At 34.7% G+C, this 72,089-nt stretch overlaps 3 protein-coding genes and 2 long non-coding RNA genes across 5 annotated transcripts; 3 read left to right on the top strand and 2 right to left on the bottom strand.

Annotated features, from left to right (window-relative positions):
• The first annotated feature begins 17,269 nt into the window (after nucleotides 1–17,269).
• LOC146937838 (uncharacterized) lies at nucleotides 17,270–22,586 on the top strand. The gene has a single exon (XM_085751939.1). The coding sequence runs from the start codon at nucleotides 17,703–17,705 to the stop codon at nucleotides 19,590–19,592; it is 1,890 nt and encodes a 629-aa protein (XP_085608065.1). The 5' UTR covers nucleotides 17,270–17,702; the 3' UTR covers nucleotides 19,593–22,586.
• Nucleotides 22,587–29,974: 7,388 nt separating this feature from the next.
• On the bottom strand, nucleotides 29,975–30,558 carry LOC146937837 (cysteine proteinase inhibitor-like). Its single transcript, XM_085749535.1, has 2 exons — nucleotides 30,400–30,558; nucleotides 29,975–30,178 (listed from the first exon to the last, which is right to left on the bottom strand). Exons 1-2 carry the CDS (start codon nucleotides 30,556–30,558, stop codon nucleotides 29,975–29,977), a joined length of 363 nt encoding a protein of 120 aa, XP_085605661.1.
• A 1,245-nt stretch (nucleotides 30,559–31,803) lies between these two features.
• On the top strand, nucleotides 31,804–61,344 carry LOC146937835 (conserved oligomeric Golgi complex subunit 6-like; the record flags this gene model as incomplete). Its single annotated transcript, XM_085751938.1, has 5 exons — nucleotides 31,804–31,878; nucleotides 31,969–32,021; nucleotides 59,433–59,580; nucleotides 59,685–59,792; nucleotides 61,120–61,344. Coding segments are annotated over 5 exons (456 nt in total), but the record flags the coding sequence as incomplete, so codon positions are not given.
• On the bottom strand, nucleotides 34,772–39,409 carry LOC146937836 (uncharacterized). Its single transcript, XR_015031051.1, has 2 exons — nucleotides 38,363–39,409; nucleotides 34,772–35,140 (listed from the first exon to the last, which is right to left on the bottom strand). It is a non-coding gene; the product is annotated as an uncharacterized LOC146937836 (long non-coding RNA).
• A 7,098-nt stretch (nucleotides 61,345–68,442) lies between the features above and the next one.
• On the top strand, nucleotides 68,443–70,407 carry LOC146937834 (uncharacterized). Its single transcript, XR_015033325.1, has 4 exons — nucleotides 68,443–68,563; nucleotides 68,659–68,738; nucleotides 69,198–69,282; nucleotides 70,186–70,407. It is a non-coding gene; the product is annotated as an uncharacterized LOC146937834 (long non-coding RNA).
• Nucleotides 70,408–72,089: the final 1,682 nt, after the last annotated feature.

The following is a 72,089-nucleotide window of genomic DNA, read 5'->3' as shown; positions in this document are numbered from 1 at the left end:
GTACCCCCAAACCTCCAACCTCCTTACTACTACAAAGTGAGTTCCAATCAACCCAAGATATTTTCCTGTGGTCCTCACTCCCTGTAACACCCTCCTTTTATTTATATATTTTTATTAAGTTAGAATCTATTTATGTGATTTATTTATATATATGAGGTGTTAGTATTTTATTATGTGGCATTATTCTATTATTTATTAGAATATGAGAATTATTAGTGTAAGTAGAATTGGAGGTTAGAATAGAAAGAAGAATAAATTATTGGGCCTAAATATGTTTAGGAAGAGTGATTAATATTATAGATAAGGAAGCTTAGGTTAGAAAGAGTTTTTACGTTAGACCACTTTTTGGAGAAAGAGGAGAAAGAGAAGAACTCAGAGAGAGAGAACCTAGGAACGAAGAACGCTGCTTTTGATTTCAGAAAAACAATCTAAGGTAAGGGTGAGACTATCTTTCACTAATATTAAGTCTGTAGATCATTAGATTGCATCTAACATGTTTTAGGATGAGTTTTGTAAGATTATGAGAATTAGGGTTTGAGTGAAAATTGATGATTAGTTGACGAAAAACCGTTGAATTGATGTATGGGGGGAGTCTCTATTCACCATAAGGGTTGTATGAACATATGGGTAGTGAAGGGTTTATGTTCTTTTCTTTGTTTTCATGACCTTTTAATGAATTCATGTTAAGATTCATGCTTGTTGTGATTATACTTTTGAATAGTTGATGATTTTAGATTGCCTTCAATTAAATATGTGCTATTTCGTGACAATTTTCTTTTAAAGATCCAAACAGTATTGTGCGTGTCTTGCTTTATGTGTATATCAAGATTTAATATTCTTTTTGTTTAATAATTTCCAATACATGCATATAAGCATGAACTTGAAGCTTTGTTTTGTTTCCGATAAGAAGCATGTCTTCTTAGATTAACATGAAATTGTGGGTCTCTACTTTTTGTGATAAAGATTTCAGTTTTAAACTTAAGTAATAAGGTCTAAATGTTTCTTTATCTGTGATGTTTTTATATCAATTTCTTTTATGAATGTGAAAATAGAAGTAACACACCCATGAATCTAAAGTGACTACTGTAATTGGTTTAGTTTTGATTTAATTGCATTGAATTCTTGAATTCTCTATCAGTCAATAATTCATCGGTTAAGGTATTTTATTTGGTTGGATTGAATAAGTTTTTATTTTCTTTTATTCAAAGAACAATTTTTATGATCAGGACAAGAAATTAATAGAAGCAAACAAAACTGAATTTTGTGTAGTTATTTATCATGCTAATCTCTATTATATATATTTGCCTTGAAAAATTGTAAAAGTACACGTGGCACTCTAAATTGTTAATCATCATTAATGCTCTAATACACCTAAAACTTCAAATTTCAACTTGATGTTCCATTTGAAATTCAAATTTCAAGGCTTAGTGAAATAGGTAATGACAATCTGACCATTAAAAAAATTAATTTCATTTAAATTGTTTTAAGGTATGACTTTGATATTATTTTTGTAATTTTGAATAGAAATAATAGTAATAATAATGATTTATAGTTATAACATTATTTAGATATCAAGTGCCTATATGCACAACAATTATTGAATTTGTTTTAATGTATAAAACTTATAAAAAAATATGAATCCTTACATTTTTTTTAAAAATTACTTTCTTATATTTTTTTTGTAATTTAAAAAAAAAACCCTAAATAGAGAATAAAAAAAATAGTTTGCTTTAGAAGTTTATTAAAAAGGATGATGAACAATATCAATATAAATGCTTGATGGAATTAGCACAAAGAGAGGTTACAAAATTAAAAGAAAAAGATTTCTAATGATTTCGTTATAAAGACTCCTTTTTGAATGTGCTTGGTATGAAACAAAAATACTAAAATACCCTTGCAAAATTGTCTATATAAATGATATTCGAAAGACCATTGCAAATTACATTGCTTCTTCCATGTATTCTCTTTTTCTTATTAGTTTCTTTGCTTCTTTTTTTTTGTCAATCGTTGGTTGCTAATTTTTTTTTTTGTGTGAATGAGAAATATTTTGTTTGCCAAACAATATTTGATTGTTTATGCAATTTATTTATTTTTGAAAAAATATGATCTTTAGTAATAATCGTTATTATAGTAGTTTCCGTATTGTTGTGTTTTTTGTGTCTTAATGATTATAACTATTTTTCTAACTATTGTGTTTTATTTATTTTTTTGAGAAAATCCATGTCACTGTTAGAGAACTCTCATGGTGTGATAAGATACAGAGTTAGGATGAGAAGATTAACGACACTGTAATGGAAGATTATACATTTATATTTTAGTTGTCATCCATTTTCATATTCAACCAATTCATTTTTTTGAAGGATCCAATTCATTTGTTTGATTTACATGTTGTAGTTTGTAGCTATATTTTGTTTTTTTTTAATATGTGTTAGATACACTTTGTTTTTTCATATCATGTTAGAGAAACGAGTGTCATCTTTATAAACATCAAAACTCTGTTGTACATAATGTTTTGTATTATTATTCAGGGCCGGCCCTGTGCAAGTGCATCAAGGCCCTTGGCACAGGGCCTAAAACTTAGAGGGGCCTTAAAATCTGGAAAAAAACGAAGAAAAAAAAACTTGTACCAACGGGCAAAATGCGTCACTAAATGTCCTTTTTCCGTAGGTAAAAGGTCTGAAAGGCAGCAATTTTGTTGTCAATTATGCATTATCCATAGGTAAATACCTATTTCTCTGTGGGTAAAAGTCTTTAGATTTTTTTCAATTATTTTTAAATGAAAAATTGTCAAGATTATAACGGGGCCTCCGAATTGTCGGGGACGGCCCTGTTATTATTTATTATTTAACCAATTCAATATATTTGTTTATTTTAAAAAATGCTTTCCTTAAAATAAATATTTACCTTATAAACTTCTGTGGTCAATTTAGTTTATTTGTTTATTTGATTTCAATATTGTTTTATCATATTTCCTCAAAAAAAATATTGTTTTATCATATTACTCGAATTATTATTTTACAAATTAAATGATGATATTGTTTAAAAGAGGAACTTATATAATAACAAAACAATTTGAAAAATATATATTATCTAAATTTTATTATATTTTTACACAAAAAAAAAACTTATGTACATTGCCTTTTTTTGGTCACTTATGTGTTTTTGATTGAAGTTAACACTTTTATATTGATTTATATTTAGAAATATCATAATAAAAAATCATTAATGTAAAACTTATGTATATTGCCTTTTTTTTGGTCACATATGTGTTTTTGATTGAAGTTAACACTTTTATATTGATTTATATTTTGAAATATCATAATAAAAAATCATTAATGTATTTGTTCAAAATAAAATCTGTAATCAATGTTTGTAAACATAAGGTCATAAGTTTCTCATTTATTTTTTTAAGGAAGTTTCTCATTTATTTATTAATAAGTTTTTAATTATTTTTTTTGTTCAAATATGTTTTTAAATTTATTTATTAATATGTTTGTAAACATAAGGTCATAAGCTACCTTTTCATAATTTCACATTTATTTTTTAATATGTTTTTTTTTAATTTAATGAAACTAAATATGCAAAAGTACATGTGTATTGTTTCTCCCTAATTAACTGCTTACGTAAAAAAAATTTATTCACAAATTAATATGACCATTAATACGCACATTAAACACAAATGGTATTCTTTTTATCTTTTTTTTTTATCCCCTATTCTTTTTATCTTTAGCAAAACATATTCTTCATCACACATTCAAATTTGTCAATGAGATTATATATTTTAAATGTCCATCAATTCTTAATCTTTATGTTGCATAAAAAAGACAATCTTAACATTTATGAAATATTATACACTTTTTCTACTCAAAACTGAATCAAATTGTTCAGCGCAAATTATTAATGCGCTAATTAAAACATGAATCATAAGTTCCGGTAAAAATAAAACATGAATCATAAGCATTCAAAATTAAAACCAATTCAGAGCGTGTATCAAAATTATTCAAAATGCACGTATACGGACCTAATCATTAAGGGGAAAATTAAGGTAATTTCTTTTTCATCAATCCAAAAAAATCAAAATTACTAAGTTAAATAATCTCTTAGCCATGAAAGTTGACTCAATTGGTAAGTAATTGACTCATCCAGATGGTTGAAAATTACTTTTGTAAGCGTTCTAGGAATCCAATTCACTTATATTTATTTCCAAAAAAAAAAATTGATGTTAAATGTGTAAATTCATACGGTATAAACATAACTTTTTTTTTGTATGATTTTCTCTGTAAAAAAGACAACAGTATAATGTTTGCTTATATTTTTCCCTAATAAATACATTTGCTTATTGTGCCAAAACAAAATACAATTACTTATAGATCGTGACATTTTTTACTATAGGTAAATGTGTAGGTTCCAAAATTTTATACAATTTACTCATTTTTTAATGACATGTTTGGTTACCCGTCTATAATCATCCTTACAGTTTTCAAAATTTTATACAATTTATTTGTGATTGACTCATTTCCAATTATAAAAAATTTATACCTGTTATTCAAGGGTATTTGGATGGGATGGTAAGAGATTTTCTTAAGCTTCATCAAAAATCATATGTTCAAATATAGTCTAAAATATACAACAATGTTAAATCTCCTAAGAGAAATCTTTCCCATTCATTGTGGTCTTACTCGACTCCATTTACGCTTAAAGGATACACGGTAAAAAAAAATAGTCAATACTTGCTTGATTAATTTCCATGAATGGTAGTTACTATAAACATTGTTGTATGTTTGGAACATTAAAAAGTTGTCATCCAACAATAGTGCCTACCAGTTGGGTGTATTTTAGTAACTTTACATTTTTCAAGTATTTTTTTTTTTGTAAGCCGGGAGAAAGGACAAATATCAAGAGGAAACAACAGCATCTCAACTAGGTTCGCATCCCGTATCCTATGCCGCCAAACTCAAAAAAATTATTAAAAAAAGGGGAAAATACATACACAAGAGGGGGACTAAGCCAAAACCCTCAAAAGCTGAAAATAAAAGAGAATGAAAAATAAAAGGGCAACAATTTATGTTAAACTTTTAGCACGAGTCTCTGGAATTGCAAAAAGTCAACATCACCAGCAACATGGCTTTGATTTTCATCAAATCCACCAAAATCATCAATAAACATTCGGAATCTGTTCGACACCGCGAAAATCAAAGATTCCGAAATAATAATTAACAATGGTTTATGAGACGGAAAGCAACTCCTGTGTCCGAGTTGCCAATACCTTAAGCACTCCAATATAGGACAATCATTGGACACTTGGAGATGAAGCACCCCTTGAACGGGTTCTATACGGCGGTTTCCCAAGTACATGTTGTTGTCTCAATTTCTGTTTTTGCTTCTTAAACAAAACCAGTATGAATAGATATATTTAAGTTTACATGTATAATATATTTAAAACAATTTTATAGTTTGAGAAAATTAGTCCTAAAAATTCCTAACTCAAATAATAAAAATGTCAAAATTGTTTCATCGGATGTTATGATTGATATTCGATCTCGGACTCTTTCATGGTGTACACAATTTTTCAGGGGAGTTAACACATTTTACAAAGAAGATCCACAATAGAAATCCCATTTTATGTACCTAAGTGGATCTTAAATGTATACACCGTCTATTTTATAATATACATCTAACTTACAAGAGTTTCAAAGTACACGTTGCACATAATCTTGCTTTCTATCATTAGTTGCTTTCAATTTTTTTCTTTCTAATTGCTACCATTTGTTCATGTCTCTATTGCTTTAGTGGTCTATTTCTTTTTTGGTAATGATATCTTTGGTACTAATATTTTATAGAAGTTGTCGAAGTCAATGCAATTTTTTTTAATGTCTTCCCTTTTCACATTAAACGTATTGAATGCAAATAAAAACCTCTGACAATAATTTTGTATTGATTTTGGGTACCTATTTTGTATTCAAATTTATAGTCATGTCTTCACTATATATACTCACGTTACTCGAATTATTTCTGTACTTTTTCTTTACTTAGTCTCTCTTCACACACATCCAACGAATTTTTATTTTTGATTTACAATTTTTTTATAGGTACAAAACATGGAGTACACTTATAAAAACAATTTTTATATTCATGACATATGCAGAATTAAATAAAATATGCAAAATTATTTTTCTTACACATTATTAAGTATATTTTTTTAATCTTGGAAAATGTTTTGATAACTTTTCTTATTCTCTTAGTGTTGAATCATTCACTACACGATAGATTCAGCCACTTATCAGCGTTCACTCTGCAACTGATTCAACCACATATTAGCTTCTTATGTTTGTTTTGATTCATGTTGTGCTTGATTCTTAAGCCCGTGTGTGTGTGTGTGTGTCTCTTATTTTTTTCGTTCAACTTTTTGTGTGTATTGAATCAATTTATTTTGGTTTTTCCCCTATGTTCAATTGTTTCATAAGAAGAATGACCACAAACGATTGATACGAGTAATGATGAAATTAACACTGTTTTTCAACTATACAAGCAATATTTGAATGCCTATCATATTTCTCTATACATCGTTTTTTATTACAAAATTCATGTAAATTTATTATTCATTTCATCAATAAATTCTTTTAAGGTTATTCTACTATCTTTTGATAATATACATATCCATGTAGAAGGCTCTTAGACCATCCACAATGGTGGGTGCTTCACCTATTTAGCACCACATTAAATAGGCACCCTCATTGTGGAGTATAACATATGAGTGCTTAATTTCAACAAAAAAAAAATATGGGTGCTTATGGAGGAGGGTGGTTATGGAAGCACCCTCTCTCTCTCTCTTCATTTTTCATGGGGTTCCATTTAATAAATCTTAGTAAAATGAATAAATTTTGTTAAAAATGTAATGATATAGAGTTATTTGTAAGGGCCTATTTAATAATTCATTTTGAGGTGCTAGGTTGGAGAAAATTGGTGCTTATTAATTATTACCGTAAAATTGGTGATATGGACATAGGGGACCCACTTAAGCACCCAATGTTGGGTGCTCTGTTGTGGATGGTTTTACATTCACAAATATGGAATGAATTTCGATTAGAAATTTCTACCTCAGGTCTGGGTTAAAGGATATGAATAAATATATTTTTTTTTCTAGCATTTGTTCTTCTACTTCTTTTACTTCCTTTTTTTTTCAAAGCATTATAATGTATCATTGATGAAAAAGTTCTTGGATGGTCACAAGGATTTAGACACTTCGTTTGGTCGCACACAAACAATGCTTATGATATAATCATTTAAAAACTAATGATTCTTTAATTATTATTTTTCTATTATTTTTGTTCTTTTTATGTATGTGATATCAAATGAAGTGTCTAATTCTTTATGTTCACACAACAATTCTCTCATAGATGTCATTAAAAAGCATTAACATGTATTCAAGTCAAAATTCCAAAAAAAAAATCATATTTACTTTCTATACCTTTTTTTCTTTCTAAAATATATTTTGTTGTCATATTTACCTTTTTTTATGTTGATTTATTCTTTCTTTTATATAAAAAAAAAAAGAGATTCATTCTTCTACCAAAAAATAAAAGAGATTCATTCTCATATGTTTTTATCTCTTCCGATTATTCTGCGTTATCTATACCTTTTTTTACACAAACAATTTAAATAAAGTTCACACCTTATGAGAAGGAGAATATTACTAAGTGTTCATGTTTTCTTGAACAATTGTTCTCTTTTACATGTTAAGGAGCAACATATATTTTTAATAGGAAATGACACTTCCAACCAACTGTTTTGTTCTTCATTATAGGATTGGTTGAATTTTTTTCTCAGTTCACTATTAACTTCCATGTGTATGATGATTTTGAGATATTTTATTTTTAATTTGTTTAATAGTGTATATTTTTAGTTTAAATTAGTAGCTTAATGGATTTGGTTTTGAATCCACCTTTTTTTTGGGATTTCCTTTTTATTCGGAGTAAGTTGGTCTAAAAGAAGCTGTATTTATCGGATAATGTTAAGTTGTGTGTCAATTTTATAATCCTATATGATAATCCTTTCATGTATATTTGACTTCTTCTAGATTCTTTTTCACAAATAAAAGGTCTTTTGAAATTAGGAATTCGCCTCAAAAGACAACAAATAAGATGTTGATTTCAGGAACGAGTGAGCGATGATCAACAAAAAGTTATAAATGTGGAAAATTATCAAGTTACAGCAAAATTTTACTTTTGCAAAAATTTGCATCAACAAATTAATCAATCTATATAATTTGTTTTTTCTTTTTCATTGGTAATTTTTTTTAACATATCTTTCTTAGTGTGAGACTATCTACGTTTGTGATTTGGTGACATAGTCAAATAAGGTCAAGCGGAGGCCTAATATGGTAAAAAAAATGTGGGTTAATGATGGTTTGATAGAGGTAGGTTTATGTTCCTATCCTTCATGAAAAGAGCAAAAGGAAGTATCAAAAATAGAATGAGTTACTGGTAATTTTGTAAGTTAGTTGAAGGAGTTGGAAATTTATGATTAATTATTTTATTAAAAAATAGACTTAATTAAAAAATGCCACGTTATTTTAAAAGAGAAATGCTTCTTAGTACGGAACGAAAAGCTAAGGGAAGAAAATGCATTACGTGGCAGCCAATTTTTTACCCGCATACTGCCTTTATTCCATCCAATACGGAATTATAATTCTCCCAGCGTGAAACACCTATGAGTTTCGTCTTTTTTTGTATGCAAAGCTCCGTACTATATAGCATAACTGATTTTAAAAATGTCTAATTAGCATGTACTTTATCAATTCAGCATAACATATCTACATTTTTTCATTGACCCCACCAAAGATCAAAAGTGAAGATATTTAAAACATGGAGGTTGGATAAAAAAATTGCATGAAAGCGAACGACATCCAAAAACTTATATTTAATATATTTTTTTTTAGCAAATGACATCCATTTATTAAGTAAATGGATCACCACACTTAAATAATAGAAACCCCACAAGTGAAATTAACATCATATATTCACCCAAAACATTAAGACATTAAGTGTATTGGAAATCTCACTTATATGTTGCACAATTTCTACTACTGCATCAAATGTAGATGTTTAACTCACACATGACACATTAACATCTTTATCTTAATTGTGTGACTCTTTGTGTCTGTGATCAGATGAGATAGCCAAATAAGATCAAAGAAACAACATGATAAAAATTATGGGTTGGTGGGTTTCATCATATAGGGATATTTTTGTTCCATTTGTTATTGCAAAGAGAGAAAATAAATTAAAAAAAAAAGAAAATGAAAAAGTAATTTGAACATGATATCAATGATAAGGGAAGAATTAAAGGGGTGTGTATTTTACCTATGATAGTATATGGAATAATGAGTTTCTGTTAATTTTATGAATTTGTTGAAGGATCATTGGAGATTATTGGGTAATTATGTTACCAAAATATCATACTCATTTAGAAAATGCTAGATCAATTTAAAATGTCTAATAACTATGTATTTTTTAAGGGTAGTGTTAACTTGTGCCCTTAGGGCACATGTTAAGAAACCTAAAAGAAGAAACTTCTTATAAAATTTTGTGCATTTAAATGATTAAAAAGTTAAATATTAAATGCAATGCACACATTCCAATAAATTTTTTCTATATTTGAATCATTAACTTGTGCCTTCAGGGCACAAGTTAACATTTCCCATTTTTTAAGGATAATAATCATATATTTTGTCAACTTAGCAAAACACATATATATTTTTTCATTGTCTGATCCTACCAAAGATCGACGGTAAAAGAATTCAAAATAATAGAAGTTGAATTAAAATGAATGATATCCAAAAACTAAAATTTAAGATAGAAAATTAAACTAATGATACCTAAAAACTAACCATATAAATCATCATAATATTGAGATTTATGTGGGAGCGTACATTGAATTGCATCATCATATTCGGTTAAGAGTAACCACATAAGTGAGATAGCCATTACATCATTATTCACAGTCTGAAAACATTAGGTATATGGATCATCTCATTTTCAAAGTCTTAAAAGATATATGGGTCATCTTACTTATATATTGCGCAACATCTAATCTTGCATCCAATTTAAAATTTTAACTCGACACATTAACATCTCTCCGCTAAGTGTTGAACTCTCCATGTGTGTGGTCCACCACCAAGAACCACTCCTGCTCCCCCACAATGTTGAACTGGGATATGATACAACTGTTGGGCCTTCTTGAGGAGTCAACACTGTTGTGGATCGACACATTGAAGAAAGAGAAAACACACAAGTGAGAATGATGCACCGTCTTATCCAAAATTTTAATGCTTAGGTATGAGTTTTTTTCGCTTGATTTTGGTTCGACTTCCACTCTTTTATCCATTGTTGAGCTTTAGGTGGCACTTGATAAATCACAATATTCTCTACCTTGAGTATGTCAAAATTCTAGCCCGTGCTTGGCACGGGTCCACATACTAGTTGATTTATATATGCCATGAGGTGATTAGAAAATACGGGAATTTTGATTATTGATTATAGATGAACCATCATTGTATTATCTTGGTGACTATTAAGCATAAGTTTAGCATTCTTTTGAGAACGGCAGAGAATATTTTTGAAAACTACAAGGATTGTTTACTTATAAAATATTTATATTCCTTAAGTTAACTTATAAAGAGTTAGTTTCAGCCAATGGAGAATGGATTGGTGATTTACGCGTCGGGATGCTTTGCCCTCTTATTTTTTTATATCAGTTTGACTTTATATTGGCTCATAATAATTTTATTAATTATTTGATTTTGTCGATGAACCATTTAAATTGACATGTTTTGAAATAATATGTTTTAGATTATGAATTGAATTGATGTGTTAGTAACTGAGATGGAAATCAAAAGAGAGAATCTGAATCTGTGTTTTCTTCCTAATTTATAGTGTGAACTCTATTATATATATTCGTGTAATATTTGTTTTAATGATAAATTAATTGACAATGTGTGTTGATGTGTTATTTAATAATGTAATTGATGTGTTATTTGACAATGTGTAAATAACAAAATAATTGACCATGTGTTATATAAAGATGTGTTATTTGAAGATGTGTGATTTAAAGATGATTATATAAAGATGTGATATTGTTATTTATGCACTATATGTGTTAATTATGATCCTTATGTTGATGCGATGTTTAAGATGTTCTTGATTACCATTTGATGCTATTATGATGTTGATGTGATATGAATTATTTATATACGGTTGAGTCTTATTTAAGATGAAAGTGTCGGTCTAAGTCAAGAAGTTATAGGATGTTTATGAAGTTTCTAAGACGTAAGATGTTGAGTCCATGCATACTCATTTAAAGATGAGGGCTCATGCCCTGGAGCTTTTTCTCAACCCACGACGATGAGAGCTTTTGCTCAACCACGACGATGAGAACTTTTGCTCAACCACGACGATCAGGACTTATGCCCTAGGAGTATATTTATGCTAAACCCACGACGATGAGGGCTTATGCCCTATAATGGTACCACATGCATTTGCATTTCATGATGATTCGAGATGGTCTAAGACGTTAAGAGTTGCATAGTCGAGTCTAGATGCATTGTCAAGTCAAGTTGTTAAGTTGTGATGTTTTAACGAATTACCTTGTGATGTCTTTTAGTATGATGATATGTGACGATGATTGTGACTGCTATATGATGATATATTGCTAAGATGAAATGATGATGTCTATGTATTTGATTATAATTGTTAAATTATAAGATGTTTATATTGTTAAATGTAATTTATGATTTATGAGCTTAATATTATTGTTTGAGAAATCTCACCCCTTCTGCTTGAAAATGTTTCTCTCCGTATGAGTAACTTGCAGGTAATCAAGATTAGGCGTGGTCGTGAGTGGACTCCTCACAGTGTGTCTTTAGGTGCTCTGATACATAACGGGATGGGAGTTTTGACATTGTTTCTATTCCTTACGTATTGTTTTAAGAGATTTACAATGAAGTTGTTGGATTTGAACTAATTATTATGTTTTAGACTATTTATGAGACTTTTTATGATGAGGCCTTCGTGCCAAAGACTATTTTAGATGATGAATAATTCCGCTGCAAAGTATTAATTAATTGTTGATTGAATTTTGAAGGATAAATGTTAATTTATTCCATTTATGATTTTTATGAAAAACATTGATATTTGTTATGAAATTTTTACGTTGGGAAAACGAGGTGTTACACTCCCCCCCAAAAAAAAAATTTAAAATAGATTCAATAGAGGAGATGATACCTGAAGGAGCTTTGAAGAAAGAAAGTGTGTAAACAGGCAGAGATGACAGAACAGACTTCAATAAAACCAGGCGACCACCGAAGGATAAATGTTTGGAGTTCTAGGTAGACAATTTAGACTTGATTCAGTACAGAAGCGGTTCCCAAAAAGCCAACCTTCTCGGATTTCCCTCAATGGGCAGCCCCAAATACACAAAAGGAATAGACCCAACCTTACAATTTAACACCATAGCCGCCTCGGACAACCAAAAGCATGAATGTTTACCCCAACCAACTGACTTTTAGAAAATTTCACCTTCAAACCAGACACAGCTTCAAAGAGAAGAAGAACCGCCCTCATGGCTTGGATATTAGCCCACTACATTTCTCCCAAAATTAAAGTGTCATCCACGAATTGAAGATGGGGCACTACCACAGGTTCACTACTCCCCACTTTATAATCGGTGAATAAATTATTTTCAGACATCGATTTCATCAATACATGGAAGCCTTCAGCCGCCAATAGAAACAAGAAAAGAGAGATAGGATCACCCTGCCGCAACCCCCTCCCTATGGAGAACTCGTCCGTCGGAGAACCTTTTTCCAAGACAAAAGCAGTAGCTGTCTCAGTACATTCCTTTATCCATTTCCTCCAAAGGGTAGGAAACCCCATTTTCAGCATCACCTCCTGTAAGAAACCCCACTCAATTGAGTCGTATGCCTTTTCAAAATCCACATTAAAAAGTAACAACTCCTTTTTATGTCTATTTGCTTCATCAACAATCTCATTAGCCACCAAAATACCATCAAGTATCTGACGCCCCTTTATGAAAGCTGACTCAGAGTCTGATATGACCGAGCCAATCGCCGATCGAAGTCTATTAGCAAGAATCTTTGCCAAAATTTTATATATACATCCCACCAAAGAAATGGGGCGGAACTCATTATGACATTGAGGACTATCGACCTTGGGAATAAGAGATATAAAAGTGTTGTTTATCCCCTTACACAATCTTCCATTCCTATGAAATTCAATTAAAAAGCGCATCAAATCATCCTTTAACAGGTCTCAAAAATCTTTAATAAAACCAAAAGAGATGCCATCAGGACAGGGACATTTGTAACTATCACAGTCCAAAAGAGTTACACTTTTATTTTAATATTTAAATTCATTTTTATCTATTTGTTATATGCGTTATTTGTATTGAAAGTTGAGAGTAATTTTAGGAAGAGAAAAATTCAGTCCAAAAGAGCCGAAACATGCTATTTTCTTTATATATACTAGCGAAAAGACGGGCACTATCGTGCCCGTCTGTCCGCTCTTTCTACTGCTCTAACGCATGTGATTATTTTATTATGTATGTTTGTATAATTTTGATTAAATTTTTTAAATTTTTAAATATTAATGGAAATTATTGATATATTGATTTATAAACAAAATATTGTCAAGTTATATAACAATTATTTATAAACTCAACATATTTTAGTTTGTCTGCATATAAAATAAAGAAAAAATAATGATTTTTTATTGTTTATTCTAATAGTAATTAGTAACATCATAACATAAATGTATAAATGACATTTTATGTAAAAGAAACATTTTTATGACTGCGATAAAAGAATATATTTAAAAACTACATTTTTTGTAAAGTCACCATCTTCTCCTTCTATTTTCCCTTCATTAATGAGAACTTTTGTTGAATTTTGAGAAACTTCTCTCGATAAAGCTACATATAATTGACCATGACTAAAAACATGTCGTGGAAGATAGATTCCGACATTGGGAATATGGTCTGCTCTTTAACATTAATTTTTGCTCATATTTGTTACTAATATTTTTTTAGAGGATTTAAAGTCCAATCTTTAACATAATATTTTGCTCACGTTTGTTACTAATATTTTTTTCCAGAGGATTTAAAGTTTAATTTTTAACATTATTTTTTGCTCACGTTTGTTACTAATATTTTTTTAGAGTATTTAAAGTTCAATCTTTAACATTATTTTTTTCTCACGTTTGTTACTAATCTTTTTTTAGAGGATTTAAAGTCCAATCTTTAACATTATTTTTTGCTCACGTTCGTTACTAATTTTTTTTAGAGAATTTATAGTCCAATCTTTAACAATATTTTTTTGCTCACGTCTATTACTAATCTTTTTTTAGAGGATTTAAATTCCAATATTTAACATTATGTTTTGCTCACATTTGTTACTAATCTTTTTTTTAGAGGATTCAAAGTCCAATCTTTTCCATTATTTTTTACTCACGTTTGTTACAATTGATCAAAGACTAAGGATGAGTAATTTATATCAATAAAATAATATGGAATACTGTTTTTTGTGGAAGAGACATTATTGCTATGTTTCCAAATCAGCTTATCTGCAGTTTCTTCAAAGGGGATGGTTACTTGTTCTGCAAGATGTTTGACCTGAGGGAAGGAGATGAGCACAGAAAATGGAATGCTCCAATGTCCGTTCACAATAAAGTCATTGACCTTAGCCTTTAAATGAGAGTGAAGACTCAGAGGAATCTAAAATAGTATTAAGACAATAGGAATCTAAAATAATTTTATCTTTCTAAGACCTTGTACTTCCTTTGTTACAATTATTAATAAAATTAGTCAATAGTCATGATGTGTTTTCTATTCATCCACTACAATTAATTGAGTATAAATGAATAAAAACTATTTTAAAGAAGAAAAAAACTGCAAAACTTGACATGGATTTAAAAATGCATCAAATGTGCCATGTTGTTCCCAACAATGCTTCATGAAAGGCCAACGTACCAAGTATTGAATAAACACTATTTTTTTTGTGTAACTTCATGAAATGTATCCTTTAAGCTATATACATAGATCCATATTGAAAAACAATTACCACATATTTAAAAATACAAATTATACAGAACAAAATCTAGTAAAGATAATAAATTTTTTGGAAACCATATACTCAGGATTATGTTCCTCCTCAAAAAATAATTAGGTGTGACATTAGAGTAATGCAAATATAAGCAACATTCAGTACTATGCTTCCAGAATATAGAAATAACTTGAAAGAGGAGAATGACAAATGATGCAAAAGGAATATCTAGCTCCACGGCAGAAATTAATTTCAAGACTATTATTTGATGGAATCAAGTTAGAACTACGAAAACGAAATATATAAGTTATTGAATTTGATAACCAATAATTTCTCAATTTAAATGTAAACATGAAACATACATTGATCAAATAAACCATATCTCTGGTTTGTGACTGAGCAATCAAAAATCAATTTAAATGGATTTGAACATCATAATCAAAGTTCAAAACTGCCAAAAAACAAAGCATTCAGACCTATGAAGCATGGGTAATTGTAAGAAGGTGAAGTACCTGTACCAGGTACTTATCCGTATCGGATACGCATACCGTACTCGTGGAACTCCACTAAAATTCACCAGAGCACTATCACACATAAAACCTCTTTATTGTACAAAGATGTACAGAAGCTCATTTTATATATAACTATATAAAAACAAAAACCAGAATCTATTCCAACACAGAATTTTCAATGCAGCTACATCATATTACCTCCCTTAAACACCAAATGCCTTTCTTGAATACTGTCAACAACACCAAATTGTAATGCTAACACAAAATCCACAGCACCAGCCACCAAAATTTCGTCTAATGGCCAACTTTATACAGTTTGAAGACAAACGAGTGCATATGGGCTAGACCAGCAATCCGAAAATACTCAATTCTCTCATTCCTTACTTCTCTGCTAATGATCCAAAACCAAGACAGTCGGTTTATCTAATCAACGACCTCCCCAACATTAACAGTTTTACTGTTAAACATAATATAATTACGTTCCAACCAAATACACCAAGTTGTCGATAACCAAATTAGATGTAACAACCTTCTAGCCCGTCTTGCCTCTGCATACCGAAGTAAACAACAAAAATTTATCCACTATCTCTGACCTCCATCCACTTGGTTTCCAATTTATCCAAATGAGAATTAGATCCCAAATCTTGAGTTTTTACACAATTTACAAATAAATGAATTACCGATTATATGTTGTCCAAACAAAATACAGAACTTTGTTGACGAATATTTTGAATGACTTCTCTCTTCCATAATTCAACCCGTGTTGGAAGTCTTTCTTGCAGCAATTTTTCTCCAAAAACGGCTATTTTTGAAGGCACAGAGGTAACCCAAAGTCGTCTAACTGCAGATATAAATTCTGCATCTGCTGCTGCAAAGTTTTGCAAGCTGTGCAACAATTCAAAACAGCCCTTGACCGAAAATCCATTGCATTCGTCCGGCAGCCACTTAACCACATCATTCACTCCAGCCTGCAGCTGAACAACATAGAGAAACTTATTTAACACAGTCTTACACACTTCCTTATCATGATTTAGATTTCTAAGCCACGTCCAATTCCAATTATACGGCCCTGCAGACTGGCCCTTTTTCTGTACCACTGTGTGTCCTTGTCCGCTGCAAGGTTAAATAAAACTGGGAACTAATTGCTTAATGGTTCATTACCAAACCATAAATCTCTCCAAAATAAAGTGTTAACGCCATTTCCAACTGCATACCTCACTGAATTAGCAAACCAGTTTGGTTTCAATTCACACACCTTTCCAATTGAACATAAATTACGCCACCATAACGTGTCTAGCCTTCCCGAATATGCATCATCCAAACAAAGCAATTTTTTTGAGACTAGACCGTATCCATGTCTTATCAAACCTGACCAAACTGTATCCATTTTCAAAATGCATCTCCGAAGCCATTTAATCTGACACCAAGCCCTCCTTCATCTTTTGGTGAGCTAGCACACCCTCTCACAACACACCCAATTAATCTTACTTCCTTCCAATCCCCCTCCCCAAAGATATCATCTTTGAACTTGAGTCAGTTCATGTCTTACTTTCTCGGGGGCCTTGTAAAAAGACAAGTAGAAAAGTGGTATGCTACTTAAGCAATACCAGCCTACCCCCACTTGATAAGTATCGACCTGATAGAAACATGGATCAGGTGATGGATGCTGGCAGTGGGCCTAAGCCAAAGGTTTGGAGGGTATATAAGAGAAAGAAAGGGAAAGAGTTAAGGAATGATGACGTGGCTATATGATGCAAGGAATGTGGAGCTGCCTATTTAAGTGGAAGGAGTCAGAAGAGAAGAATCATCTTAGAATTCTGTTATTTTGGTGGGGTCACTTATTAGTGATTACTTGGGGAGCACTGTGTGCTTGGGACTGATAAGCTTTTGCTATCAGTCTGTTATTGTCTTTTTATCCTGTTTGTTATGCTTGTAATTGAACTTCTCCATTAATACAATTGCAAGTTCCTTCATTTTCTTTATTAAGTTTCACTGTTACATCCATTATTTCATACACAATCCCATCAATTGGTCCGACCTACCGGATCCAAACAACACAGTGTCTGCAATCGTAGATGCCACGCCAACCCAAGATGGCAGAAAGAGTCGACGCACTGGAAGCAGAGATGGGAGAGATGAAATCTGCGTTGTTGGTACTCTCGCAACAGATGCAGCAACAAAGCGTTACGATGCAACAACAAAGCGCTGTGCTGAGTGAATTAAGCAAGCGACTAGAGACGCGACCAACACCGGAGTTTACTCATTCGAGTGAATCTTCAGATAATCATTTTCAGGAATCGCGACTTTCCGGTAAGAAGGTTAAGCTACCGGTGTTTGAAGGAGACGATCCTGTAGGATGGATCACTAGAGCTGAGATCTATTTTGATGTGCAAAATACGACCGAAGAGATGCGTGTGAAGTTAGCTCGACTGAGCATGGAAGGTGCCACCATACACTGGTTTAACTTGTTGATGGAAACAGAGGATCAATTAACGTGGGAAAAATTGAAGAAATCGTTAATCGCTCGCTACGGTGGTCGTCGTTTGGAAAACCCATTCGAAGAGCTGTCTACGTTGAAGCAAAATGGGAGTGTGGAGGAGTTTGTTGAAGCTTTTGAGCTTCTCTCGTCGCAGGTAGGGCGATTACCAGAAGAACAATATCTGGGTTACTTCATGAGTGGGTTGAAACAACCAATTCGCCGAAGGGTGAGAACTCTGAATCCGCAGAATCGGATGCAGATGATGAGGATGGCGAAGGATGTGGAGGAGGAATTGAAAGAAGATGATGATGACGTGGATCGGACGAACGGGAAGAAGATCTTGGGCCGTAATAGTGAGTCCAGTGGGTTTGGGTCAAAGTTTCGGAGCGGGTTCAACCCGACCCAGAAGGAAACAACCAGATCCATGAATTCGGGTTGGTCTAACCCGGCAAGAAAAACGGGTTCGGTGGGTTCTAACTCAAATTCAACTTCGTCTTTGAGTTCAACAGGAAAGAAAAATGAAAACGAACGTCGTAACGGAGCGGCGGAGAGGTGGAAGGGAATGCGCAGTGAAGAAATGGAAGAGAGAAGAGCTAAAGGGTTGTGTTTCAGATGTGGGGGTAAGTACCATCCAACTCTCCATAAATGTCCAGAAAAATCTCTTCGTGTGTTGATTCTAGGCGAAGGGGAAACTCTGAACGATGATGGTGAAATCGTATGTATGGAGGACGAAGGTACTGAGTGCGAAGAGGAAGAGGAAGTGGAATACAAATTTATGGGTGTACTGGGAAGCATGGGGGGATACCGTACCATGAAGGTAGAAGGAAAAATTGGAAATGTTGACGTGTTATTGTTGCTTGATAGTGGTGCAAGCCACAATTTCATCTCCCCTCAAGTAACAAATGCGTTGGGTCTTACAATAACTCCTACACCGGCGCGAAGCATCAAATTGGGGGATGGGCATAGGGTGAAGTCTCAAGGTGTGTGCAAAGGAATTGTTATAATGGTGGGATCTGTGAAAGTGGTTATTGATGCGTTGGTTTTTGAGCTTGGTGGACTAGATGTGGTGTTGGGAGTAGCGTGGCTGAGTACACTAGGAGAGGTAGTGATGGATTGGAAAGCTCTGTCTATGCGGTTCATGTATGAGGGACAAATGGTGAAGGTGTTGGGTCAGGGAAGTAAGCAGGAAAAACAAAGTTACTTGAATACGTTTTTGGAGGACAAGCAGAGTAGGCTGGGTACTGATTGGTGGTGGTCACAACATCAACAACTAGAAGATAGTGCAAACACAGTGCCAACAGAATTGCTTGCAATTTTGGAACAGTTTCCTGAAGTTTTCAGAGATCATATTCAGCTTCCTCCTGAAAGGACTAAAGTGCATCACATCAAACTAGTTCCAAATCATGGGACAATCAATGTCAGACCCTACAGATATCCCCACCACCAGAAAGAAGAGATTGAAAGGCAAGTGAATGAATTGTTGTAGGCAGGTGTGATTAGGCCCAGTATGAGTGCTTTCTCTAGTCCTGTAATCTTGGTAAGAAAGAAGGATAAGAGTTGGAGAATGTGTGTGGATTATAGGGCCCTTAATAAAGCCACAATTCCTGATAAATATCCTATTCCTATAGTTGATGAGCTACTGGATGAATTGTATGGATCAACTGTGTTCTCTAAAATTGATTTGAAGTCAGGTTATCACCAAATTAGAGTGCATGAAGAGGATATCCCAAAAACAGCCTTTAGAACTCATAACGGTCACTATGAATATTTAGTGATGCCTTTTGGGTTGATGAATGCGCCAGCAACATTCCAAGCTACTATGAATGACATTTTTAGGCCTTTCTTGAGAAAGTTTGTCTTAGTCTTTTTTGATGATATCCTCATATATAGCAGAGACATTCTAGAGCACCAGAAACACTTGCAACAGGTTTTATCTGTTTTACTTGAGAATTGTTTTGTTGCTAATCAAGCTAAATGTAAGTTTGGATGTAAACAAATTGATTACTTGGGGCATATTATTTCGGGAGAAGGGGTGGCCGTAGATCCTGAAAAGATGAGGTGTATCTTGGAGTGGCCCGAGCCAAAAAAATGTGAAGGGAGTCCGTGGATTCTTGGGGCTCACTGGGTATTATAGGAAGTTTATTAAGGATTATGGCAAGATAGTAAAACCACTGACCGAATTGACCAAGAAAGATAATTTTGTGTGGGGCACCGAAGCAATTGCAGCCTTCAAGTTAATGAAGATCATTATGACTTCACCTCCTGTTCTGGTATTACCAAATTTCTCTATTCCCTTTGAAGTGGAGTGTGATGCAGCTGGGCATGGTATAGGTGCAGTACTGATGCAACAGAGAAAACCTGTAGCTTTTTTCAGCAAGGCATTATCTCAGGGTAATTTGGCCAAATCGGTTTATGAGAAGGAGTTAATGGCGTTAGTTTTATGCATTCAACATTGGAGGCACTATTTGTTGGGGAAGCAATTCACTGTTTATACTGATCACAAAAGTTTAAAGCATTTTCTGCAGCAAAGGATAACATCTCCTGACCAACAATGTTGGCTAGCAAAGTTGCTGGGCTACCAGTTTGAAGTTAAATACAAACCAGGCATGGAAAATAGAGCTGCGGATGCTTTATCCAGGTGTTATGATGAAGCTGAATTTAGCACTCTGGTTTCTTATCCACAATGGACTGACAGCCATAAATTATTAGACGAGGTAAAGGCTGATCCATATATTCAGAAAATAATACAAGAAGTGGAATCTAACCCTGCTGCTAGGCCAGGATATTCTGTTAATCATGGCGTGCTGTTTTATCATGGGAGGTTGGTTTTATCCCTTCAATCTACATCTATTCCTCTTCTTTTGGAGGAACATCATGGTACTCCTACTGGTGGGCATTCAGGTTTCTTGCGTACTTATAGGAAGCTAGCAGATACTTTATATTGGGTGGGCATGCAGAAGTCTGTCAGGGATTTTGTGAGAACTTGTGACACTTGTCAGAGGCAAAAGTATGCTGCTACGACTCCAGGAGGATTGCTGCAACCTCTTCCTGTCCCAAATGGTGTCTGGGAGGACCTTTCCTTAGATTTCATTACGGGACTCCCCAAATCTCGAGGTTATGAAGCTGTACTTGTGGTAGTAGATAGGTTGTCAAAGTACAGCCATTTCATATTGCTCAAACATCCCTATACGGCCAAGTCCATTGCTGAACTGTTTGTAAAAGAGATTGTGCGACTACATGGCATTCCCAAGTCCCTTATCAGTGATAGAGATCCCTTATTTGTTAGCAACTTTTGGTTGGAATTATTTAAGCTGCAAGGCACTAAGTTGCAAATGAGCTCCGCTTATCACCCTGAAACAGATGGGCAAACGGAAGTGATAAATAGGTGTCTAGAAAGCTATCTGAGATGTTTTGCTTCGGATCAACCTAAGACTTGGTCAAACTGGATTTCTTGGGCTGAATTTTGGTATAACACTACGTATCATGTGTCCATTGGGAAGACTCCGTTTGAAGTGGTTTATGGGAGACAACCTCCTAGTATTTTAAGATTTTTATCCAATGAAACTAAAGTTGCTGCTGTGGCATTGGAGTTAAGCGAGAGGGATGAGGCTCTCAAACAACTTAAACTTCATCTTCAAAAATCTCAAGAACAGATGGTTAGCTATGCTAACAAGAAAAGAAGAGATTTGAGTTTTGTAGTGGGGGAATGGGTTTTTTTGAAATTACGTCCCCACAGGCAACATTCAGTGGTTAAGAGAATTAACCAGAAATTATCTGCACGTTTCTATGGGCCTTTTAAAATTGTAGCCAAGGTAGGAGAGGTGGCTTACAAACTACAACTACCTGATCAGTCCAGGATTCACACTGTGTTCCATGTGTCCTTGCTTAAGAAAGCAATTGGGGACTACCATGTTCAAGGGGAGCTGCCTAAAGACTTAGAAATCACTGAGGAATTAGATGTGTATCCAGAGAAGGTTATGGGCTCCAGGGTCACTATCAAGGAAGGTGTAGCTGTGCAGCAGAGCCTTATTAAATGGAAGCATAAGACTCTAGAGGATGTTACTTGGGAAGATAATGAGGTTTTGCATGGTCAGTTTCCAAATTTTATCCTTGAGGACAAGGCTGTTTCTAAGGAGGAGGGAATTGATAGAAACATGGATCAGGTGATGGATGCTGGCAGTGGGCCTAAGCCAAAGGTTTGGAGGGTATATAAGAGAAAGAAAGGGAAAGAGTTAAGGAATGATGACGTGGCTATATGATGCAAGGAATGTGGAGCTGCCTATTTAAGTGGAAGGAGTCAGAAGAGAAGAATCATCTTAGAATTCTGTTATTTTGGTGGGGTCACTTATTAGTGATTACTTGGGGAGCACTGTGTGCTTGGGACTGATAAGCTTTTGCTATCAGTCTGTTATTGTCTTTTTATCCTGTTTGTTATGCTTGTAATTGAACTTCTCCATTAATACAATTGCAAGTTCCTTCATTTTCTTTATTAAGTTTCACTGTTACATCCATTATTTCATACACAATCCCATCACGACCTTTCCAATAGGGGAGTCTCTTCTTATTGTTTCAATTACCGGAATCCAAGTCGCGTATCTTCTTAGATTAGCATCACCTGAAATTCCAAGGAACTGAGACGGCATATTATCAATATTCAAATTTGACACCGCTTCCATATAAAAGAGTCTTCCAAATTCAACCCATACAATCTGCTTTTGAAGAAATTCACCTTCAAACCGAAAACTAATTCAAAACTTTTAAAGATGGTGTTGATGCCAATGATTGTCCCACATTCCTTTACAAACTAGAATGGTGTCATTGGCATATTGCAGAATGTCAAAGTTAAGTTCCTCATAACTTTGAACCCCTTTAGTGGGCCTATTTCCACTGCCTTCCGAGTCAACCCTGTGAGACCCTCTGCTGTAATAAGAAACAGGAACGGTGCTAGGGGATCCCGCTGAAGGAATCCTTTACCCACCGTAAAACTGACATAGTGCTGGAGAAGATACTTGCCCTCATCCATTTTATGCATTTTTCTGGGAATCCCATCTTCTGCAACATAAATTCTAGATATTTCTAGTTTACAGAGTCATATGCTTTTTCGAAATCTATTTCCAGGTTTACAGAGTCATATCTCTTCTTTACAAGCTTTAGCATCTAACAAGTTTAATTCCTTCACATGATTTTCTATCGACAAATCTATCCATTCAAAAACAACTTTATTCAACCAACGCAGTCTTTCTTTTTAAAGCTTCAATTTTTCCTTTAATTTGTAAGCTTTCTTCCCTTGGACTTGGAATGACCTCCAACAATTTTCAACAAATGGTTTAAATTTTTATGCTCCCTCCAACAATTGTTAAATCTGAAAGGCTTAGCAACCCAGTCGTCTAAAGAACATTTCAACCAAACCGTACAATGATCAGATATATCCCTATCTCTCATCCATTAACCATCCACCCTTCCAATTATCGCTCCTGATAATAAAAATCTATCTATCCTACTCATCGCACTCCCGTCAGGTCTAAACCAGGTAAACTTCTTCCCTAAAACCGGAATGTCAATTAATTCCATCCTTTCTATACAAAGTCAAAAGCCACTCCATTCGGATCTGGGCAAGATTGCATTGAAATCTCCCCTAATACACCACTCTTCATTTTTGTTCAATCTCTTTAACTCCTCTAATAGATCCCGCATCTTCTTCCATTCTAAGGAGCAGGGAGAATAATTGTTTATAATAAAAAACACTCTTCCTTCATCCAAATAAATATCAGCAAATTATACATATAGGTACATCCTTGTAGCTTTTCCTGCAGTACTACTCTCCACCCCACATATATTCAAATTCTCCAACACAAAATTCCATAGTATTATCTACTTTCATAAACATCAGTACCAACTAGCTTCCTTCCTCTCTCGCCGTAATCTCACTACAGGAAATCACTGAAATTCCGAAGCACAAAACTCCTTGAAAATCGTCCATATCTCCTCGGAATGCCAACTTTTTCCGAGGAACTCGCGTCCTTGAAAAAATAGTTGGTTGCAATCCTATTACCGAGAAACTTTTGTTTCCGAGAAAAAAATGTCCTCAGAATAATGATTTGCCAGTTGCACCACAGGCGCATCTGTGAAGGCTTACACAAAAGTGACTAGCATTTTCCGAGGAACTTTGTACTCGGAATGTATTTTATTTAAAAAATTATTTAAAATTATAATTAATTATTTTCCTGTGTTTCAAAATTTAAAGGGAAATGACTATGTTTCCATTAGTTTGTTAGGAAAAAATATTATTAAGCCAATAGGAATCTAAAATACCGTTTGGTACGGATTAAAATAAAAGTGATTTTGATATAAAATAATTTAGAGATTATATTTTAGAGATTATATGAAAAATCAGAATCTATTTTGTGTTTGTTTACTGTAATAAAAATCACTTTTTTTAAACAAATAATCTAGTTTGTTTGGATACAACTATATAAAAGGAATTTTTTTGTTACAAAATTAGTTCAATCTTTTAAATTATATTTTCTCTCTCCTCTAAAAAAAATCTATTTTATTTTAAGCTGCTCCTAACAGCTTCTCATTTGAAGCTGTTTTTAGATTATTTTTAGATTCTGATTTTTTTTAAAATCTGTAACAAACGGATACAATACTCTTAAAAGTGATTATTTTTTTAAAATAAGTGATTTTTTTCTTAAAAAAGTTATAACAAACGGGCTCTTATCTTTCTAAGACCTTGTACTTCCTTTGTTACAATTATTAATAAAATTAGTCAATTCGATCTCTCTATCTTTTAATTTAGAGAACATTTTCATTCATATCAGTTTTTCGTAGTGCCCCAAATCCAATTCTCCCCATGGCTCAGCTATTTAGAAAGTCATGATGTGTTTTCTATTCATCCACTACAATTAATTGAGTATAAATGAATAAAAACTATTTTAAAGAAGAAAAAAACTGCAAAACTTGACATGGATTTAAAAATGCATCAAATGTGCCATGTTGTTCCCAACAATGCTTCATGAAAGGCCAACGTACCATGTATTGAATAAACACTATTTTTTTTGTGTAACTTCATGAAATGTATCCTTTAAGCTATATACATAGATCCATATTGAAAAACAATTACCACATATTTAAAAATACAAATTATACAGAACAAAATCTAGTAAAGGTAATAAATTTTTTGGAAACCATATACTCAGGATTATGTTCCTCCTCAAAAAATAATTAGGTGTGACATTAGAGTAATGCAAATATAAGCAACATTCAGTACTATGCTTCCAGAATATACAAATAACTTGAAAGAGGAGAATGACAAATGATGCAAAAGGAATATCTAGCTCCACGGCAGAAATTAATTAAGTCAAGACTATTATTTGATGGAATCAAGTTCGAACTAAGAAAACGAAATATATAAGTTATTGAATTTGATAACCAATAATTTCTCAATTTAAATGTAAACATGAAACATACATTGATCAAATAAACCATATCTCTGGTTTGTGACTGAGCCAATCAATAAATCAATTTAAATGGATTTGAACATCATAATCAAAGTTCAAAACTGCCTAAAAACAAAGCATTCAGACCTATGAAGCATGGGTAATTGTAAGAAGGTGAAGTACCTGTACCGGGTACTTATCCGTATCGGATACGCATACCGTACTCGTGGAACTCCACTAAAATTCACCAGAGCACTATCACACATAAAACCTCTTTATTGTACAAAGATGTACAGAAGCTCATTTTATATATAACTATATAAAAACAAAAACCAGAATCTATTCCAACACAGAATTTTCAATGCAGCTACATCATATTACCTCCCTTAAACACCAAATGCCTTTCTTGAATACTGTCAACAACACCAAATTGTAATGCTAACACAAAATCCACAGCACCAGCCACCAAAATTTCGTCTAATGGCCAACTTTATACAGTTTGAAGACAAACGAGTGCATGGGCTAGACCACCAATCCGAAAATACTCAATTCTTATTCCTTACTTCTCTGCTAATGAAGCAAAACCAAGACAGTCGGTTTATCTAATCAACGACCTCCCCAACATTACGTTACAACCAAATACACCAAGTTGTCGATAACCAAATTAGCTGTGACAACCTTCTAGCCCTCTTGCCTCTGCATACCGAAGTAAACAACAAAAAATTATCCACTATCTCTGACCTCCATCCACTTGGTTTCCAATTTATCCAAATGAGAATTAGATCCCAAATCTTGAGTTTTTACACAATTTACAAATAAATGAATTACCGATTATATGTTGTCCAAACAAAATACAGAACTTTGTTGACGAATATTTTGAATGACTTCTCTCTTCCATAATTCAACCCGTGTTGGAAGTCTTTCTTGCAGCAATTTTTATCCAAAAACGGCTATTTTTGAAGGCACAGAGGTAACCCAAAGTCGTCTAACTGCAGATATAAATTCTGCATCTGCTGCTGCAAAGTTTTGCAAGCTGTGCAACAATTCACAACAGCCCTTGACCGAAAATCCATTGCATTCGTCCGGCAGCCACTTAACCACATCATTCACTCCTGCCTGCAGCTGAACAACATAGAGAAACTTATTTAACACAGTCTTACACACTTCCTTATCATGATTTAGATTTCTAAGCCACATGCAATTCCAATTATACGGCCCTGCAGACTGGCTCTTTTTCTGTACCACTGTGTGTCCTTGTCCGCTGCAAGGTTAAATAAAACTGGGAACTAATTGCTTAATGGTTCATTACCAAACCATAAATCTCTCCAAAATAAAGTGTTAACGCCATTTCCAACTGCATACCTCACTGAATTAGCAAACCAGTTTGGTTTCACTTCACACACCTTTCCAATTGAACATAAATCACGCCACCATAACGTGTCTACTGTCTAGCCTTCCCGAATATGCATCATCCAAACAAAGCAAGACCGTATCCATGTCTTATCAAACCTGACCAAACTGTATCCTTTTTCAAAATGCATCTCCGAAGCCATTTAATCTGACACCAAGCCCTCCTTCATCTTTTGGTGAGCAAGCACACCCTCTCACAACACACCCAATTAATCTTACTTCCTTCCAATCCCCCTCCCCAAAGATATCATCTTTGAACTTGAGTCAGTTCATGTCTTACTTTCTTGGGGGCCTTGTAAAAAGACAAGTAGAAAAGTGGTATGCTACTTAAGCAATACCAGCCTACCCCCACTTGATAAGTATCGACCTTTCCAATAGGGGAGTCTCTTCTTCTTGTTTCAATTACCGGAATCCAAGTCGCGTATCTTCTTAGATTAGCATCACCTGAAATTCCAAGGAACTGAGACGGCATATTATCAATAGCATATTATCAATATTCAAATTTGACACCGCTTCCATATAAAAGAGTCTTCCAAATTCAACCCATACAATTTGCTTTTGAAGAAATTCACCTTCAAACCGAAAACTAATTCAAAACTTTTAAAGATGGTGTTGATGCCAATGATTGTCCCACATTCCTTTATAGACTAGAATGGTGTCATTGGCATATTGCAGAATGTCAAAGTTAAGTTCCACATAACTTTGAACCCCTTTAGTGGGCCTATTTCCACTGCCTTCCGAGTCAACCCTGTGAGACCCTCTGCTGCAATAAGAAACAGGAACGGTGCTAGGGGATCCTGCTGAAGGAATCCTTTACCCACCGTAAAACTGACATAGTGCTGGTGAAGATACTCGCCCTCATCCATTTTATGCATTTTTCTGGGAATCCCATCTTCTGCAACATAAATTCTAGATATTTCTAGTTTACAGAGTCATATGCTTTTTCAAAATCTATTTCCAGGTTTACAGAGTCATATCTCTTCTTTACAAGCTTTAGCATCTAACAAATTTAATTCCTTCACATGATTTTCTATCGACAAATCTATCCATTCAAAAACTTCTTTATTCAACCAACGCAGTCTTTCTTTTTAAAGCTTCAATTTTTCCTTTAATTTGTAAGCTTTCTTCCCTTGGACTTGGAATGACCTCCAACAATTTTCAACAAATGGTTTAAATTTTTATGCTCCCTCCAACAATTGTTAAATCTGAAAGGCTTAGCTCCCCAGTCGTCTAAAGAACATTTCAACCAAACCGTACAATGATCAAATATATCCCTATCTCTCATCCATTAACCATCCACCCTTCCAATTATCGCTCCTTCTGATAATAAAAATCTATCTATCCTACTCATTGCACTCCCTCAGGTCTAAACCGGGTAAACTTCTTCCCTAAAACTGGAATGTCAATTAATTCCATCCTTTCTACAAAGTCAAAGAAAGCTCTCATTTATGATATTTTCATTACATTACTCAAGCCACTCCATTCGGATCTGGGCAAGATTGCGTTGAAATCTCCCCTAATACACCACTCTTCATTTTTGTTCAATCTCTTTAACTCCTCTAATAGATCCCGCATCTTCTTCCATTCTAAGGAGCAGGGAGAATAATTGTTTATAATAAAAAACACTCTTCCTTCAATGTCAGCACAAATTTCCACAAAACCTTTGCCACTGAACATATCTTTAAGTTTATCATCGTCCCACATCAATATCATACCTCCGAAGAAACCCTGAGAGGATTGTAAAACCCAGCTGGGCTTTTTATTTCCCCATAGTTGCAAGATGTCAGCTTCACCTATTGCTTCTCTCTTGGTTTCCTGAATCATACAAACATCAAAATTATTTGAAGTGATATGTTTTGCAAGTCTCCTTATCTTTGGTGGAATCTCCCCATCCACACATATCGAGAGTCATAATATTCACTGTTCATGATTTTTTACAGTCTCCCTCTGCCTCTTCCCTTCTTGATCCCTAACTTCTGTTTCTTTAATTTGTTGCGTGAAGAATATATCTTCTTCCTCAGTTGCTACGTACCCCCTAGGTTTTGGCACCATTCCAAAGTTTGCCTGCCACATTCAAATCATATTGCTTCCAAAATTTATCATTAATTTCAATTAGCAATGTCCCCACTCGAGGTAGAACTACAACAAATAACCGATCCCCCTGAAAAACACATACCTTCATTCGAATCTGAAAAAGATGATTCAGTTGACGTTGGATTTCCATGGTTATTTTATACTTGAGATTTTTCCATCAAGGTTCTTCTTCTCAATTGAATGGAAGGGCTGCACTCTGCTATTTCTTTTGTTGTTTTCTGTTGAACTGGTGCTTTCTTCCTTTTCTTCTTGTTTCCTTTCTCCTCAGCTTTGCTGCTAATTGCACCTCTTGTCCCTTTATTATTTCTAACCATACACAGATCCACATCACCCATTGTAACTAATTATAATTTCGAGTTTTTAAACTTTTGTTGTAATGTTTTTGTTGTAAATTGAAGAATATAACTCTCAATTTATATCCCTAAAAAAAAAATCTCAAGTTATATTATATAACAAAATTCATGATTTTATTGACATTCCCGTACCTTAATTTTGTAATCTCAAGTTATATCCCTAAAAAAAAAAAACACTCAAGTTATATTATATAACAAATTTCAAGATTTTATTGACATTCCCGTACCTTAATTTTGTATAAATTGTCATATTCTCGTAGTATTCATATCGTACCAGGTACCGTAACATACCTATGCAACATAGATTCAGACAAAATCCCAAAAATTAAAAAGAAAGGAATAAACAAAAACTAGAACACAGTTTTAGGTCAATTATAGTTATACATAAGCAGTAGACAAAACTCCATTGTAGGTCTAGAGTTGATCCATTACAAAACTAATGAAACAGAACTACAGAAGAAACAGTTAAACTTTAACCATTATAATCTATAGAAAATAAAACTTCATTCTTATCCATTGATAAAAAGTTAATTGGAAACTAATAATTGGTCATTTTCAAAAAATGAAAATGATTAATCTTGCAATTGATTGCGGCTGAGGTGCACCTCTCCTAGTTCTAGCTTCTCCTTCCATTCCATCCAATGATTCCAAGCAATAGTTGTGTCATAGACATTCACTTTCTCTCCATCCTTAGCCGCAAGTGTAATTCCATACACAAGTCCATGACACGAAAGAAAATGCGCACTTACCACCTTCACAAACTTAAGATTTGCATTCTGCATTAGTTTATACAAGATTCAATTAATTTATGATCAAAATCATGTGGGCAAAAGTAAATAAAAAGTATATATTGCATTTTATCCCGATCTTAACCCTCAAATTCTCAAAAATGACCAGATTTCGTAACCCATAGAGTTCAGATGCGAGATACCCAGAGTCCGACGAATGATTGTTACATCGGCATAGATAGAAAGAAAAGAGAGAAAACAAAAAGAACCTGTTTCTTATTGTGGTGATGAACAAGAATACGAGCAAATATATTAATAGCAGGACGGTACTGGCTCCATTTCACTTCTCTACTACCTATTATTATTTCATCATCAAAGATTGGTGGGCAATTAGGGTTTCTCTCAACGTCGATAACTCCTCTTCCCATCGAGATGCTCTCACTTACTTTTCTCTTTATATTTTGGAAAAAATTCTCCATATTAACAGCTCAAAGTGGCTACATCTATAGTGTTTAGACCTATGAAGCACGGACACCTCTAGGACTAGGCGTGTCGCGGTGTCGTAAATAATTGTTTTTATCTTTACTTCGACACTCATACGACACGTGTCGAACCGGTGTCGTAAATAATTGTTTTTATCTTTACTTCGACACTCCTACGATCGGTGTCCGACACCTGTGTAACACTCATACGAGTCGTGTCGGACAACCCAGACAAACATCTAAAACAATTTTTTTTTCTCTCTTGCTTCCGCACACCATAGATACAAGAGTTACATATCTTTTGAGAAATGTTGATCAATTATGGATTATAGACATTATAGTTGATTATATCATTTTTAACTTTTTTGACGGTAGATGAATTAATAAAGGTCAAATACTATTTGTAAAACTTTTTCTAATGACATAAATTGCAAGTTAGATATTTATATATGTATTTTAGGTTATATTTTAGATCGTCTTTAAATAAATTAACATATATGTAACGGTGTCGGTGTCCTATATTTTTTACATTAGCGGTGTCGCGGTGTCCGTGTCGTGTCGTGTCGCGGTGTCCGTGTCAGAGTCCGTGCTTCATAGGTTCAGACTTATATTTATATTGTATCGTACAGGTTTAGGGCATAAATTTTGAATTATTTTTGCAAACAAAAAACTTTTACAATTACTTTTTTTTTTTAAAGAGGTTTGGAAATGACTTGTTTTCTCCCAAAATCATGATAATGAGCCCGTTTGTTATAACTTTTTTATGAAAAAAAAATCACTTTTTTAAATAAAATAATCACTTTTAAGAGTATTACATGTGTTTGTTGCAAACCCATTTGGGGTTGGTTTAGTGGTTGGCTTGCGATCTTGGAGTTTGCTCCTTCAAAGGTCTTAGGTTCGATTCCCTCTGGTGCCAATTTCGGTGGGCTATGGTGCCAATTTCGGTGGGCTAAGTCCATACAGAGCTTGCTCTGGCATTAAACGGGGCCCCCGCAAGTGGGCGGTGGGGGCAAAAGTTATGGTGCATAAGTCATAACTTATGCATCATGCATAAGTTAATCACAACCATCAGATAATTGGACACTTGTAATGATCCTATGGTTCTCACCTGAGACCCCACAATCAGTCCCCACAATCTTCTCCTACCTCATACGACTCAACCTTGCTCGCGCACCACCGTAACCTCCGTAACTCCGATCAACTATCGAAAAGCGTTCTCTCTCCATTAATCACGAGTTTCTCGATGCTTCGCATGCCGCACAACTGGTAATTCCTCTTCATGCATTTAGTTCAGTTGATTTTGCGATTCTAAATTCTGATCCGATCTGGTTCGGTTTGATGTGTTTGATTTGTTAGGCTTTGGATAGCGTGGAGAATGAGGTGAATTCACTTGCGGAATGCTGTGATAGGTGCGATTTTTGGTTTTTGAAGTTTTTTTTTAGTTGTAACTGTAATTCGTTATTGGTTTGGATGATTATTATAAGTGAATGTGTGTAATTTGATTCTGAAATGTTGTTAACTGAAGGTTAGTTTCTGTGATTAGAGTTGGATTTGAATTTGCTTCGTTTCACTGAAAATGTTTTTATGGATGTTTATCACTCTGTGTTCAAGTAATTAGTCATGAAACATGAAAAAAAGTGTGTTGCACATGAAATGCTTATGTTTAACTAGTGTGTTTTAAAAAAGTGTGTTGTCGTAAAGATCATGTGTAATTTTGCATGGAAGTGGAAAAAATATGGCAGGAAACATATTTCTGAAATTTTGTCACGACTCACGAGACGATTTTTCTTAAAATAGATAGATGTTGAAACAGTTATTCAAAACAAGTAGGAAATCATGATTAATTTATCTTTTTTTTGTCCAAGTGAAGAGGCATGCGGTAGAAATGTATGATTTCGAGATATAGTGAAAGTGTCGATAAATGCTTGTTCGGTTTATTGGAGTTGATTATGAGTTTTAGAAACATAATTGAGAAACTGTTTGGTAAGTATTTTAATTGCTATATTTTGGGATTGTAAAATGCAGGTGAAGGAAAATAATGCATTTAGAGGAGATTGTTTATTGTTTGTATTTATATCACTATCTCACTACATAGCTATTTCTACCCGATGCCTCTTATTATAGATGCCTTCTGCAGATGAAAAAATGTTTCATTTGCTGGAAATAAGTTAAAAAGGATATTGTTTTTGGGAAAAAAAATAAGATTCCCAGTCTGTAGTGTGTGTTATACCCTAATTTTGGACCTAAAAATACTAATCAATCTCTCCTTTCTTGCATTTCAAGTCATTTGAACTGTCTTTGATCAATTGCATCTTTCTCTGCATTTTTTATTTCAATTTTATTTGCAAAATTCACATACAAGGGTATTTTAGTCATTTCCTGTGTCAAATTTCTCTCAGTCTTTCAAAATTTTGTTTGAGTCCTTTCAAGTAGTGTGAATAAGCCTCTGTTTCATTCTATGTCAAAATCCATTTCAAAAATTGCATTTGAAGCCATTTTGAGTCAGTTTTGCCCCTAGGGGCATTTTGGTCATTCCAAGTGTTAAGTCACTGTTTAAATCCTAAAAATTGTCTCTGAGTCTTTTAATTTTACTTGTGTAAGTCTTTGTTTCATTTCTCTGTTAAAAATCCATTTTAAATTTGCATCTGAGTCATTTTCAGTCGTTTTAGCCCCAGGGGCATTTTGGTCATTTCACACGAAATTTCGGCAGAGAGGTACTTTAAAGTACCTCATTTAGGCCATTTGTTCGTTTTAGTCCGTTTTGTCAGTTTTAATTGTTTCACTTTACGTTATTTTCCGGTTACCAATTTTAATTCATTTTATTTTATTTTGTAGTCCTAAATTTCTAAATTTGCATTTTTAGCCCATTTTGTCCATGTCATTAGTCCAGTACATGTGTCAGTCTCTCATTTGTCCATCTGTCCAAAAGTTTGTTACAAGGTCCAGCGCCACGTGGCAGTATTCTATTGGTCCAGGAGCTACACTTGGCAGCCTATAAAAGGCTCCAATCATTGCAGATCCATTCATCACATTACAACTCATCAAAAACACCTTTACTTTTTCTCTCTCCACCCAAACGAATCAAAACTGCAAGAACCAGTAACAAATTCTGGAAAAATCGAAGAACATTGAAGGATGAAGATGAATCTTCATCTTCAAGCTCAATCAAAAGCTCCAGAATTCTAGTTTCAGATTCATGTCACCTGCACAAAATCACAAGCAGTAACAAATTCAAGAACACAAATCATCATCACCGAATTCACAGAAGTCACATCCACATCAAAACAATTCGTGAATCGTCCATAAACAACAACAATTCACAAATTCCAATCTCAGTTTCTGCGGCCACAAAATCAAGCACCAGAATTCCAACAAATCGAAGCAAAAACGACGGAACAACTTCGAATCGAAGGAACAGGGGAAAGAAAGAATCAGAACCAAGTCAAAACGGTAATTCGTGAATCATACAAGAGCTAGTAGCACGAAGAAGAAAGAGATCGGTCTACACTTCGCAAGATCCAAAGGATCCTTGACGTGTTCTTCTCGTTTCGTCTCCAGTCTCCAAATCAAATTCGAGGTAAGTCCCTTCCTATTCTCTCTTTGTTTACTGGATGTTTTTGTTCGTTTGGATTCTTGTAGATCTAGGGCGTTGCTTCGTTTATTTCGAAAATCTAGCTTCAGAAATGGATAGAGGAGAACACGAGGAGCAGTTTGATGTAAAAAAGGTTATAAGAAAACGCTCCGGTACGGTGGCGCCACCGGCGAACCGCCGCATCGGAGCTTGCTCCGATCGTCTTCTCCGATCTTTCTGATCGGTCTGCAACTAGAGAGAAGGGAGAGAACGAGGACTTAGAGAGAGAAAGATTGTTGGAAATGAAGGTTTGAACCGGTTCAGGTTGTTATATACTTCCTTGAACCGGTTCGACCCGATCCAAGCCCGATCCATTCCCTTTCTAAGCCCACTACCACGTCCACACTGCAGTATTGCTAAGTACTGTCACGACCCAAAAACAATCATCGTGTCCGGCGCACGAACTAGATCATTCTAGCCCGGCAAGCCTATTAATCAAACTTGACAACTATAATACATAAAAATTTAAATTTTTAAACTCTCATTTAAAAAAATATCCACTGAAATTTCGACAGAGTTTCCTCTGTATTTTCAACATTCCCAAGATGTAAATCCTGTTTTAAAAAAACCTGTTATATCAGCCATAATCTCCAAGTAACATCTTTATTTTCATACTACGTACACCTCAAAATAAAACATCCTATCAGATAAATACTTCTGATTCAAAATTTCTATCATAAATTTCATATATATATAAATTTTGACATTAATCTATAATCATTTCCTATGTCATCAAAATGCGTCAATATTAACGTCAATCAATTCAATAATCTAAACTAATGGCAATATCCACATAATAGAATGGAACCTCATGAATTCCATTAACAATGGCAATGATAAAGTGAGTCCTTCCTCCCCATTTCCTCAGAGGAAGCAATGCTCCGCTCGGCACAAATCCTAAAATTCATTTTAGCAACAATAAACAAATCATATAACAAATATAATCATAATCACCACAATCATATCAATCATAATCATATATCCAATATCGTATTCTGATATAACTTATACTTTGACATACTTATCTGAGTATGTCTCTGATCCTTTTTCGATAATAACTAATTTCGGCTAACTAAGTCGGAGTTCCATAACTAAAATTCCTCATTTATACAACTTAATATACATTATCTCATCCATATAAAATATGTTCTCATTTGTACCACTCAATATAAATTATTTCATCATTTTTCTCTTTCCATTATTTGTACATAAACCACATTATCTCTTCGTTGTGGCGAACGGAAATATACCACATTATCTCTTCGTTGTGGCGAACGGAATATACCACATTATCTCTTCGTTGTGGCGAACGGAATATACCACATTATCTCTTCGTTGTGGCGAACGGAAATATACCACATTATCTCTTCGTTGTGGCGAACGGAAATATACCACATTATCTCTTCGTTGTGGCGAACGGAATATACCACATTATCTCTTCGTTGTGGCGAACGGAAATATAAATTTTAAAATACTATGAGCACTTAACTCATAGGCTGCATTATCTCTTCGTTGCAGCAAACGGAGTTTTCATCAATTTTCTCATTTTTATTTTTTTTTCTTTCTTTCTTTTTTTCTCTATGAGCATATTACTCATTTCAATTTTTCTCATCATTTCCATTTTTCTGTGACTTTCTATAATTCACTGTGAGCATATTACTCATAGATTACATTTCAAATTTTCTTTAAAATCATTTCTATAATTTTATACATCAATTGTCTTGATAGAATTTCCCTCCAACATTTATACTAGCATAAACATACTTATTAACATAAAAGAGATTTTAGGATACACTAATTCAGAAATAACCATTCTACTATCTCATATTTATTCTGTTCCAAATGTACTGTTCATATGGCCTAATAATCATACTATAATTATGCCAACTTATTCTAATAATTCATAGACATTCCATCAATCACCATCTTAATCCAATTCCAAACAAGTTCTTAAATTATCTATACACATATCGTATAACTTTATATGTTCTTTTTATTACTAATCATCCATATACTTCTTTAAATCCACGAACTATCAATGTCAATACACAAGTAACGATATCATTACTACTAATAAACTCTAATAAATCATCTAATCTACACACTAATACTCACATAGGACATTATATACATTTCGGCTACAAATTCGATAAAATGAATGTTAAAATTCTTAACCAAGCTAAAGCAATTTTTCCCCATAAAAGCTTCATTTACAATATCAAAGAATTTTGTCAAAGTTATAAAAATTCAACAAATTTACTTTCCAGAGCACTAGCCGAAATTGTGCAGACATACACTAAAATTTATCAAATTATCCTTCCTCCAATTTCAACACTACCATTAACATATTTAACATCATAAGAGCTATTTTAAAGAATACTAGCAAGGGAAATTAACCTAATGTTATAACATCACTAATTATGTCCTAATGTATAAAAATCATATATTATCATTCTAATGGCATAATATAACTACCCAAAGGAAAGTTTTTACTAACTAAAGGAACTCACAATCTTGTGGAGATTCCTCTTGAATACTTTGTGGCAAAACATCCAACTCCAAGCCACTAGTTATGTGCCTTCTCCTTCCAATAGCTCCTTCAAAGGAGAACCATGGTTCCTTAACTTGTTACTCTTAGCAGAACGAGTTGAAGGTGAAGCAAGATTGAACCTCAAGTTAAGACCCATTGAAACGCTACTAGAAAATGATAATGAAATTGTTGTATATGAGTTCATTAGAAGAGGAGGTTGATTTTGATATGGTTTTTGGCCCAATTTGCCAATTTAAATTTGGTGATGATATAGAGCCATATAGAGCCATTTGAAAGATGAAAAATGAATTTTTGAAGGGAAGAATGAAATTGAAAAGAAGAGTAACGGAAATTGATGATGGTGGCAAGTGTGAGCAAGAAATGAAGACTAGTTGGTGGAGAAAGCACCACGCCACTCTATAGGCTCCTTTAAGATGTGTTGTGGTGGATGTGTGTATTTTTTTTTCCATGGAAAGATGTAGAAGAATGAAGAAGAAATGGTGGTTAAAAATATCAAATGGCAAGATTACCAAAATGCCCTTCAAGTGAAAAGTCACAATTACCCTCCGTAAATTCTTAACAATTTAATTACTCAAGTCCGTAGGGATGATATGCGAGATGTTTACCGAATATCTTCGCATTTCTTAATAAATAATTTGCCCTTCAGAAATTATTTATGTCTGACACGTTTAACTGATCCATTAGTCTATTTAAAATTTCGCGGGATATTACATTCTACCCCCGTTAAAGAAATTTCGTCCTCGAAATTTTAGAAATTTAATTGCTAATAAGCATAAACAATTTCTCCATAATTTCAACTTTAGATTCCAACATACGTCCATTACGAACTGATTCTTTCTGACTGACAATTTAAACTGTATAGGTATCAGCCACCACGCTTCCGCTGCGCCACTCTGATTTATTTCTTCACACTTTACATCATGCTCCTTATACTGCGTCTTCTGTTAAGATCTCATTCATCTCTCAGACATTTGTTCTAACTGTCATATACTAGTCTGAGTTGATCAGGCTCAGCCAGACATGACATTTGGAGTAAATATTTGGAACCCAATAGTCACACTGCATCTTATTGAATTCCATTGACCCAAGGCACGATCTGAATCGACCTGCTCTGATACCAACTTTGTCACGACCCAAAAACAATCATCGTGTCCGGCGCACGAACTAGATCATTCTAGCCCGGCAAGCCTATTAATCAAACTTGACAACTATAATACATAAAAATTTAAATTTTTAAACTCTCATTTAAAAAAATATCCACTGAAATTTCGACAGAGTTTCCTCTGTATTTTCAACATTCCCAAGATGTAAATCCTGTTTTAAAAAAACCTGTTATATCAGCCATAATCTCCAAGTAACATCTTTATTTTCATACTACGTACACCTCAAAATAAAACATCCTATCAGATAAATACTTCTGATTCAAAATTTCTATCATAAATTTCATATATATATAAATTTTGACATTAATCTATAATCATTTCCTATGTCATCAAAATGCGTCAATATTAACGTCAATCAATTCAATAATCTAAACTAATGGCAATATCCACATAATAGAATGGAACCTCATGAATTCCATTAACAATGGCAATGATAAAGTGAGTCCTTCCTCCCCATTTCCTCAGAGGAAGCAATGCTCCGCTCGGCACAAATCCTAAAATTCATTTTAGCAACAATAAACAAATCATATAACAAATATAATCATAATCACCACAATCATATCAATCATAATCATATATCCAATATCGTATTCTGATATAACTTATACTTTGACATACTTATCTGAGTATGTCTCTGATCCTTTTTCGATAATAACTAATTTCGGCTAACTAAGTCGGAGTTCCATAACTAAAATTCCTCATTTATACAACTTAATATACATTATCTCATCCATATAAAATATGTTCTCATTTGTACCACTCAATATAAATTATTTCATCATTTTTCTCTTTCCATTATTTGTACATAAACCACATTATCTCTTCGTTGTGGCGAACGGAAATATACCACATTATCTCTTCGTTGTGGCGAACGGAATATACCACATTATCTCTTCGTTGTGGCGAACGGAATATACCACATTATCTCTTCGTTGTGGCGAACGGAAATATACCACATTATCTCTTCGTTGTGGCGAACGGAAATATACCACATTATCTCTTCGTTGTGGCGAACGGAATATACCACATTATCTCTTCGTTGTGGCGAACGGAAATATAAATTTTAAAATACTATGAGCACTTAACTCATAGGCTGCATTATCTCTTCGTTGCAGCAAACGGAGTTTTCATCAATTTTCTCATTTTTATTTTTTTTTCTTTCTTTCTTTTTTTCTCTATGAGCATATTACTCATTTCAATTTTTCTCATCATTTCCATTTTTCTGTGACTTTCTATAATTCACTGTGAGCATATTACTCATAGATTACATTTCAAATTTTCTTTAAAATCATTTCTATAATTTTATACATCAATTGTCTTGATAGAATTTCCCTCCAACATTTATACTAGCATAAACATACTTATTAACATAAAAGAGATTTTAGGATACACTAATTCAGAAATAACCATTCTACTATCTCATATTTATTCTGTTCCAAATGTACTGTTCATATGGCCTAATAATCATACTATAATTATGCCAACTTATTCTAATAATTCATAGACATTCCATCAATCACCATCTTAATCCAATTCCAAACAAGTTCTTAAATTATCTATACACATATCGTATAACTTTATATGTTCTTTTTATTACTAATCATCCATATACTTCTTTAAATCCACGAACTATCAATGTCAATACACAAGTAACGATATCATTACTACTAATAAACTCTAATAAATCATCTAATCTACACACTAATACTCACATAGGACATTATATACATTTCGGCTACAAATTCGATAAAATGAATGTTAAAATTCTTAACCAAGCTAAAGCAATTTTTCCCCATAAAAGCTTCATTTACAATATCAAAGAATTTTGTCAAAGTTATAAAAATTCAACAAATTTACTTTCCAGAGCACTAGCCGAAATTGTGCAGACATACACTAAAATTTATCAAATTATCCTTCCTCCAATTTCAACACTACCATTAACATATTTAACATCATAAGAGCTATTTTAAAGAATACTAGCAAGGGAAATTAACCTAATGTTATAACATCACTAATTATGTCCTAATGTATAAAAATCATATATTATCATTCTAATGGCATAATATAACTACCCAAAGGAAAGTTTTTACTAACTAAAGGAACTCACAATCTTGTGGAGATTCCTCTTGAATACTTTGTGGCAAAACATCCAACTCCAAGCCACTAGTTATGTGCCTTCTCCTTCCAATAGCTCCTTCAAAGGAGAACCATGGTTCCTTAACTTGTTACTCTTAGCAGAACGAGTTGAAGGTGAAGCAAGATTGAACCTCAAGTTAAGACCCATTGAAACGCTACTAGAAAATGATAATGAAATTGTTGTATATGAGTTCATTAGAAGAGGAGGTTGATTTTGATATGGTTTTTGGCCCAATTTGCCAATTTAAATTTGGTGATGATATAGAGCCATATAGAGCCATTTGAAAGATGAAAAATGAATTTTTGAAGGGAAGAATGAAATTGAAAAGAAGAGTAACGGAAATTGATGATGGTGGCAAGTGTGAGCAAGAAATGAAGACTAGTTGGTGGAGAAAGCACCACGCCACTCTATAGGCTCCTTTAAGATGTGTTGTGGTGGATGTGTGTATTTTTTTTTCCATGGAAAGATGTAGAAGAATGAAGAAGAAATGGTGGTTAAAAATATCAAATGGCAAGATTACCAAAATGCCCTTCAAGTGAAAAGTCACAATTACCCTCCGTAAATTCTTAACAATTTAATTACTCAAGTCCGTAGGGATGATATGCGAGATGTTTACCGAATATCTTCGCATTTCTTAATAAATAATTTGCCCTTCAGAAATTATTTATGTCTGACACGTTTAACTGATCCATTAGTCTATTTAAAATTTCGCGGGATATTACAAGTACACACCCCTGTTTCCTGCGTTCTTGCTGAAAAATTGCTCACTGCACCCCCTGTCTTGCCTAAGAATTCTTTAAAAATTCCGTAGATTTTTCACATGTTTGTTAGTTTTTTTTTCTTGACCTTTTTGTGATAGTTTGGTGTGTTAAAACTCAAGAAAGATACATATAGTATTTTCTTGTTAATTCGTCTACCTTTTTTTTGAAAATTTGTGAAGCATTTGTGTGTTTTTGAGTCCAAAAATCCTTTAAAAAAATTCTAAATCTTTTCCTATGTGTTCTTGATCATTTTCTTGATATTTTTTTTGTGATCTTGTCATATGTTGAATCTTGGTTAAAAATGTGTGATATTTTCTTGACAAATTGTTTGCTATTTTTGTTAAAAATTGTGAAATTTCATGTGTTTTTGTGTTTAAAAATTCTCTAAAAAATCCTAAAAATTTTCATACATATTTCTTATTAGTTTTGTGGTATTTTTGTGATAATTGTTGCATATTGAAGTTGGTAAAAATATATGTGGAATTTTCTTGTGATTTTATGAGGCTTTTTGATAATTTTTTGTGAAATTCTTGCATGTTCTTGATCCCAAAATCTTGCTATGGCATATTGACCCTTGATATGAGAATTTACAATGTGTATGCCTATGATTTGGTGCTGTTCTTTACTGTTTTGGAGTTTGGTTTGTTAGTTTCTTGTTTTACAAGTCATGTAAATAATTGTTTGTGGAAATGAAGTGGAAAATATGCCTAAAAATATGCTATGAGGTATGGCTTGATAGGTCCTATTGATCTTTGTATTGGGACTGAAATAAAACTCTTTGGGAACTTGTTAAAATATGAGGATTATAGGTCTTGTTCAAGCCTTGCATTATTGGTGAATCTTTAGGCCTATTTTGCATTATTCTTGCTTGTTTTTATGTTAATTTTCTTACTTTTGTCATGATAGCTTTGCCTTGCTTTATATCTTGTGCTACTAACCATTTGTTCATTGTTTCATATTCATCATAAGCATCTTCATTTCATCTCATATTCATCTCTATTTTCTTTCTTGCAATTCAATTTGTGCCAAAGTTAGAATGTAAACACTTAGGGGTTTTGTAATATCTTACTTCCATGCTTTTAATTTGCTTGGCAAAGAGGCCATAGAATGTATCTAGGGTATGATGTAAAGGACAATGGACTCTAATGATGTACACCGACACAAGCACCGACACATGCACACACACCACTATAGCTAGAATATGCATGTTTAGATGTATGTTTAGGATTGTATGTTTAGATGAATGCCTAGGACTTATACTTAGAAAAAACCAATTTTCCAAACAAACGTGAACAACTTCACTCAAACCTTTTCCAAATAAACCTTGGGATCCAATATCCCATTGTATTTTCTTTTCTATTTTCTTAATCAAATTTCAATGAAAATAATCAAACTTTGACTTCTTTTGCAAATCATTAATCCAACCTCACTATTTCCTAATCTCATGCCCTTGAGGCCTCTTTCTATTCTTCAAAATCCATTTTCAAACTTAAAATCAACCAACAAAAACAAAAACATTTTTTGAGAGAGAACTACGGTGGATTTGATCCCTTAAACGGGTACGTAGGCAAGGAATCAAAATTCCTTCAATTCAACTAAAATAAAAATCCAAAAACATTCTTCTCCCTCCAATTCTTCACTTAGTAACTTTTAGGTGTAAATAACATTTTCAAATAGCATTTAAAAATAAAGCGCGCGCGTAGAAATTAAAGACGGTTCCTATAGGTTACTATAGTCGTTATGGGTGCCTAACACCTTCCCGTAGCGAAAATAACTCCCGGACCTCGATTCTCAAGGGTTTTGCTTACTTTTTCCCTTCCCAAGAAAAAATAAGATATCACCGGTTAGAAAGGTTCAAACGTAATCAATGTTTGACACCCGAAAACCAAGATAAAACAGCTGGCGACTTCACTGGGGAGATTCGAGAGTTACGCCTAGTTTTTATTTCCACGTTTGCGCTTGTATTTTTACTTGCTTCTTTTACTTGCTTTCCTATGTGAATAAATGTTTAATTTCTTGCAAGCGTGTGGGGTGAGAATATCAAAAGTCCTGCACCCGGGCTGAGTGAACTTAGGATTTAGGAGGGATATAATCGACAATTCATTCCGGGGGTTGCCTCGTGTTTTGGATTATGCGATCAATCCCACATAGCTGAGGCATTTTGGGGGTGATGTTGTCGGCGCGTGTACGTCGCGTTTAGGCACTTTGCTTCTAATTGTTCTATGACGCTATGAACCGTAGATAACCAAACCCATCCATGGCCATTTTCTAAGATGTAGTGCGGAGGCTAAACCGAGTGTTGTCTCGAGTTTTAGTCGTCACGCGATACTACACTCAAGTTAGACCTTCCACGTATAATCATGGAGCGAGGGTTGTCTCGTGACACCATGAGATACGTCGGAGAGGTTGCAACTTGGGAACCTTTTTAGAACCCGGTTACTATTATCCTAAAACCCTAGTTTCACCGGACACCGTGTCCACCCATGACTCCTCGACTTTGAACTTCAAACCCACCATGTTTTCTCCGAATTTGAACATAATCATGCATTCATGCATACATGCATACATGCATAAACTTTTTGTCATGCATTGTTATCGAAGGGCTTAGACAAGTTGAAATTGTAAACATTGTAGGGATGAAGATGACTAAATCCTACAAGTTCAAGGAAGTGGATTTGGCTAGTTTGAGGGATTTGGCACTCAAGATTGAGGATCCGACTGGTTTCCGACGCCGTTACGGGGCTTTACTTCCTATTCTCCATACTAATGTGGATGAGAAGCTTGTGCACACTCTAGTGCAATTCTATGATCCGGGGTATCGGTGCTTCACTTTCCCAGACTTTCAGTTGGTGCATACTCTAGAGGCTTATTCTTCCTTGATGGGTTTATCTATTGCTAAGGGGATACCTTTCTCAGGACCTGAAAATCCTCCTCCTCCATTGGTTATTGCTAAAGATCTCTATCTCAAGACCACCGATGTCTCCAAGAATCTTGTCACTAAGGCACGTATCCGAGGGTTCACTTCAGAGTATCTTCTTTGGAAAGCCAACCTCAATACCACTTGTCAGGACACTCTTGAGGCTATTCTTGCACTTCTCATCTATGGGCTTATTCTCTTTCCGAATCTTGATGGCTTCGTGGACATGAATGCTATTATGATCTTCCACTCCAAGAATCCGGTTCCTACTTTGCTAGCTGACACTTACCATGCTATTCATGATCGTTCTGGCAAGGGTCGTGGATACATTCTTTGTTGTGTACCTCTCCTCTATAGGTGGTTTATTTCGCACCTTCCGAAGTCTTTCCACGACAATCCGGAGAATTGGTCTATTTCACAGAGGATTATGGCTCTCACTCCTAATGAAGTGGTTTGGCTCACTCCCGCTTCTAGAGTTAAGGAAATTATCTTTGGTGGTGGGAAGTTTCTTAATGTACCTCTTCTTGGTACCCGGGGTGGAATCAACTATAACCCGGAGCTTGCTTTGCGACAATTTGGTTTCCCGATGAAAGATAAACCCATCAATCTTGCTACGGCTCCTTACTTCTTTCACTACTCCAGTGCTCCCACGGGAATTAAAGAGGATTTCATAAGCTTCGGAAGAAAGAGGTGAAGCATATGGGTGTAAGGTCCGGTATTGCTCATGAAGCCTATACACAGTGGGTGATAAACCAAGCTGAGGAGATTGGTATGCCTTACCCCTCTATGAGATATGTGTCTGCATCTGTTCCTACCATGCCTTTACCTCTACTCCCACCTACCCAGGAGATGTATCAGGAGCATCTAGCTATGGAGAGTCGGGAGAAGCATCAGTGGAGAGCTAGATACTATAAGGCTGAGAACTTGATCATGACTTTGGATGGAAAGGGTGAGCAGCAGACTCATGAGGTCTTGACACTGAAGAAAGAGTTAGCTAAGGCTAAGAGAGAGATTGAAGAGAAAGATAGGATGCTTATGAGGGACTCCAAGAGGGCTAGGGGCGCCCGTGACTTCTATGCACGATACTGCAGCTATGAGTCTGAGTCTGAGGATGATGCTTCCACTTCCTATGCTTGAGGATTTCTTTTCCTGTTGTTATTTCCATTTGTTCATGTTGGATTTGTCTTGTAAAACTATATGTTAGTTGTTTGATTCCCGTTTATGTTAATTGTTGTTTAGTAATGTTTACGAGTTCATAATTTGTCTAGAACCCTTCGATAACCTAAAAAGAGTCTTTTTTGCATATACATCAGCACATTTCATGCATCATATGCATTCATTGACCACAAAAAACTTCTCTCGTGCTCATTGCCTCCTGGTTTTGTCCGCCGCAGTCTGAAAAGTGGCTCGTGTTCGCAAAGTCTACCAACCAGATAGAATTCATCAGACAAGATTTCACAAGAGAAGGATAATGGCTAACTTTGAAGAAGAGAATGCTCAGCTCCGTGCCGAATTGGCTGCTATGAAAGAAGACTTGGCCAAGGCTCATGACGCTATGTCCGCTATGATGGCTTCACAAGAACAGCCAGCCACTTCTATTCCAGTTACTGCTGAGGTGATTCCGTCTATCCCACTATCTACTGTGGCTACTGATGCTCGTTTTGTTATGCCCAATGGGCGTCCTTATGGCCTCTCAGCTTACTACTCTCCTAATACTGCTGCTGGTGTCTCTGGTTTTGCTGGTCAAGGACAGATTCCTGTGTCTGCTGCTATGCCTCAGGTGACTACTGTTGTTACCGACCCTATTGTACATACTGTGCAACAAGTGATTGATATTGACACTCCGCGTGGACAAGATCCCGCAATGGAAGCTATGAAGAGACAGTTGAGGGAGTTGGCTGGAGAACTCCGTGAGGTCAAGGCTAGCCGGGGAAACAATGGTGCTCCTACTAAAGCTCGCGATCTATGCTTGGTGTCCCGATTTGAGGTTCCTAAGAAATTCAAAGAGCCAGAATTTGACAAATACAATGGAACTTCTTGTCCGCACAACCATGTTATCCGGTATGTCCGAAAGATGGCTAACTACGCCGACAATGATGCACTAATGATCCACTGCTTTCAGAGTAGCTTGACAGATGATGCAGCAGATTGGTACACTAGTTTGAGCAAAGACAACATCCATACTTTTGAGGATCTGGCTGCCGCTTTTGAGAGTCAATATGAATTCAATACCCGTCTGAGGCCAAATAGAGACTCTCTTAAAGCCTTGTCTCAGAAATCAGATGAAACCTTCCGAGAATATGCTCAGAGGTGGAGAGGGGCAGCTGCCCGTGTTTCTCCTCGACTTAATGAGGAAGAGTTAACACAGACATTCCTGAAGACTCTGAAGAAGGAATATAAGGAGAGAATGATAGTCTCTGCCCCAAACAACTTCTCTGATATGGTTACAATGGGAACCCGTCTAGAAGAGGCTGTCCGAGATGGTATTATTGTCCTCGAGAAAGGTGAATCATCAACCAGTGCACCAAAGAAGTACGGTAATGGTCATCACAAGAGAAAAGAATCTGATGTAGGGATGGTGTCTGGTAACCCGTCTGCAGCAGCCATGCAACTACCTTTGCCCTATCAATACATGCAATACTCTCAACATCCTTTCTTCCCACCATTCTACCAACAATATCCTCTGCCACCGGGTCAACCACCAATGCCCGTCAATGCTATCCCTCAGCAAACACAACAACAGCCTCCTGCTCAACAGCAACGGCAGCAACAACAGGGTCCCCGACCCAAACCTTCTTTTCCAACAATACCAATGCGGTACGGTGAGCTACTCCCAACTCTACTGGCCAAGGGACACTGCGTCACCAGACCAGGCAAGCCTCCGCCTAATCCATTGCCTCCCAGGTTCCGACAGGACCTAACATGTGAATTCCATCAGGGTGCTCAAGGCCATGATGTTGAAGGTTGTTTTGCTCTGAAATATATTGTGAAAGATCTGATAGAAAAAGGACGGTTAACTTTTGAGAATAGCGTTCCTCATGTCCTTGACAATCCGCTTCCGAACCATGCTGCTGTCAATATGATTGAGGCTTTTGAAAGGATTCCCGTTCCTCAAGAGGATCCCATGTTGGATGTCCGCAATGTCGTTACTCCCTTGGTACCTCTACATATCAAGCTCTGCCAGGCTTATCTGTTCAAACATGATCATGATTCTTGTTCAGAATGTCTGCAGAATCCTATGGGCTGTTGTGTTGTGCAAAATGATATCCAGAGCCTGATGGATGACAAGTACTTGATTGCCAGTGATGTATGTGTGATTGTGCCAGTATTCCATGACTCTCCTGTTGAAAGTGCATCTCAGGTAAAGAATGTTGAGCCTTTGGTAATCAGGCTACCTGGTCCAGTATCTTATACCTCTACCAAAGCAATTCCCTACAAATACAATGCAACCATGATTGAGAACGGAGTGGAGGTGCCTCTCGTATCCCCAGCTACAGTTGATAATGTTGCTAGTGAAGTTACAACTCTGAGAAGTGGAAAAGTCCGTCCACCCTTGTTTCAAAAGAAGGTGGTGACACCTATTGCCACGGTAACTCCACCAGTTGCTCCTCCTGTTGACAAGAACACCGGCCCAGCAGGCCAATCTATTGAAGAGTCCAATCTGGACGAAATCCTGAGACTTATCAAGAAAAGTGACTATAAGATTGTTGACCAGCTGCTACAAACTCCTTCAAAGATATCCATCCTGTCTCTGCTCATGAGCTCTGAGGCTCATAGGAAAGTGTTAATGAAGATACTCGAGCAAGCTTATGTTGACCACGAGGTCTCTGTGGATCAGTTTGATGGGATAGTGAGTAATATTACTGCCTGCAACAATTTGGGGTTCGGTGACGATGAGATCCCCGAAGCAGGGAAACGCCACAACTTGGCTCTACACATCTCAGTACATTGTGGATCTGACCTGATATCCAACGTATTGGTAGACACTGGATCATCTCTGAATGTAATGCCCGAATCCACGCTAAGGCAATTGAGCCATCATGGAATTTCTCTGAGGGGTAGCAGCTATCTGGTTAAGGCCTTCGATGGATCCCACAAGGATGTTCTCGGGGAGGTAGACTTGCCAATTACCATTGGTCCTGAGACATTCCAAATTACCTTCCAAGTCATGGACATCAATGCTTCCTACAGTTGTCTCCTCGGAAGACCGTGGATCCACGACGCTAGAGCAGTCACTTCTACTTTGCATCAGAAGCTCAAGTTCATGAGGAATGGTAAGATTGTCACTGTGCACGGTGAAGAGGCATTTCTGGTTAGCCAGGTATCATCTTTCTCTTGTGTTGAAGCAGGGTCCGCTGAAGGGACATCATTTCAAGGATTGACTGTTGAGGGTGCAGAGCCCCGGAGGGCTGGTGCTAGCATGGCTTCACTAAAGGACGCCCAGAAGGCTGTTCAAGCAGGGCAAGCTGCTGGCTGGGGCAAAGTGATTCAGATCCTGGAAAACAAGCGTAAAGAGGGCCTTGGATTCTCCCCGACATCTGCTGTTTCAAAAGGAACTTTCTACAGTGCTGGGTTCATCAATGCTATTACTGAAGATGCTGCTGAATGTGGTTATGTGCCTGCCTTTGTTATACCAGGAGGCACTGTGAGAAATTGGGAAGCCATTGATGTTCCTTTAGTCATGCATGCTTCCATGTAATGTGTCTTGTTGCTCATGTTTTCTTTGTTTTCAAAATAACAATTCTTTCGCTCTGCCCAAGGCGAAAGTGATATCATTGTAAGGGCATGTTTGTTTCGGCATTGCCGTTATCAATAAAAGTTGTCGTCTTTCTCACGACTCTTTGTTTTTTTACTTTCTAGTGCCTTTTTCTTGGAAATAATGGTAATGCCAGAAAAAAACCAAAACATCTGTATTTTCTTATTAATTTCAAAAATCTGCATGAAAAACTTTTTCTAAAATCATCCCAATCATATTATGCAGATTGAACCATAATAAACCCGTTGAACACAGTGACCCTATGGTTCATCCAAATTTTGAATTCCCTGTATATGAAGCTGAAGATGAGGATGATGATGAAGAGATACCATATGAGATCACTCGACTGCTTGAGCAAGAAAGAAGAGCCATTCAGCCTCACCAGGAAGAGATTGAGCTTATCAACCTGGGTACTGAAGAAAACAAGCGAGAGATCAAGATTGGTGCAGCACTTGAGCCAGAGGTGAAAAAGAAGATCATTCAGCTTCTACATGATTATCCAGATGTCTTTGCATGGTCCTATGAAGATATGCCGGGACTAGATCCCAAGATTGTGGAACATCGGATACCGACAAGACCTGAATGTCCTCCTGTCAAACAGAAATTGAGAAGGTCTCGTCCAGACATGGCTCTTAAGATCAAGGCTGAAGTGCAGAAGCAAATTGATGCGGGCTTCCTCATGACAGCTGAATATCCTGAGTGGATTGCCAACATCGTACCAGTACCAAAGAAAGATGGGAAAGTTCGAATGTGCGTGGATTACAGAGATCTGAATAAAGCTAGTCCAAAAGATAACTTCCCATTGCCTCATATTGATGTGCTTGTTGACAGTACTGCTCAATCCAAAGTATTCTCCTTCATGGATGGTTTCTCTGGCTATAACCAGATACGAATGTCACCTGAAGATAGAGAAAAGACGTCCTTCATTACTCCGTGGGGAACATTCTGTTATAAAGTGATGCCATTCGGCTTGATAAATGCTGGTGCTACCTATCAAAGGGGTATGACCACTCTGTTTCATGATATGATTCACAAAGAGATTGAAGTATATGTGGACGATATGATTGTGAAGTCAAGTGATGAAGAGCAACATGTTGTGTATCTGAAAAAGATGTTTGAAAGACTGAGAAAGTACAAGCTGCGGTTGAATCCTAACAAGTGCACATTCGGTGTACGATCCGGAAAGTTGCTAGGCTTCATTGTCAGCCAGAGAGGCATTGAAGTTGATCCTGACAAAGTCCGAGCCATCAGAGAAATGCCGGCCCCTCAAACTGAGAAGCAAGTCAGAGGTTTCCTCGGACGTCTGAATTACATTTCAAGATTCATATCTCACATGACTACTACTTGTGGTCCAATTTTCAAATTGCTCAGAAAGAATCAGCCTGTTGTATGGAATGATGAATGTCAGGAAGCTTTTGATAGCATTAAAGAATACCTGTTGGAGCCACCTATCCTTGTCCCACCAGTGGAAGGAAGGCCTTTGATTATGTATCTGTCAGTGTTAGATGATTCAGTGGGTTGTGTCCTCGGTCAACAGGATGAGACTGGTATGAAAGAGCATGCTATCTACTATCTGAGCAAGAAGTTCACCGACTGCGAGACTCGGTATACGATGCTTGAAAAGACTTGTTGTGCTTTAGCTTGGGCTGCCAAACGCCTGCGTCATTATATGGTGAATCATACCACTTGGTTGATATCCCGAATGGATCCAATCAAGTACATCTTTGAGAAGCCTGCTGTTACTGGAAAGATCGCACGTTGGCAAATGTTATTGTCCGAATATGATATTGTGTACAAAGCTCAGAAAGCAATCAAAGGAAGTGTCCTTGCTGAGCACCTTGCTTGTCAACCTCTTGATGATTACCAGCCGATTAAGTTTGATTTCCCTGATGAGGAAGTTATGTATCTGAAGGCAAAAGACTGTGAAGAGCCACTGATCAATGAAGGGCCAGATCCCAATAGCAAATGGGGATTGGTGTTTGATGGAGCTGTTAATGTTTATGGTAAAGGAATTGGAGCCATCATTGTAACCCCGCAGGGGCACCACATTCCTTTCACTGCTCGAATAACTTTTGAATGCACAAACAACATAGCTGAATATGAAGCATGCATCTTGGGCATTGAAGAAGCCCTTGATCTGAGAATTAAGCACCTTGACATCTATGGAGATTCTGCACTTGTTATTAACCAGATAAAGGGTGAATGGGAGACTCATCATGAGAAGCTAATCCCTTACCGTGACTATGCAAGACGTCTGTTGACATACTTTACCAAGGTTGAGCTGCATCACATCCCTCGGGATGAAAATCAGATGGCTGATGCTCTTGCTACTCTGTCTTCCATGTTTCGTGTCAATCACTGGAATGATGTGCCTGTAATCAAAGTGCAGCGTCTTGATAGACCCGCTCATGTGTTTACTATTGAAAATATGCCAGATTAAGCTAATGAAGATGTGAATGACAAAAAGCCTTGGTATTACAACATCAAACAATTCTTGCAGAATCGTGAATATCCACCTGGTGCTTCCAACAGGGATAAAAAGACTTTGAGACGATGGGCTAGTAGATTCTTTCTGGACGGAGAAATCCTATACAAGAGGAACTATGACATGGTCTTGCTGAGATGTGTTGACAAACAAGAAGCTGAGAAGTTGATGCATGATGTACATGATGGTACTTTTGGGACCCATGCTTCGGGTCATACTATGTCAAGAAAACTGTTAAGAGCCGGCTATTACTGGATAACCATGGAGCGGGACTGCCACAAACATGCTAAGAGATGTCACAAATGTCAAATTTATGCTGACAAGATTCATGTGCCTCCACACGCTCTCAATGTTATCTCTTCCCCATGGCCTTTCTCTATGTGGGGCATTGACATGATCGGAAGAATTGAACCAAAAGCTTCCAATGGACATCGTTTCATTCTAGTGGCAATTGACTATTTCACCAAGTGGGTTGAAGCTGCCTCCTATGCAAATGTGACCAAGCAAGTGGTTGTCAAGTTTATCAAGAATAATATCATCTGTCGATATGGTGTTCCCAACAAGATCATCACTGACAATGGTTCCAATCTGAACAATAGCATGATGCAAGCTTTATGTGAAGAATTCAAAATTGAACATCACAACTCTTCTCCTTATAGACCTCAGATGAATGGTGCAGTTGAGGCCGCTAACAAGAACATCAAGAAGATTGTTCAGAAGATGGTCACTACTTACAAAGACTGGCATGAAATGCTGCCTTTTGCCTTGCATGGTTACCGTACTACGGTGCGCAGTTCGACCGGGGCAACTCCTTTCTCTCTTGTGTATGGTATGGAAGCAGTTCTCCCTCTGGAAGTGGAGATTCCATCTCTTCGAGTAATCATGGAAGCAAAACTAACTGAGGCTGAATGGTGTCAAAGTCGGTATGATCAATTGAATTTAATTGAAGAGAAACGTATGAATGCTATGGCTCATGGACAGTTGTATCAAGTGCGAATGAAGAATGCTTTTGACAAGAAAGTCCGACCTCGAGAATTCAAGGAAGGCGAACTTGTATTGAAAAGAAGGATAAGTCAGCAACCCGACCCAAGGGGCAAGTGGACACCTAACTACGAAGGTCCTTATGTTGTCAAGAAGGCTTTCTCTGGTGGTGCTTTGATTCTTACACACATGGATGGTGTTGAACTCCCAAATCCTGTTAATGCCGATATAGTCAAGAAATACTTCGTCTAGAAAGAAAAGAACAGCGTGGTAGGTCGAAAACCCGAAAGGGCGGCCTAGGCAAAAATGCGCTTCCCGGTGGATCGAAAACCCGAAAGGGCGATCCAGGCAAAAGTTAGGGACAAAAAAAAATGAATATGAAAAAGCTCGCTGAGATTGTACGCAACTCAGGCAAGAATGAGCGCCTCGATGAGCCGAAAACCCGAAAGGGCGGTTCATGCAAAAATGAGGTTGACAATAAAAGACAAGTAACTATCTCTGGCAAATCACCATCACCCCTTGGGACATCTGCAACTGTCAATGATCGTCTTCATCAGAGGCTTCTGTACTTGCGAATTCAAAATTTCTATGAAATGTAGCGGTCATCGTGTTCAATGTATCACCAACCAATAAAATTACCATTTTCCAAGCTTTGTAAATCCGTGAAGCCATGCCTTTGGCTGACTTTCACTCTTCTACATCAATTTGAGCCTTTCTATTGTTTGAAACTCTATTTTTCTTTCTACTTTCAATGCTATATGCAAAACATTTTCTGTCTATTTTGATAATGTTAATGTCTGAAACAAACATTTTTGAAAATTGAAAAATCTTTTTCTGTCTATTTTGAAAGCAAACCTGAGCAATAAAGTACATTTCAATGAAACATGCATGAATGAATGAATGTCAATGTCTATTTCAATACATGTTGCAAGCAGGTTACTCCCCAGGATGATCTGTGGTCAATGGCAAGAATGAAAAAACAGAATGAAAGTGAAAAAAAGTGAAAAATGAAAATAAAGAGCTCGCTAAGTTGAAAACCCGAAAGGGCGGCTTAGACAAAATGAGCACCCCGCTGATTGACAACCTATGAAGGCAAATCAGGCAAAAATGGGGCAATGAAAAGAATTTATTCCCCGGTGAATCGAAAACCCGAAAGGGCGGTTCAGGCAAAAGTGGGGTTTGAAAATGAATAATGAAAGAATGAAATATTGAAAAAGCATTGACCACAGATGCGAACATCCAATGTTTACCCAGCACTGACACGCCTAGCAACGGCGACCTGTATCCAAGGACTTTCCAAGGGTCCCTCCTCTACAAGTTTTATTGCCCTCAGCCATGGTCTTGATACGTCTCTCAAACGACGGTCTCTCCAAAGAGGTTTTCCCCTGTGAATATGTTGCAGCACGAGCCACTACGTGCCCAATCTTCCAATGTTTCGTCTGCCTTTGTGAAACTTCTCTGTCAAACTGCCAATCAATCATGCATTTCAGGCATTCATACATGCATAATCATGCATTTTATGTGCTCATACATCCGATAATCTTGCTATACCATACATACATGTTGCATATCCAACTGTCAACTGTCAAACTCAATTCCAACTGTCAATTTCAAATCCAACTGTCAAATCCAATTCCAATTGTCAAATTCGAAGCAATTTCCAATTTCAATGTCAAACTGTCAAATTCGAAGCAATTTCCAATTTCAATGTCAAACTGTCAAATTCGAAGCAATTTCCAATTTCAATGTCAAACTGTCAAATTCAACTCAATGTCAATTGTCAAATTCGATGCAATCTCAACCTTCCAATCTCAATTCCAAACCATGTCAAATGTCGAATTCGAAGCAATCTCAACTCCAATAACAATGTCAATGTTGACATCCAATGACAATGTCAATGTCAATCTCCAATTCCAATGTTGACATCCAGTGACAATGTCAATGTCAATCTCCAATTCCAATTCCAATGCTAATCTCTAATTCCAATTCCAATGTCAATTTCCAATTTCAAATCCAATGTCAATGTCAATGTCAAATGTCAAATGTCAATGTCAATGTCAATGTCAAATGCAAATGTCAATATCCAATGTCAATGTCAAATGCAAATGTCAAATGTCAATGCCAAATGTCAATGTCAAATATCCAATGTCAAATGTCAATGTCAAGTATCCAATGTCAAATGTCAATGTCAAATGTCAATGTCAAATATCCAATATCAAATGTCAAATGTCAATGTCAATGTCAATGTCAAATGTCAATGTCAAATATCCAATGCCAGTGTCAATGTCAATGTCAATGTCAATTTCAATTGCCAAGCCAATGTCAATGTCAATGTCAATGTCGATGTCAATTCTCAATTCAAATCAATGTCAATTTACTCTTGGGCCAACAAAAATGGTCATGTCTACTTTCAAATTAAGTCAATGACAATTTACCCTCAATTGGTATCTTGTTAAACCAGACTTTCAATTTGTATCTTGTTACTGGTCAAGCGCCAGGTTCGATCCAAAAAAGAACCACTTGTACCTGCTTATATACCTATGCTTCCGGACAAACGGCAAGTTCGATAGAACAGTTTGTACCCAGCTTATGTTTTGTTATCGGTCAAACGGCAAGTTCGATAGAACAGTTTGTACCCAGCTCATGCTTTGTTATCAGTCAGACGGCAAGTTCAATCTGAAGAACAGTTTGTACCCAGCTTATGCTTTGTTATCGGTCAAACGACAAGTTCGATCTAAGAGAACAGTCTGCACTCTCCCACATGATGTGGTGATAATCCAACAAGCAAGTTCGATCCAAAGAAACAGCTTGTATCAACCCTTTTGTCTATGTCTCCAGCCAAACGGCCAGTTCAATCCAAAAGAACAGTTTGTGTCTGCCTATCTGTTTGTATCTTCAACCAAGTGTCAAGTTCGATCCAAAGAACAACTTGTATCTGCCTATATGTCTATGTTTCCGGTCAAGTGCCAAGTTCAATCCCAAGAACAGCTTGCACCCATCTCTTGTTTTGTGTTCCTTGGTCAAGTGGCTAGTTCGACCCAAAGAACAACTTGCACCTTATCTTCTACTCCCTGGTTTGTCTACCCTATCAATGTCCACCTGAATCCCCAGTGACATGACAGGTTCCATAGACTCCAGTTGTTTGTCTTGCATTCATAATCAAATATTGCATAGCATTCATAATTTTGGGAATCTGAAAGCGTATTTTTATGTCCAAAAGCAGTGCAAATGTTAATATTTAAGTATCTTCGTCCCGTCAACTCTAAGACTTCGTCTCTTGACTCTCCGGACAAAGAAACTTAAATAGGGGCAGCTGTTATACCCTAATTTTGGACCTAAAAATACTAATCAATCTCTCCTTTCTTGCATTTCAAGTCATTTGAACTGTCTTTGATCAATTGCATCTTTCTCTGCATTTTTTATTTCAATTTTATTTGCAAAATTCACATACAAGGGTATTTTAGTCATTTCCTGTGTCAAATTTCTCTCAGTCTTTCAAAATTTTGTTTGAGTCCTTTCAAGTAGTGTGAATAAGCCTCTGTTTCATTCTATGTCAAAATCCATTTCAAAAATTGCATTTGAAGCCATTTTGAGTCAGTTTTGCCCCTAGGGGCATTTTGGTCATTCCAAGTGTTAAGTCACTGTTTAAATCCTAAAAATTGTCTCTGAGTCTTTTAATTTTACTTGTGTAAGTCTTTGTTTCATTTCTCTGTTAAAAATCCATTTTAAATTTGCATCTGAGTCATTTTCAGTCGTTTTAGCCCCAGGGGCATTTTGGTCATTTCACACGAAATTTCGGCAGAGAGGTACTTTAAAGTACCTCATTTAGGCCATTTGTTCGTTTTAGTCCGTTTTGTCAGTTTTAATTGTTTCACTTTACGTTATTTTCCGGTTACCAATTTTAATTCATTTTATTTTATTTTGTAGTCCTAAATTTCTAAATTTGCATTTTTAGCCCATTTTGTCCATGTCATTAGTCCAGTACATGTGTCAGTCTCTCATTTGTCCATCTGTCCAAAAGTTTGTTACAAGGTCCAGCGCCACGTGGCAGTATTCTATTGGTCCAGGAGCTACACTTGGCAGCCTATAAAAGGCTCCAATCATTGCAGATCCATTCATCACATTACAACTCATCAAAAACACCTTTACTTTTTCTCTCTCCACCCAAACGAATCAAAACTGCAAGAACCAGTAACAAATTCTGGAAAAATCGAAGAACATTGAAGGATGAAGATGAATCTTCATCTTCAAGCTCAATCAAAAGCTCCAGAATTCTAGTTTCAGATTCATGTCACCTGCACAAAATCACAAGCAGTAACAAATTCAAGAACACAAATCATCATCACCGAATTCACAGAAGTCACATCCACATCAAAACAATTCGTGAATCGTCCATAAACAACAACAATTCACAAATTCCAATCTCAGTTTCTGCGGCCACAAAATCAAGCACCAGAATTCCAACAAATCGAAGCAAAAACGACGGAACAACTTCGAATCGAAGGAACAGGGGAAAGAAAGAATCAGAACCAAGTCAAAACGGTAATTCGTGAATCATACAAGAGCTAGTAGCACGAAGAAGAAAGAGATCGGTCTACACTTCGCAAGATCCAAAGGATCCTTGACGTGTTCTTCTCGTTTCGTCTCCAGTCTCCAAATCAAATTCGAGGTAAGTCCCTTCCTATTCTCTCTTTGTTTACTGGATGTTTTTGTTCGTTTGGATTCTTGTAGATCTAGGGCGTTGCTTCGTTTATTTCGAAAATCTAGCTTCAGAAATGGATAGAGGAGAACACGAGGAGCAGTTTGATGTAAAAAAGGTTATAAGAAAACGCTCCGGTACGGTGGCGCCACCGGCGAACCGCCGCACCGGAGCTTGCTCCGATCGTCTTCTCCGATCTTTCTGATCGGTCTGCAACTAGAGAGAAGGGAGAGAACGAGGACTTAGAGAGAGAAAGATTGTTGGAAATGAAGGTTTGAACCGGTTCAGGTTGTTATATACTTCCTTGAACCGGTTCGACCCGATCCAAGCCCGATCCATTCCCTTTCTAAGCCCACTACCACGTCCACACTGCAGTATTGCTAAGTACACACCCCTGTTTCCTGCGTTCTTGCTGAAAAATTGCTCACTGCACCCCCTGTCTTGCCTAAGAATTCTTTAAAAATTCCGTAGATTTTTCACATGTTTGTTAGTTTTTTTTTCTTGACCTTTTTGTGATAGTTTGGTGTGTTAAAACTCAAGAAAGATACATATAGTATTTTCTTGTTAATTCGTCTACCTTTTTTTTGAAAATTTGTGAAGCATTTGTGTGTTTTTGAGTCCAAAAATCCTTTAAAAAAATTCTAAATCTTTTCCTATGTGTTCTTGATCATTTTCTTGATATTTTTTTTGTGATCTTGTCATATGTTGAATCTTGGTTAAAAATGTGTGATATTTTCTTGACAAATTGTTTGCTATTTTTGTTAAAAATTGTGAAATTTCATGTGTTTTTGTGTTTAAAAATTCTCTAAAAAATCCTAAAAATTTTCATACATATTTCTTATTAGTTTTGTGGTATTTTTGTGATAATTGTTGCATATTGAAGTTGGTAAAAATATATGTGGAATTTTCTTGTGATTTTATGAGGCTTTTTGATAATTTTTTGTGAAATTCTTGCATGTTCTTGATCCCAAAATCTTGCTATGGCATATTGACCCTTGATATGAGAATTTACAATGTGTATGCCTATGATTTGGTGCTGTTCTTTACTGTTTTGGAGTTTGGTTTGTTAGTTTCTTGTTTTACAAGTCATGTAAATAATTGTTTGTGGAAATGAAGTGGAAAATATGCCTAAAAATATGCTATGAGGTATGGCTTGATAGGTCCTATTGATCTTTGTATTGGGACTGAAATAAAACTCTTTGGGAACTTGTTAAAATATGAGGATTATAGGTCTTGTTCAAGCCTTGCATTATTGGTGAATCTTTAGGCCTATTTTGCATTATTCTTGCTTGTTTTTATGTTAATTTTCTTACTTTTGTCATGATAGCTTTGCCTTGCTTTATATCTTGTGCTACTAACCATTTGTTCATTGTTTCATATTCATCATAAGCATCTTCATTTCATCTCATATTCATCTCTATTTTCTTTCTTGCAATTCAATTTGTGCCAAAGTTAGAATGTAAACACTTAGGGGTTTTGTAATATCTTACTTCCATGCTTTTAATTTGCTTGGCAAAGAGGCCATAGAATGTATCTAGGGTATGATGTAAAGGACAATGGACTCTAATGATGTACACCGACACAAGCACCGACACATGCACACACACCACTATAGCTAGAATATGCATGTTTAGATGTATGTTTAGGATTGTATGTTTAGATGAATGCCTAGGACTTATACTTAGAAAAAACCAATTTTCCAAACAAACGTGAACAACTTCACTCAAACCTTTTCCAAATAAACCTTGGGATCCAATATCCCATTGTATTTTCTTTTCTATTTTCTTAATCAAATTTCAATGAAAATAATCAAACTTTGACTTCTTTTGCAAATCATTAATCCAACCTCACTATTTCCTAATCTCATGCCCTTGAGGCCTCTTTCTATTCTTCAAAATCCATTTTCAAACTTAAAATCAACCAACAAAAACAAAAACATTTTTTGAGAGAGAACTACGGTGGATTTGATCCCTTAAACGGGTACGTAGGCAAGGAATCAAAATTCCTTCAATTCAACTAAAATAAAAATCCAAAAACATTCTTCTCCCTCCAATTCTTCACTTAGTAACTTTTAGGTGTAAATAACATTTTCAAATAGCATTTAAAAATAAAGCGCGCGCGTAGAAATTAAAGACGGTTCCTATAGGTTACTATAGTCGTTATGGGTGCCTAACACCTTCCCGTAGCGAAAATAACTCCCGGACCTCGATTCTCAAGGGTTTTGCTTACTTTTTCCCTTCCCAAGAAAAAATAAGATATCACCGGTTAGAAAGGTTCAAACGTAATCAATGTTTGACACCCGAAAACCAAGATAAAACAGTGTGTGCTTAGTAAAAGTTCTTGTTTATGTTTATTGTGACGTTGAATCACTTAATACAATGTTCTCTGGATTATAGTGGGTTATTTGGCTGAAATTATTAGGAGTAGCACGCTAAATTATGCAGAAAGCAGTTCCGTAGTATCTAGCATGTTAGAGCTGAGTGTGGTTTGTGGTCAAGACATTTGATTTATGTATTTAGTGCGAGGTGCTGGCATAACTTTTTCAATTTTGGTTTTGTAGTGCAACTCTAGAAATATTAGTTTTCTAAATCATGTTCTGGTTAGCACTTAGTTGGGGTTAGGATTTTATGTTTTGCTTTATAGTAAAAATTGTCTTTTTGTTCTTTCAATGAGAATGCATTCTTTATTTTTCTAGCTTAAAGATCTTTGAATAAAATTTTGGGTTCTATATTTTTACAGGATAGCAAAGGCTTTGGACAGTTGTAGTGCTAGCACCAGTGACATTATAAGTACCACAGAGAGGCTCAAACAAGAACTTGAAACTACTACGCAAAGACAAGTGATTGTGACATGTTTCTTACGTGATTATCAGCTCTCCCCTGAAGAGGTTTGAATTATTGTTTGATGTTTTACCTGTTATTGACCCATGGCTCTGTGAATCAAATAAGTGTATTATATTCTTGCTTAAAATTAATTGTTGATCATCTGTAGATAAATGCACTTAGAGACGAAGATCTGAATGAAAACTTTTTCAAGGCACTATCTCATGTGCAAGAGATTCACGCCAACTGTAAAGTGTTGCTTAGGACACATCATCAGGTAATATTCTTGTCCTCTCTATCCCCCATATTATATGTGCAATTCTAAACCTGATATCCGAAATCTAGACTCTCAATCCAAAATACCAATTTGATTATGAGTTTACTTAAGTGGTAGTTCTGCTAGCTGGACTGGAAGTTTCTGCAAATTTTGAAATATCATTAGGGTTGATTGCGAAAAAGACCTGTGTTATATCTAGAACTTAGATTATCCATAGATATTCTTGTGTAATTGGAGAAGAAGGTTTGGCAGATGTCTGGGATCAAAATGAAAATCTAATGGCTGCATAAGTCCTGTATTCTTTATTCATGATTTCGCATCAGTTAATCCTTAGGCCAGAAATGATGGTACTGGTTGGATAACATCTCCACCTGAACAGCGACTTTAGGATTTGAAATCCTAAGTCACAAGTTTACTTGAGTCACAGACCACTTCCATTATTACTAGCCATTGTTGGTTTGAAAGAGGTTACATGTCTTGTTTTTCATAGTGTCAGTCTCAAAACAAGGATCACAAGGTCATAGAGTGAACTTGCAACCAAGTGATCTCTAGGATAACTGGCAGAAAGAGGCCACATTTATGTGGATAGTGTCCTCAATCTATTGTAAAAATTACTCTAAATTAATTTGGCTAATAGAAATATAAATAATCTGCCCCCACAATCATCAAATTAGAATATATGTATCCGTAAGTCAATATACTGTAAAAAGTAATCTAATGTGCAGGAATCTCATGATTAGACTTCGTGAAACAATTTCTTAGAAAAAAATTACCTTATTTTTTCTTGAGAATAACATACTTCTGTTACTTGATACTATCTCCGACTCTCCGTCCCTAAATATAGGACCCTGTTGGCTAAATTCTTTTCTTGAGGATAGCATATCTCTGTTACTTGATACTATCTCTGTCCTTAAACATAGGGTGGGGCTCCGCTTGTTGAATTACGGAAATTAAAAAAAAATGGTTGCAGTATTAAATTTCTTTACAATTTGTATTGTTTTTCAAAGTTTTCCCTTTAAGAGAGAGAGAATTAATATTAATCTTCCTATCATAGCACTTATTCTAAGGTAAGGATAACTATTAACTACAATAGATAGATCTGCAATGGGTCTGACCCTTCCCTGTACTCTGCTATTGCATGAGATCTATAGCACCAGGTTATTCAAATTTTTTGTCTAGGTAGTCAATCCCACCTAGTGGGATAAGGTTTGGTATTTGTATAAATTATTGAAGCAGCTGTGTCTATTTCTTCTGGTCAGCAATTGTTGTATGTTCCTTTTACATCAAAATTTTGGCTTTGTATTGAACTTGGAAATTTTATTTGCAGCGTGCTGGTTTAGAGCTAATGGATATGATGGCGGTGTATCAAGAAGGAGCTTATGATCGCCTATGCAGGTGAAGAATCATCTACTTAAGCTCATATGGCTAGAGTATGCTTTCTTTTTCATCCATGTGATCGCACACACATGTGCGTGTTTATGTGTGAAGTGTGAATTTTTAACTTTGTATTTACTATTGATATAAATGCCAAAGATATATATTTTCCATTTGATATTCTTAAAGTTCTTACAAGTTGTCTTTCTATTGAGATCTGATTGGCATGGTAGTCACAATCACAATTTACTTAATGAACAGTTTATTTTGGCATATACCAATCAGATCCCATGCAAAATTGTTTTATGCATTAAGTGGGTGAAATCGCCTGGGAAAATCGCAATAATCGTTGGAATCTTCGATATTTTGCGATTCTGCATCTCAGTTTTGCAACCATTTTGTAGTCGTGTTGCATACGCAGTCTCTTTTTCCACCTTGTGCGCAAGTTTTGCCTCAATTCCTCTTCTCACTTGTTGTGCAAAAGTCACTATGCAACTTTCTCTCTCCCTCTCCTATGTATTGCGTATCCAAATTCCGCCTCTTCTTCTTGTTGTTGTGTGAGAGTGTGGCTCCTAGGTTATTTTTGGTTGAAAGGGCTGTAGGGTTGGAAAGTGGGGTGAGAGTAATATTGGGTTGCGGGCCCAATTCAATTCAATTTTGTGACTCCTAAATTATAACATTCACATTCTTTGTTGTTACGTATTCATGATTATAGGTTGTTACAAAACCATTAGACAGTTAGTTTGGTTTCGCATAGAACACTAGCAAAACCATTGAACCATACTTATGGTTTCAGTAATAGTTTTTATTTAAAACCATTTATCAATAATAATTTTCACTATTCTTTTATTTTATGTACCATTTGACAATTATTTAATAGGTTATAAGTGTGTACTATTAAGTGGTTACTTAATAATGATTTTAATGTTTATCACATTTTTTTTATTACAAAACCATTAGACACTTATTTTGGTTTCACATTGAAAACTATCAAAATGTGTACTATTAAGTGGTTACATTGAAAACTATTTTTAATAAAATTGAACATTCTTGGGCCAAAAATTAAATAAAATGAATGGTATACTATGATAGATACTATAAAAAGACAACCAACTGATTATGTCACTTTTCGTAGAAACTCGAGAGGTTTAACACGAAAAACAAACATAAAATAAAGCAAAAGTATGTTTTCTTTTTCTAGAAGATAAATTGTTTAAAACAAATTAATAATTTCATTTAAAATCCTTAGGCAGTTATTTTGGTTTCACATGGAACACTATCAAAACCATTTAACTGTACTTATGGTTTCAGTATTTCATACCCCTAATTTTAGTAAAATTAAATTAAATTGAACATTATTGGGCCAAAAATTAAATAAGATGAATAGTATAATATGATAGATACTATAAACAACTAGTATTATTGAGAATGTTGTGATGAATTGTGTTGTTTATGATCAATCCGGTTCGGATCTGGTGTTAGCATTACTCACGGAAACCATTTTCACTGCAAAATGGTTTTTGAGTCTAACTAACGGAAACCATTTTCACTGCAAAATGGTTTTGTAGTACAACTCACGGAAACCATTTTCACTGCAAAATGGTTTTGGAGTACAACTCACAGAAACCATTTCCACGGCAAAATGGTTTTTAAACCAACTCACAGAAACCATAGTCATAGCAAAACCATTAGACAATTATTTTGGTTTCTCATAGAAGACTATCAAAACCATTAAACCATAATTATGGTTTCAGTAATAATTTCGGTGTATAACATCTTAATCATTATTCAAAACCATCTAGCAATAATAATTTCATTAAAAACCATTACACAATTATCTTGGTTTCACATACATGATTATCAAAACCATTAAACCATAATTATGGTTTCAGTAATAATTTCAGTGTATAACATGTTAAACAACGTTCCAGTAAAGAAACTCATAATCCATACTCATTTCTCTCTCTAACTCATAAAAAGCTTATTCAAAACAGCTTATTTCGTGCAAAATAGCTGTTTTGCACAAATAAACTGTTTTGTATAAATAAGTTGTTTTGAATAAGCTGTTTTGCACAAATAAGCTATTTTGTATAAATAAGTTGTTTCGAATAAGCTGTTTTGTATAAATAAACTATTTTGAATAAGTTGTTTTGCATAAATAAGTTGTTTTGAATAAGTTGTTTTTTAACATGAAATCGGAATAAGCTATTTTGTATAAATAAGCTGTTTTGCACAAATAAGCTGTTTTGTATAAATAAGTTGTTTTGAATAAGTTGTTTTGCACAAATAAGCTATTTTGTATAAATAAGTTATTTCGAATAAGCTGTTTTGCATAAATAAGTTGTTTTGAATAAGTTGTTTTGCATAAATATGTTGTTTTGCATAAATAAGTTGTTTTGAATAAGTTGTTTTTTAAAATGAAATCGGAATAAGTTGTTTTGTATAAATAAGCTGTTTTGAATAAGTTGTTTTGCACAAATAAGCTGTTTTGTATAAATAAGTTGTTTTGTATAAATAAGCTGTTTTGCACAAATAAGTTGTTTTGTATAAATAAGCTGTTTTGAATAAGCTGTTTTGCACAAATAATCTATTTTGTATAAATAAGTTGTTTCGAATAAGCTGTTTTGCATAAATAAACTGTTTTGAATAAGTTGTTTTGCATAAATATGTTGTTTTGCATAAATAAGTTGTTTTGAATAAGTTGTTTTTTAAAATGAAATCGGAATAAGTTGTTTTGTATAAATAAGCTGTTTTGAATAAGCTGTTTTGCACAAATATGCTGTTTTGTATAAATAAGTTGTTTTGAATAAGCTGTTTTGTATAAATAAGCAGTTTTGAATAAGATGTTTTGCACAAATAAGTTGTTTTGTATAAATAAGGTGTTTTGCACAAATAAGCTATTTTGTATAAATAAGTTGTTTTGAACAAGCTGTTTTGTATAAATAAGCTGTTTTGAATAAGCTGTTTTGCACAAATAAGCTGTTTTGTATAAATAAGTTGTTTTGAATAAGCTGTTTTGCACAAATAAGCTATTTTGTATAAATAAGTTGTTTCGAATAAGTTGTTTTGCATAAATAAACTGTTTTGAATAAGTTGTTTTGCATAAATATGTTGTTTCGCATAAATAAGTTGTTTTGAATAAGTTGTTTTATAAAATGAAATCGAAATAAGCTGTTTTGTATAAATAAGTTGTTTTGCACAAATAAGCTGTTTTGTATAAATAAGTTGTTTTGAATAAGTTGTTTTTGTACAAATAAGCTATTTTGTAAAAATAAGTTGTTTCGAATAAGCTGTTTTGCATAAATAAGCTGTTTTGAATAAGTTGTTTTGCATAAATATGTTGTTTTGCATAAATAAGTTGTTTTGAATAAGTTGTTTTTTAAAATGAAATCGGAATAAGTTGTTTTGTATAAATAAGCTGTTTTGAATAAGTTGTTTTGCACAAATAAGCTGTTTTGTATAAATAAGTTGTTTTGAATAAGTTGTTGTGCACAAATAAACTATTTTGTATAGATAAGTTGTTTCGAATAAGCTGTTTTGCATAAATAAGCTGTTTTGAATAAGTTGTTTTGCATAAATATGTTGTTTTGCATAAATAAGTTGTTTTGAATAAGTTGTTTTTTTAAAATGAAATCGGAATAAACTGTTTTGTATAAATAAGCTGTTTTGATTAAGCTTTTTTGCACAAATAAGTTGTTTTGCATAAATAAGCTGTTTTGAATAAGCGGTTTTAAAAAAAAGTGATCCTAATAAGTTGTTTCGAATAAGCTGTTATGCATAAATAAGCTATTTTGAATAAGTTGTTTTTTAAAATGAGATCGGAATAAGCTGTTTTGCATAAATAAGTTGTTTTGAATAAGCAGTTTTTTAAAAAATCATTATAATAAGTTGTTTTGCATAAATAAACTATTTCGAATAAGTTATTTTGCATAAATAAATTGTTAAGTAAAAAATTATAATATGGGGCTTTATTAGGCCCACAAATAAATAGATTTTATAGTGGGCTTACTTGGGGTGTAGAAAGCAATTATGTTGGGTGTAGAAAGCAATTATGCACGGTGCATAAGGATCTCCTTATGCACCATAACCACACCCGGCGGTGGGATTGGTCCCCTCGGATTAGTCGGTTTTCAAAAAAAAAAAATGTGTTTGTTACAGTTTTAAAAAAAAATTACACTACAACATTTTTGGCTTTAGGCAACGAAACTTTAGCCCACGTCCGAAAAACCGTTGGGTATGGTGTAATATGCCACGGATTTTTACGCGTTGACAGGTTTCAATACTTTTTTTTTTGACCAGCTGAAAACCGTTGCCTATACAAATATGGCTACGACTCTCTAACCGTGGGAATAGCATACCCGTTGCCTATTCCCTATAGGCTACGGATTTTGTATGTCGCTATACAAACCACAATCCAAAAGCGTGGCTTTTATTTTTTTAATAGGTTGCATCTAAAAAAGCGTGGCACAAACTCCTTCTGACCACAGTTTTGGTAGATATTACGCCACATGTATTAACTGTTGCTAATAACATCGTGCCCAAGAAATTGCCCTTTTCTTTTTTAGTGATTCCTTCTTTTTCCATTAATAATAAAATAAAATAGAAAGTGTATCTATGTTTTAAGTTTAAATTCCTTGCATTTTTATTATAATTTAACATTGGTGCCTGCACTTTTTAAAATTTTGCAATTGGTCCTTCTATTTAGACCACGTTAAAAAAACAAAACTAACAATGTGTCACGTCGAACAATTATTACACACCACGTGACACATTAAAAGACAATTTTCAAAATTAAAATATTCCAAAATTTTTGGACCTTCCACTTTCGCACTTTTTTATATTGGTCCTTACACTTTGGTATTGATCCTAAATCTTTTTTTTTTAGAAAAATCTTTCAATAATATAATTATGTTTAATAATAAATTATTATTTTGTTCATTAATTTTATTAATACGAATTATAAAGAATAACTAAAATAATGAACATAATAATGATAAAACATAATAAATAATAAATATTGGTATAACGTGGGATAAACTATTTATCTAGTATTGGTATAACGTGAGATAAACTTTTCAATTAAAATGATCAAAATAAATAATAAATATAGACAAGGTTTAATTTTTTTAAAAGAGATTTTAGATATATTTTTGGTCTCTATAATATTATGAATTTCCTTCTTAAAAGAAATTGCTTCGACTTTTAATCACTTTAAAGTTTTTCATCACCGCTTTTAATCCATACTTTTCAATCAACTCATGTATGCATCATTTGAATTTTTTTAGTGTGTTTGCAGATTATAATATTACTACGAGAATCTCTCCAACAAATTTAATTTTTAATAAAAAAGAATTAAATATTAATTTTTATGTTTTTGGCGCTTAATTTTTTTTATTTGATTCATTTTTGGTTAAAATATTAATTTTTTTTGGTAGAGATTATTTTCTAGGACCAAATGTGTGGACTAAGTAATTTTTGTTGACTAAAAGTCGAAGAAATTTTTAAAGTGAACAAAACAAAAAATTGAAGGTTTAACTATAGTTTTGATCCCTCCATTTTAAAATCACATAGTTTTGGTCCCTCTTTCAAATTTTGAAATTAAAAGTAGTGATAGTTCCACATCGTTGGATCTTATGACACGTCATCTAAAATATGTCACATCAACAATTTTTAATTTGTAAAAAAAAAAATCAATTTTGAGTTAAAAAATATTAAAAAAGGGACCAAAATTGCGTTTATAGCATGGCCTATAAATTTTTCCTCTTAAGCTTACCCTTATTTTTTTATATTAAAACTTCGTTTATATCCTTTATAATTGATCGTAATTGACCAGAAGGTTACTGTCGAAAATGGGTGAGTGGTTGCTTTAACTGGAACAACGGAGGATGCATACCTGCAAACACTCCGACGTTCAAGTCAGTGTTGTGTTTAGAAGAGGGGGCTAGGGGAATAGATAGAATCTTACCTTAGGGACTGCTGAGAGGCCCTTTATATAGTGTGGAGGTGCAAGAGCCGTTATAAGGCACACATAGGGCTTCAACAGTTACAGATTCGTGGGAACCATAACCGTCAAGCAAGATTCGCGGGAGTGTGAGGGGATAAGTTACCATTCAAGATGGAATAGATACTCTTTTTGCTACGAGCACCCCCCAGGCCCGAAAAAGGGCTTACGGAAATGGGTATGTGAGCATTTGCTCGATCTAGAACAATAATTATAACTTATTATACTTTAAATATGGAACATATGACATCACAAATAAGCTATGGTAAAATGAAACACTCATTTACGATAAATAAATAAAATGACATTACAAAAACAATCCAAATAGTTCTTTCTTAAAAAAATCAAATAGGTGACAACAAATTTAAATGAAAAAGACAATCAAAAGATCTATTTCATTAAAAAAAAAAACAATATCTTTTTTTTTTACCTTGACATATTATTACTATGTTTAATTTTTTTTTATAAAGTATAAACACTTAAATGATAATTAAATAAATATAAAATAAATTTTAGTACATACAAATTAATTTATTAGTAATATATAAAAAAAATTAAATTAATAATTTTAAACTATTAAATACTAAGATCGGTTATATGATATGAAATAGGTCTCTTATAACTTAACCAATGTCCCGAGTTTGTATCCAGTCTTAGGCATGAAGCATCGTTAAAACTCTTATAGAGAGTTTATCACTCATTTTGGTCCCACAAGATTAGATAGATTAATCTCTGCGGTTACGCACACAAAAACTCTTAGAAAAAATTCGTCACTCATTTGGGTCCCACAAGACTCGAGAGATTACTAATTGGTTTAGTTTTGTAACAAAAAAAACAATTACCCATTACCAATTTCAGGATAGCACTTGGGTGACATTGTGGTTGTTGACATTGTGACATTGGCCAACCACAATGTCACAAGTGTCTTTCTTCTTTCTCTTTCAAAATATTTTTTTGTTTCTTTATACACTTGTGACATTGTGGTTGGCCAATGTCACCAATGTCACCTAACACAATGTCACCCAAGTATTATCTTCAATTTCGCCGTATAAAATAATTGGTTTAGCTTTGTAAATAAAAAAAGTATAAATAATAATTTAATAACTACAATTACCAACTACTTTCTAAAATTTCTAAAAAAATCAATTATCAATTATGCCACGTGTATGGTGTATGTGAATAACCTTTAAGCACTAACACGTGAGTGTTTGGAAAAAAAGCACTAACACCTTTTAGAACAAAAGCACTAACACGTGAGTGTTTAGAACAAAAGCTACAGACCCTTGTTTTATCTCTCTTTCAAAACAAATGAGTGTTTGGAGTTGAAGGTTCTTCTTCCCCTACCAACAAAACCCACGCTTCCAGTCACCTCTCCTCTTTTATCTTCTCTGTCATGGTAATGTCTTGTTCCGGCTATCGTTATTTATTTTCTTTCTTTTGCTTTATGGTCTCTTCTTCTTTCTGTTTTCCTCTGATTTATTTTCAATCTAGATCTATTTTAGATCAAACCACCACCTGGATTCATTCTTGCAGTCACCGTTATTTAGTCTTGTAGTCACCGTTAATCAATGGTAAGTGACACTGTGACCTTACTTCATTAGATTTGCTCAAATTTCACCATTAGATAAAAAGCCCCAATTTTTTTTTATCTAAAACCCTAACTTTTTTCTTTCAAATTTGACATTATGTGTAATTTTAAAATACTTCTAACTCTTTGCTTTGTAAAAATTCATATTATGTTGATTTTGGGTATGTGATTGATAATTTTCTCATTGTTTTATTTTTAAAATCAATCTTTTTATATATTTTTGGTCTCATTTAATCATTAATTGTTTGTGTCACTAAATCAAAGAAGCTGGATTGGTATTTGATAGTACATAATGTTTCTGAGTATTTCTATTGTTTGTATTATCTTTTGTTGATCCTATTTTTCCTTTTTTTTATTATTATTGCAATTTATAAGTAAGCCATGGTTAAGCATAATAATGTTCTATTACTTGAACATAGTTTCTATGCTTCGACTACAACAGGTGCTAGAAGTACTAGATGAGATGTTCACATTCTATGCTTTTGACTACAACAGAGTTGAACATATACTAGGGATTAAATAACATAGTAAGCTTCTTTTGTTTTTCTATATTTAAGCTTTTATAGGTGATTCAATAATTTCTGTGTGTGAAGTTAGGCACATAACTAGATTCAATAGCTAGTTGTTGCTTTTGCGCATGTATGTGTGGCTGAAGTTTTTCTATGAAGTATGGACTCCGACACGGACACCTGACATGGTATTAACACGGACACGTCGACATTGCTAATGTATAAAACATAGGACACCGACACCGCTACTTATATATTAACTTATTTATAAAAGATTTACATTGAGAATCAAAATACATACATATGCATCTACAATCGAAAAATTTAAAAACGATGTAATCAACTTTAATGTCTATATTCTTCGTTGACCAAAGTTTCTCAAACATCATTAACTCTTGAATCTACTATGTGTGAAAGTTGAGAATTTTTTTTAGAAATTTATCTCAGTTGTCTGACACGCCTCATATAAGTGTTATATAGGTGTCGACCACCGGTCTAAGGAATGTCGAAGTAAAAAAGAAAATAATTTATTTAAGACACTTGTCCGACACATGACGTACGAGTATTATATGAGTTTTGAACACTGATGCGTGTCAGACACCGCGATACATTTAATCCTAGAGGTGTCCGTGCATCATAGCCAAACTTACATAAGCTATGTAGGATATTGAAAGTTGGATATTGAATATAACTTCTTTGGTAGAGTTCTATCACTAGATAGATTAATTGCTACTAATCAATTACTCATCTTTGACCTCTAATGTTATTCTATTTGACCCTATTATTTATGTTTGTTGATAAAGATACAAAAAATCACAAGAATGTTTAGAGGAGAAAATATGACGAGTTTAATTGAAAAGAGTACACTTTAGCTTAATTTAATCTTACTCTAGTTTCAGTTTTCATCTATTCTTTCTGCAGGGTTTATTTTTTAGTTCAAGAATGAATTTACTTCAACACTTTAAGAAGCCTTGCACTCATGAGCATGTTGAAAGTCCTTGATGTTGTTATAGTGTCAAAAATCTTATCTTTATGAGTTGAAGTGTGTTGTCATTTGGTGATAATTTAGATTTAAGATGTAACAATTTTAGTAGACATTTAGATGCTAATTTTGAAAATGTAATTACAAAAAGAATCTGTGAATTTGATTTCAGCTTCGTTAAATTTATGTAATATATATTTTGAAGTTGAATAAATTTAACTGTTGTATGCATCTTTAAAATTGACAATTAGAGTCTCTTAAAATAAATGTTGTTGAAGAAAAAAATATTGAGGGTGAAGTAGTGTCACTGCAGTATGTAACTCAATCTGGGAAAGGCCATTTTTTTTTTTAAAAAAATGTCCCTAAAGGCAACGGTTTTACAGCGTGGCTAACCAAGAAACCGCAGCCTGAAGTTATTAATGCATACCGTGGCCTAAACAAGAGGCGATAGTTTACAATCCTGGCATATAAGAATCCGTGGACTAAAATAGACACTTAAACCGTGGTCTATTCACACATTTTAGTCAACGGTTTCAGAACTCGTGGCCTAAAGTCAAAAAACCGTGGCATATGGAATAGGCAACGGCCGTATATACCACGCCGCGGAAACCGTGGTATGAAGGTTTACGCTACGGTTTATGCACTTCTGGCCACAGTTTTGCGTTGTTGCCTAAGCCGAAAAATGGTGTAGTGTTAGAATCTAAAAAAAATCTAAAATCAGGTTCAAATAAGAAGTTGTCAAGAGCAACTTCTCAAAAAATAGATTTTTTTTTTTAGAGGAGAGAGGTGTTTGTTACAGTTTTAAAAAAAAATTAGAATCTAAAAAAAATCTAAAAACAGGTTCAAATAAGAAGTTGTCAAGAGCAACTTCTCAAAAAATAGATTTTTTTTTAGAGGAGAGAGAAAATAAATGTCAATAGATTGAACTGTTTTTCTAACAAAAAATCCCTTTTATATAAATGTATCCAAACAAACTAAATAATTTATTTAAAAATTTGCACTAGCCCTCATTTTCTATATATGCTCTCTCTCTCATAACTCCCAAAATATTGAATCATTTGCATCTATTCTCTCTATGTATCAAAAACTCATTGTTCATAAATTCTTCAAGATTAAGCACTTTTTCTTCAAATCACTTTGTACATTGAATCACATTGATTTGCTAGGGTGCTTATAAGGATTGTAAGTTGGTTCTCTCAAGGAAATTGGTTGGGCTTAATCAAGGTTCCAAAGTGAAGTGAATAATCGCATTCCACCTCTAAAGGTCTTGGGGGTCTTTCTAACCGTTCTTGAAATCGAAGAGGATTCATTTACCGGACGTAGCATCGAAGACATGAGTGAAGAGTTTGAAGGGGTTCACGGGTAATCAAGGATTCGAAGATTCAAGGAGCACCAAATTCAAAGGTTATTTGAAGTTTGGGGGAGTGTTTGCATAGGGTTGAAGAATTAGTTTAATTTCAAGGAACTCTTGTAAACACATTATATTCAACATTGTTACAATTAGTGGATGACCTTGGTGAAGGCATACTTCATCAAGAAGAGTATACGTAGCTCTAGCGAGGACGAGAAATGGCGAACTACTAAAAAAATATCGGTGTTATCTCTCTTCCCTATCCTCTTTACTTTCCATTATAGCATATGTTAGTTGAATAATTGTTAGGATATAAGTTTGTGTTGATCTAAGTTGCTTTTCATCAAAGTTAACCTAATTCGTTGAATTAGGTTTTATGTTAAGCATGAAGAATATTGTGAAAGAGAATGTGTTATGATCATTTATCTTCAATGATTCCCGAAAAAATTGTATACGTGTGAGAGAATTTGCAATTTTTTCCCTTATAAAAAC

Source organism: Medicago sativa, chromosome 3 (genome assembly GCF_051527215.1).
Source record: "Medicago sativa cultivar Bolivia chromosome 3, Bolivia_mono, whole genome shotgun sequence".
NCBI classification, from domain to species: domain Eukaryota; kingdom Viridiplantae; phylum Streptophyta; class Magnoliopsida; order Fabales; family Fabaceae; genus Medicago; species Medicago sativa.
Note: the sequence above shows the minus strand (reverse complement) of the source record. Positions and strands in the feature narration are given on the sequence as shown.

Coding starts and splice junctions, on each gene's coding strand:
- LOC146937838 (XM_085751939.1), top strand. CDS start 17,703: ATGCCACGCCAACCCAAGATGGCAGAAAGAGTCGACGCACTGGAAGCA.
- LOC146937837 (XM_085749535.1), bottom strand. CDS start 30,558: ATGGGAAGAGGAGTTATCGACGTTGAGAGAAACCCTAATTGCCCACCA. Junction 30,179..30,399: donor ATCACCACAATAAGAAACAG/GTTCTTTTTGTT, acceptor AAACTAATGCAG/AATGCAAATCTTAAGTTTGT.